This window comes from Terrapene carolina, unplaced genomic scaffold (assembly GCF_002925995.2).
Source record: "Terrapene carolina triunguis isolate 2854851 unplaced genomic scaffold, T_m_triunguis-2.0 Scaffold714, whole genome shotgun sequence".
Taxonomy (NCBI): domain Eukaryota; kingdom Metazoa; phylum Chordata; order Testudines; family Emydidae; genus Terrapene; species Terrapene triunguis.
Genome location: NW_020665065.1, coordinates 8,042,206 through 8,113,462, shown reverse-complemented (window position 1 = coordinate 8,113,462; position 71,257 = coordinate 8,042,206). Strand labels below are relative to the sequence as shown.

At 47.7% G+C, this 71,257-nt stretch overlaps 2 protein-coding genes and 1 non-coding gene across 3 annotated transcripts; 1 reads left to right on the top strand and 2 right to left on the bottom strand.

Annotated features, from left to right (window-relative positions):
• Positions 1 to 31,757: 31,757 nt before the first annotated feature.
• LOC112107761 (rho guanine nucleotide exchange factor 7-like) lies at positions 31,758 to 39,994 on the top strand. The gene is made up of 8 exons (XM_024201621.2): positions 31,758 to 31,833; positions 32,701 to 32,773; positions 33,375 to 33,511; positions 35,622 to 35,768; positions 37,133 to 37,219; positions 38,141 to 38,216; positions 38,851 to 38,927; positions 39,581 to 39,994. Exons 1-8 carry the CDS (start codon positions 31,810 to 31,812, stop codon positions 39,650 to 39,652), a joined length of 693 nt encoding a protein of 230 aa, XP_024057389.2. The 5' UTR covers positions 31,758 to 31,809; the 3' UTR covers positions 39,653 to 39,994.
• A 10,085-nt stretch (positions 39,995 to 50,079) lies between these two features.
• Positions 50,080 to 50,152, bottom strand: TRNAK-UUU. The gene has a single exon. It is a non-coding gene; the product is annotated as a tRNA-Lys (tRNA).
• A 1,196-nt stretch (positions 50,153 to 51,348) lies between these two features.
• On the bottom strand, positions 51,349 to 60,232 carry TNFRSF18 (TNF receptor superfamily member 18). Its single transcript, XM_024201636.2, has 6 exons — positions 60,067 to 60,232; positions 57,077 to 57,220; positions 54,829 to 54,916; positions 54,235 to 54,332; positions 52,947 to 53,072; positions 51,349 to 51,491 (listed from the first exon to the last, which is right to left on the bottom strand). Exons 1-6 carry the CDS (start codon positions 60,230 to 60,232, stop codon positions 51,349 to 51,351), a joined length of 765 nt encoding a protein of 254 aa, XP_024057404.2.
• Between the last annotated feature and the right edge of the window lie 11,025 nt (positions 60,233 to 71,257).

The window sequence follows — 71,257 nt, the reverse complement described above, 5'->3', positions numbered from 1 at the left end:
GTGCTATCATGGTAGAGCTGAGACCAACTGGCAAAACCCAGCTCCAGATCTTAAATGACACCAAAGCTTGAGAGTGTGCAGATCTTAGGTTAGCCCCAGGCCCTTCTTTATTTGTGAGATACGATATTTAAATATATATTCAAATGAGCATGTTTCAGCGCCCATTCATTGAGCATGTTGGTGTCTCGGGATAACATGCTAGAGGGAATGTACAGTATCCATAACTACGCTGTAATCTAATAGACTCTTTCTTGTCTGCAGACACACAGATTTGGATCTGCAAACCCACCTGCTCCAACCAAGGGCGAGGAATTTTCCTGCTTAAAAATCAAGCAGGTGTCAACTCGCTTCAGGCCAAGCTCCAGAGCATTGAGGAAGATCCTCTGTACAAGAAGGTGCCGTACAAAGCTCCCCAGGCAAGAATAGTGCAAAGGTAGAGAATGCAGCAGGCGGGCACTCCATTGCATCCATTTGCAGTCCAGCTATTGCTGGTGACAAAGGGGAAGAAGGGTGTTCCCATGATGTTGGTGCAGAACTGGAAGAGCTGGGTTCCCCTCCTGAATCTGCCCCAGACCTGCTCTGTCAGCTTGGGTATATTGCTTTGCTTCACGTCACTTCTCTTGGCCAAATCCAGAGCCCCTTGCTCATTTCCCACTCAGACCTTTGTAAGGGAAACTCCCTCTGACTTCAGCTTGGAAACGGAAAAAGAACTGGGCCTGGCGCTCTCCGCCCCTGTGTCATCCAGTCCCCTGAAGGTTAATGTTTCCGAAAGCATCTGCCTGAGCACTGACATGTTTGGGATCACCTCTATGGGCCTGATCCAGTGCTCCAAGAATTCAGTGGAAAGGTGCCAGCTGACCTCCATGGGCACTCAGTCAGGCCTTATTGACCTTAATGACTTGAATTCCTTCATAGCTGTTTGATGGCTCACACCATCTCTTCTCAGTGGCCTAGGACTCACTATGCTTTGTGGGTAGAGGGCTATTTCTCAGCTGAGCCTGTTTCAACACCTTCATGTCTGACATTTGGAGATAGATCATTGCCATCAAACAGGAGATTTGAGATGATCTCTATCTAACAATGTAAGAATGACTTCCAAAGGCCAAATGCTATAGCTTCATACATGACAAAAGCCTTGTATAGAGCCATTTGAATTAGGTATTATCCCAGCTTGTTACACCATGCCAAGATTTCACACGCCATACAGCTGCAGCATCTGTGCCACCTATTCTGTGCCTCCTATATATCTGTTATAGTCTGCCTGGTAGCTGTGAGCTTCTTGACCTCAAACAGGAACTGCTCTTGTAGATACTCATGGCCGGTAGTCAAAAGAGACACATGCTTTCTTTGTAAGAACTTCACAGCTAACTCTATTTTTTAAGCCGAAGCCCAGAGAGTCTCTGGCTACCAAATGTTATTGCTGTCTCCTTCTGATGTCTCTGCAAGTGTCAAACTCCGGGGACTGCAATAACACCATACAGCTTTCTTTTGTCTAGTCTCTCTCTTATCAGCTGCATCCCAGAATGCTTTGCAGAGTTGACTAACACAGCCGTGGCAGAAAGAGAGTGAAGTTAGACTAGCAGAAGCAAGGGAGAAAGTTTTCAGCTGAGATTTGGAAAGCAACGGCAAGCTGACGAGGTGGACGGGTGCAAGAAGGAACACAAACAGGAGCAGTGGAGGAGCAAGCTCTCCCCCAGTCTTTGTGTAGGGACATAAGGAATAAGAACCCAAATAAAGAGATCCCAGTCCACTAACTGCCCACAGACAAACAGCAGCCACCAAGGTGTGAGTTAGATTTCAAACTATCAGTACAGTGAACCCCATACAAGAGGCCCTTCCTTGGTAATCTCCCATTCTAAGGCACTGCCCCAAACTGTCCCCCAAAATAAAGGGGTGTGTGTTTCAAAAGCACTCAGCAGTGGCTTAGCACCTATGTTCCCACAGAAGTCAATGGGAGTCATTTTAATAGGAGCAGAAACAAAGCCAACCCTGAGAGCCTGTGAAAATCCACACCCATAATACACAACTCAGCCCCTCTTTATTAGACACATCCTTATCCAACCAATATTCGTTGGTCCCTTGAGTGGTCACATAAGACAAGGTTCATTCCATTTTGCTGGTGGTGCTCGAGAATTATTGTTATTATGAATTATTTGCATTACCATAACTCTTATGAGCCCTAGTCTTGACCCTGGACTCCATTGTGCTAGGCACAGTACAAACGCAGAACAAAATATGATCCCTGCCACAAAGAATCCAGAATGGGCGTGTGCCCAGACGGATCCAGATAAGAGTTCTTCACTGCATAATCTTTCTACTGACTCACCCCGTGTCCTTAGGCAACTCACTAAGCTGCTCTCAGTTCCCCATCTTTGAAATAAGGATAGGAAATACTCAGCTCCCAAGTGAGAGCTGGGTTGATTAATTCATTGATTTTTCTAGAGTGCCTTGAGCTTCGTGAATGAGATGCGCTACAGAGGTGCAAAGTATTGTCATTATTTATATAATGAGCTGCGAGTCACAGACACCCCTCCTGGCTTTCATGGGACAGCCTGGATTCTAAGTGGTTGTTTGGTTCAGGAATCTTGAAGCGAGGCTTCCAGGGCACTGACCAATACTACATTATCATGACATAATATAGTGTGATCAAGGTGTGACATGCCACGTGGCGTGCCAACATCATAGTGCAATATACTAAGGGCATGACAAATTTATCATAATGTGACATTAGCGTGTTCCATCATGGTGCTGTTTGCATCACCCCACCATGCCACTGGGTCACAACTCAAACATTCTGATATTACAACTTAGCAACTTTATCCCAGAAAGTCGAGAACACAAAACTCCAACCTTCCCAGCCAACTCAAGCAATTAGTCCATTTTATCTTTGTCAGACTATTACGATAAATCTCTCTATAAGGAAGGTATTAGCCGGTCTAGTTGGGGTGGACAGGAGAGCCTTGTAAGAGGGCAAGTCTGAACTGCCAGCCCTTCTGTGGTAGGACAGGTATGTGTATGTAGTAGCTGGCACATAGAAGCAGAGGAATTGATAGCCTGGATCAAACCCAAGGTCCATTTGTCCGGTATCCTGTTTCCAACAGTGACCAATATCACATGATTCAGCGGAAGCTGTAAGAACCCTAAAGTAGCACATGGGGGTAATCTGCCCCCCACATTAGGTCTCATCCTCATAGACTTTAAGGCCAGAAGGGACCACCATGATCATCTAGTCTGACCTCTTGGACATCTCAGATCACAGAACCTCCCCCACCCTCTCCTGTAACAGACCTATGACTTCTGGCTCAGTTACTGAAGTCCTCAAAGCTTGATTTAAAGACTTGAAGTTACAGAGAACCCACTATTTTACTCTAGTTCAAACCAGTGTGTGATTGGTCCCAATGCTGCAGAGAAAGGTCCTCTGCCAACCTGACCTGAGGGAAAATTCTTTCCCGACCCCAAATCCTGATCTCCAATAGCGAGAGACAGGCTTAAGGATGAGGTTTACCATTCCGTCCAAAAATGTTGTTAGTTTTAACTCTTAGAACTCTGGGTATTCTTGTTATCCACATAAATGTCCACCCCCCTTTCGTGAAAAGGGACGGCGTACTGTTCCTAAATGATATCACTCCGGCGATGGCTGTGTGTGATGGGTTCTTTGTATTCAAATGCAAACTCTGTATACTCTCCAGTAAATATTAGTCACTCTTTAATTCCATCCCACTCTACAAATGTGGCATAAGCTTTTATTCCTTTAGTGTTCAAATGCTCAGCTTCTCTTCCTGCCATTTCACTTTGCGTCCTAACAGTGCCCTCTGCTGTCAGTGTCCACAAAGAAATGTTGGTGTAGACCATAAGATGAATGGGTTTGTTTTGTCGTGTGTAATGAGACTATAGAGTTTTTAAACCAACTAGAAAACTCAGCATGAACTGGAGAGCTGTGCTGCCAGTGGGGAGTGGGAGGGCAAGCTGATTTATCTGGAGGTGTCAAGAAATTTAATCTTTCACTTTCTACCTTCTGCAATGTGTCCCTTGTTTTCAGGCAGGCAGAAAAGAAACTCTCCAGTATGACATGCTGCCCGAAATTCCCCTTCTGGGAACTGCCCCGAGTCCTACAGCAGAAGGGGGCGGGGGGCTACTCCGTTATTCTGGCTATATTAATTCCATTGATTCAGTGGTCTGTCCTTGTCTAGTCTGCCCTCCTCTATAGCACAAGCCATAGAACTTCCCCAAAATAATTCCTAGAGAAGATAGTACAGAAAAAACATCCCAGCTTGATTTAAAAATTCCAGTGATGCTGAATCCATCACAACCTTTGATAAATTGTTCCAACGGTTAATTATTCTCACTGTTAAAAATGTATGTCTTATTTCCAATCTAAATCTGACTAGCTTCAGTTTTCAGCCACTGGATCATGTCATACCTTTCTCTGCGAGACGGAAGAGCCATTATTAAATATTTGTTCCCCATGTAGATATTTATGGACTGTAATCAAGTCACCCCTTAACCTTCTTCTCTGTTAAGCTAAATAGACTGAGCTTTTGGAGTCTATCACTATAAGGCAGGTTTTCTAATCCGTTAACCATTCTTGGGGCTCTTCTCTGAACCCTTTCCAATGGGAGTTAGCCACATAAATACTTTATTGAATCTGGGCCTTAGTTTTTAATGGGACAGCATCTCTCAAGATTTGTCCCAGGGTAGCTATAATTTAGTGTACCTTAGTTATTTGAGTAACTCAGTGAGAACTCGAGTTTGTAGCAACACGGCCACTTCCATGGTAGGACTGAATTGTGACATCGCTATCAACGAATGTTAATGTCACTGCTAAAAGCAATCAGAGCTGGGGGACATGAATAGGATGAGAGTTGAAGTGTTGTCTGTTATGGAAAATGACTTTCTATAATTGCCCCCGAACTTTTTTAACCAACCTGCTCTATTTACACGTTAAAAGATGGGTGTTTTTCTAACTGCCTACCTCGCAAACGCAACCTCACAGCTACAAGTCTAGAGGGTTTCTTTCTAGCTCAAACCTGGTCAGCCTATTTGACAGGTCTGTTGATGACGCATGAGCTAGAAAAGAATCCATGTCACTTGCACTGTGGTGGCTCAACACAGTTGAGAGATGCTAAAGTGCTAATATATTTTAGTGAGTAAAGTCAGCAGCTCCGATATGACGCTGAATACACACGCAAGCCATAGATCTGATGAGTGAAATGTTGCCGCTTTAACATGGTTGCTTTTCAGAGCAGAACTACACTTTAGGGGACAGAGAGAGAGAAGGTGGGTGAGGTAGTATGTTTTATAGAACCAACTTCTGTTGGTCGGAAGCTTGTCTCTCTCATCAACAGAAGTTCATCCAATCAAAGATATTACCTCACCCACCTTGTCTCTTTAATATCCTGGGGCTGACATGGCTACAACTACACTGAATACTTTAAGGGACATCGTTATTTACACACAGAGGGACCTGCATCTGCACTCCTCACTCAAACCACTCTCCCATTTGACTCCACTGGGAGTTTTGCCTGAGCACGGATGACTGGATCGGGCCCAAATGTCAACAGAAGTGAGGGGAAGGGAAAGATAGGACAAGAAAGTAGCAGTTTAGTGGGTCATTTGGTTTTGTTCATCAGCTTTCAGCTTCTGTTAAACTTAATCTGTTTGGGTAGCCTCTCACTCCCATTGATCTAAATCCGAACTTATGGAGTAAAGTGATCAGAGGCTGATCCTGGGTCAACTGAAATCAACGGCAACGGGAGTGAGCTGTTAGCTCCCCATGCTACAGCCCTTCATGCCCTTTCTTGATGTCACAGCTTGCACTTTCGCTCTGGCAGGTATATCCAAAAGCCTCTGCTCCTAGAGGGGAAGAAGTTTGATGTCCGTTCTTACCTCCTCATTGCCTGCACGGTGCCTTATGTATTATTTTTCGGCCATGGCTATGTCCGACTTACCTGCACCCGCTACGATGCCACTTCCGATGACCTCACTGCTCATCTGACCAATCAGGTAAACTGAAACTATATCCATCTGTCCACCCTGTGTGATCTGATTGGATAGTGCCAGGAGGTCCCTTTTGTGCCCATAGTTCGGTAAAATGATGGACTAGAGGTGTCACTATTAGCGAGTGCGGAAGTTGATTTAGGTGCATGCTGAGAGGCAGTTCTGACAGACGGGACTCCCAAAAGCAGGAGGTGAGAGGCTACTGATGTGGTTCATGAGCATGTGACCCTAGCACTTTGGCTGGTATGGGAGTGATTGGATCAGGATCACAAATGCATTATGGCCAAATGGACAGAGTACTGGATTTGGATTCTGTTCTCTGCCACTGATCTGTTGCGTGATCTTAGGTGAGACAGTTCCCCTCGCTGGGTCTCTTTTCCCTTAGTCTGTCTTGGGTATGCCAATCGTAAGCTCTTTGGGACAGGGACAATATGTCCCTTGACCGATATGGGGCTACTATAATTCAACTAAATAATAATCATGCAGCATGCAAAAGTGTCTTTAATAAAGCATGTCTCTGGCTAGCTCTTGGAATTATACCTTGATCTTTGCCAGCTTTACTACCTCCAAGTGAGATCCTTGCACTGGGCCTGTTATCTGCCGAACGCCCATCCCACCCTCTCTCCCGCTAGTAACAACCCCTGAGGAGAGCAGAAGCTTCCTGTGAATGAGGAGGCAGAGGGATAGGAGGGGGAACAAGGCAAGCTATTGAGACTCTCGGGGGAGGGGAGGAATTGGATCCAGGCTGTGAAGGGGCATCCTGGTAGGTCCTACGGCCATTCCTGTGGCATTTCGATAGCAGCTGGTGCCCAGTGCCCGGTGACGGGCACCCTGACCTCTGCCCAGCTTTTGGTGCCCTCTCCTGTCCCCCACCTGCCCTGGTGGTTGGTGCATTTACTCCTGCCCCTCCCCCAGGATGGGTGTCTGTGCCAGGACCCATGGCAGCTAGAAGGCAGGACCCAGGCTGGGCTCTCCTACTTGCTCCCCAGTGGCTGGCCCAGTCTCACGTGCTGCGGTGGCTGCTCCAGTCCCTCCTCCAGGTCCTGCTCTCCTCTCTGCCCCCACTTCCCTCCCGTGCCCGTGGGGCCAGAATGCAGCTGGATGCCGCTCGAACCCCCACAAACCAGTGGGTGGGGTGGGGGGTGGAGACATTGATCCGCCACCCCCAATATTTCCACACACATCTGCCCGCCCACCCCCAGTTCCACGGCCCCTGGTGATCCCACTGCTCAACATATGCCAAGCAGGTGACCAAAGTCTGCTGGAGGTTTTGCTTCACAACAGCTAGGGCTGACCCCGGCGGTAGAGGGTAAACGGGCACTTAGGAAAGAAACCACAGGGAAGAAACCCATTTTGCCTGTAATGCATTTGCTCCCTCCAGCGGAATGGTGTGTTCCGAAGAGCCAGGTAGGGAGATCTCCCAGGCTCACCCACTTTGGTTCTTGCAGCAGTTTTATTGTTATTGCAGAAGGGTAACTCAGGACACGGATTATAGCCACTTTCTGCAATATACGCTATTATCAACTTGTTTTCCTGGAACAGAGTTGTTTGCTCAACTCGAGGGCTGTGCACAGGGGATTTCAAGTGCTCAGGTGAGACCCTCTGGCACAACTGACATCAAACAAGGGACAGGTGCTTATTAGCAGAGCATAAATTACCTAGAAACCTGTCGGGAAGAGGGGGGGAAGGTAACTCACCTGAGCAGCTGGCAACATGTAGGACTTTTTTTCAAACTACACTTGATTCCGTCCTGCCTCCACCATGCAAGGAAGCCAGCCATTTTTCTCTGGTATGTTTCAAATGTCAAGCTGAACCATTTCCCACAGAGCACCTCTACGAAAACACCCTGCAGTTGGATAACAAGGTAGCTTGCTCCTCTTGCTGCAGTGAACTTTGCTTTGCTAAACACCAGCCCTGTTTGGGGTTAAATGTACAATCATCTATAGCTGGACACAGAAAGTGTAGAATCAAAGCTTTGTTCCAAATGTATTTATTTGTAAACTTACACAGAGCCTATGACTAATTTGGCATCCAGTTTCAATGATTAATTAATTACTATTATTATTGTATGTGTTATTGTATTACCCTAGCACCTAGGAGCCCCAGTCATGGACAGGACCCCACTGTGCCAGGCGCTGTACAAACACAGAACAAAAAGCCAGTCCCTCCCTCAAAGAGCTTACAGTCTGTGTATGGGCCAAATTCATATCTGATTTCGGTCCATTGAAGTATATGAACCAACGTTAGCACATTTGATCCACTTTGTTTGCAGATGGACTCAAACCAAACCCCTGATTCATGTTCGAAATTCTGGCCCAGATCCCAGTTTTGCTGCTGGTCCCTGTCTTAGTTTTGCATTTTACTTTCATCTAATCCCAGCTAAGGACACATCTGGGGGAGCCGAGGTCTTGCACCGAGGACAAACACTCCCTTTCTCCCACGCCACCTCATTAATACACCCCTGCCAGCCATTCAGTGGCTTTCCGTCCCAGGAGTCAGGGCAACAGCTCATCAACAGAGCGGGGCTGATTTTGTTTCCCAAGCAAGCACAAGGGAATCTGAAACTGGATCATGAAACCTTGGAAGGAAAGCTGCTGTTGTGTGTGTTTCCATCGCCAACCCCCCCCCCTTTTTTTTTAAAGAGCTTTGCCGTGTTTTATAAACCATCTGTGAAAGGTTCTCTCAGCCCAAATCAAATTTGTAGTTATTGGGCCAGACCCTCGGCTGGTGTAAATCAGTGCACCCCATTGAAATGAATGGAGCTCCATTGATTTACACCAACTGAGGATTTGTCCCATTATTTTTTACAAACTTGTCTTTTTCCTTTGACAAGATGAAGTTTGTTCTGTCCAGGGCCGGGTCCTTGTGAGGAGCTGCTGCAGATGCTCAGCACCTCGCAGGATCAGGCCCTCTGTTTTCAGGGGGCACACGCTGGCAGGAGCCCATCTGCACTTATCTTATGAGGACAGGTGGGTGTGGGAAGACAAAGGACCCCTCTGCTGACACATCATGGGGATCAACAAGTGCGAGGCCTCGTTTGCCTCTTGTCCCGCCCAGGGGACAGTGCATTCAGCTGAAACCAGGGTGAGCCGCGTGGCAGACAGCTCCACTAATCAGAAGTTTTGCAGCTTAGCAGCGATTGCATGGCAGATACGTTTGCAATCCTGCCCAGCTGTTGCATAAGGAGAGGGGATTTATCTCTCCCTGGCCGATGCAAACACCCAGGGCTTGATAAGGCTCCACCTTACCCAAGGATTAATGAGCCAGCGGAATTGAAACTCCCTCTCCCTGGTTTCCTCTGGAGATACACACATGTGCATGTTTCCCAGGCGCTCCCTCGCCAGCAGAGAGATGCTCTCCGGAAGTGGGTTTATTCCTGGTCGTGTCGGGGAGGGTTACACTAGGCCGGGAGCATGGTGAGCAGCGGGCTCTGTGCTCACAAAGAGAAATGCCTTTTTAAAAACAACACTGCTGCTGCTGCTTTAACACAGTTGCTGGGTAATGGGGTCTGCTGTAAGCATGCATCACAGGCTGCCTGCCCCTCAGCTGGTATCATCTAGGCAGCAGCCAGGGGAGGGGAAGGAAAAGGATAATATAGAGCAGGGGACTGGGGGAGTATGGGACTCCCAGTCCCAGGGTCTGATTCTCAGTGACTTCATTCCAGGACTTGGGCAGGGAATGGGGAAGGGGGTTAATGTAGTTTTAAGCCACCTTTGGAGCATTCAGTATATTCTGGGGCCATACAGGGGCCTGCCCTCCATGAGGCTGTTTCTCATGGCTCCGCATGGGTCCCCGGGAAGCCGAGAATAGCTGCAGTACAGTGCCATGTTCCCAGCAAACCTCCAATCCAACCCTTAGTCCTGGAGCTGCAAGCAGGGCTGGGGTAGAGCGCTGGGAGGGGCTGGGGAAGGCTTGTGCAGCGAGTGTTCTCGGGGCTGTTTATCCCCACTCCAAGCAGCATTACAGGGCCTTAATGCAACTGAGAATCAGGCCTCTGGACTCTGTTCCCAGCTCCATCACTGACTCGCTGTGTCTCCTTGGCCAAGTCACTTCACATCCAGGCTGGGAAGCAAATGGACTTTCAGGCTTGGCTATGTGGCACTTTCTAGCAGGTCCTCTCTGCACTGTGACCGCTAGGTAGGACACAGGGTGTGCTCAGACTATTCTTGTGTCCACACTGCACCCCTAGTTCTGATTGCATTCGGGCTGCCTGAAACTTGTGCATCAAGGGATCGATGCTTCGGGGCACTGAGCGCCCTTAACGCCCACTGACTTCGATGGACATTGAGGGCACTCAGCACGACTTAGTAACATCCTGCAGGATCAAGCTCTAGGACTCCAGGTCTCATCTCACCCACCCCCATATTTCCCAGGGTGTCAGCGAACTCACGCATCTTAGCAATTCAAGGGGCCGACCTGCACCCTGACCTGTGGGTACCCAGCACCTTCCTGAGCAGGGTCCCAAAGCAAAACAAGTCTGGATCTTCCAGCCGGGAATTCTGACATGGGAGCCAGAGCCCTAAAGCCATCAGCGCTAAACCCTCTGAGCAAGGGTGCTTGGGAAGAACAGACTGGCCACAAATCCCAGCCCATAGCCTTCCTTCTGCAGTGCTCACTTTGGATCCGCTTGTTTGCCCATCTTTTGGGCCAGATGGCAAGTCAGAATATGGCTTGAATCTGGTTCCTTTATAAACATTCCTCTCTTCCCCTCCCCATTCCTCAGGGCAGGGAGGGGGAAATCTAAGCCTTTTAACTCACCATCCCTTTGCTTTCTCCATCCCCCCTTTCCCCTCCAGTACATGCAGAAGAAAAACCCCCTGTACAGTCAGCTGAAGGAGGAGACGGTGTGGCGGATGGAGCGCTTTAACAGCTACGTTAATGATAAATTCAGGCAAGCCAAGGGCCTCCCCAAGGACTGGGTCTTCACCGTGTTCACTGTGAGTGTACGGGGAGCCCGAGTGCATGCGCAGCATTAATTAGGCTTCCTGGAACAGGAGGGAGGGCAAATCTGCTTGCTTCTCAGGTGCCTGAGGGGAAACAGAGGTGCATCAAGTGAGGAGAAGGGATTGGCAGCACCATAGTAACCGTTTACCAGCAGATGCTGAATGCGGCAGCATTTTACTGTTAAAAACCACCCTAAAATATGCATCAAAAACTCCTGGAGTCTTTCGTCTTGTTCATGTCAATGTAGATTTTATTTTTACATCACACTTTGAGGTGACTTGTCATGAAAGAGGGTGATGGGCAGCAATTACCTGGAGGAGTGCTCTAGTGTTATCCACAAAAAGAACAGGAGTACTTGTGGCACCTTAGAGACTTTTTGCAGATACAGACTAACACGGCTGCTACTCTGAAACCTAGTGTTATCCAGGCTTTCAATCCAATGCCACGGTACTACAGTGACAAGTCAAGGGGTGTCAAAGAGATGTCCAGCTTGACAGGACTCAAGCCGAAGTGTGACCGCACTTTTGAAGGCCTTTGTATAAGCCCGTTCATTTATGGCCGGATCCCTTTACATACACACTGTTCTTAAAATAAGAACATAAGAACTGCTGTACCGGGTCAGACCAAAGGTCCATCTAGCCCAGTATCCTGTCTACCGACAGTGGCCAATGCCAGGTGCCCCAGAGGGAGTGAACCTAACAGGCAATGATCAAGTGATCTCTCTCCTGCCATCCATCTCCAACCTCTGACAAACAGAGGCTAGGGACACCATTCCTTACCCTTGCAGTGGGACTCATAGACTTTAAGGTCAGAAGGGACCATTATGATCTTCTGGTCTGACCTCCTGCACAACGCAGGCCACAGAATCTCACCCACCCAGTCCTCTAACAACCCGCTGACCTATGTCTGAGCTATTGAAGTCCTCAACATGTGGTTTAAAGACTTCAAGGTGCAGAGAATCCTCCAGATTGTGGCTGGATAACCCCTCCTATCATGAAGAGTGGGACAGACCTAAAAGGCTTGATTTCCACCCCGCATTCCCATCTTGCACAGGCCAAGAGGGGAAGGAAGTTAGGGATGGAGTCTCTGGGGCCAGCCGGTTCATCAGCGTGACCCGGATGGTGCCATAAGGTTCCACGCAGCTTGAAACATACGCGGTGGATGGAAATGAAGGGAGCAGAGCTCAGAAAGGACAAGGGCTGTTAAGCTTTGTTGTAGTTCTGCTGCTGTTTAAAACGAAACCCAAAGGAAATTAAATGCTAAAAACATTAAGAGAGCATTAGATTTTTCACCCAAAACCTTAGGAAACCAGCTAGGACGCAACTCGGGCTAAGTTTGCCAAAAGTTTCACTGCCGTTCTGAAACCTTTCCATCAGCCTGGGCTCAGGTTATTGGACAGAAACCATAAAACACAATCAGTTCAACTCAAAACCAAGCAAAACCTGGCAGCGGCTGCTCCGCTTTGCCCTACGTTTTTGGCTTCTTGAACACAAAACTCAGGGAGTCTGTGAATTGTCAATTGCCACATTTGACCCCAAGTCTGGTTGTCCCTTTTAAAAGAGTAAATGAAGAAGTATTTCTAGGAAGTTGGTAAACACGCGTTCTGAGTGAGGATCCAGGCTCAGTTCCATAGTGCAGTCAGTGTGATAGCTGTGGAGTAGTGGGTTCAAAAGCAGCCCCCAAGGAGGATGTCAGAGAGATGAGTGAAGGTCGCATAATATGTTATCTGGTAAGCAGTATTTGGCCTCAAGCTTCCAACCGGAGAAGGAGCACAGGGGGTGGCTGTCTGCTTGAAGAAGGGAAGGCTTGTGAGGAAATGTTGTTCACAAGCCAACAGGGTCCGTGGGTCTTATGATCTCAGCTGGAATGGCTCCATGGCCCGCCTAATATGAGAAAATCCACTCTGGAGATAGTGGGTGTCTCTGGAAATAACACTTAGATGGGAAAATCCTGCCTTGAGATGTGGGTTTTGTGCCCCGTTTCACATGTGATTTGGCTCTCAAATCCTCTCACTTTACAAACCTGGGAAGCCGTCTCTATAGAGACAGGGAAGGGGAAAGTTTGCTGGGTCGGTTGGCCGTGTCGCGACTAAGACGCTGTGCTCCTGTGTGTTTGGACTGACCCTACGATGCCGTTATTGTGTGTCTTTCAGAAGAGAATGCAGCAAATCATGATGCAGTGCTTCCTGGCTGTCAAGTCCAAGCTGGAATGTAAACTGGGCTACTTTGATCTCATTGGCTGTGATTTCTTGATTGACGAAGACTTTAAGGTATTTAGCAAAATCTTGTTCCCTTTATGCATGCAGCCACTTCTGAGGAGGAAGGAGCCAAATGTTTAACAGCGCATAGCAACCCTTCCATAACAGTTTAGGGTGGGAAGTGAATACTTTATCCAGTTAAAACTGTGATTGGAATTTGGGCAGGAATGTGGATTTAATAGCGAAAAATAGCATGGGATCTTTAGTGACCAGAAGCCCCCGGTCTCAATTTTACATCGCCTCTAAAAGATGGCGGGCCGGATACTCAGCTTGTATCAATCAATGCATCTGCCTTGACTTCGAAGGAGCTATCCTGATTTACACCAGCTGAGTATCTAGCATCGAAACTCCAACAACACAGAGACCCTTTCAAGGCTATGTTGGGGCACTGGATCATTTACTGATCAGCCAGTCACCAGCAGAACTTTCTAGATGTTCCTCGTAGGTTTGCCATCCACGTATTGATCCATCCCAACACGACTTAGCTGGGGAGAACTGATAGAATCACAGAATAAAGTGGTAAATTGGGAAGTACAAACAGAGAAAGAAAGAGAAGAGAGGGGAAGGGACTAGCTATAACCATCACATTGCCTCAAAGCATCAAAGTCCTATAGAACCACCTGGCCTGAACACAACAGAAAGCCATCTGGTTCACTTTGCTTTTGTAGACCTGTTGCTAACACAGACGCTAACTCAAACATATTCCAGCAAACCCTACTACAGAATGGCAGTCATGTATGCAGCACAGGGCACGGTGCCCACACAATAGTGTCCTTTGTGCAGGAAATCAATGGCAAGAGAGAGTTAATGGCAAAGACATAGAAACTGGCACGTCTCAAATTTCGGTGGCAATTGTCTTTTTGCAATGTTGGCATGCAAAGCCCTGGCTGTGTAAACCTGAAATAGAAAGGGAGATCCAATATCACTCTAGTCTGGCAATCCCTCTGTGGTTAATTAAAAGCGTTAGCTCCACTTCAGTGCAAACATGGCCCCTGGAGACTATTACGTCTCTATGTATTTTGTATATGGACAGATAAACAGATGGGGTTTTTTGGGATGGGGTGGGGGGGGGGGGGGGGGGGGGGGGGGATTTCAGTGCTGAGAAACTGGAGACCCAGCAGTGATGAGCGGGTTTGGAAGTCTGTTAAAGTGGGTAAAGGGAGTAAAGCAGGAATTTATGTCTGTATTTGTTTATCGCAGGCTCTTCCCTGTTCTCTTGTCCTGTAGGGAGACAATGAACCTGATTCTCCGTTCACGTACACCACTGTCAAATAGAAAAAACTTCACTGAAGTCAGTGGAGATACCTTAGGGTAGAAGTGGTAGAAGAGAGAGGAGACTCAGGCCCAGCGCCTTTAACCCAGTGTTAACGTCTGTATGAATACCATGGTTGCTGGGGTGATTGTGTAGTTCCTGGCTGGGCTTCCTGTTGTGTAGGGATCTGCACCCATAACACACAATGGGCCTGGTTCTCCTCTTCACCATACACCAGTGACTTCAGTGGAGTCTGATTCACATCAGAGGAAATGAGATGCATGAATGTGCTGTGTTCTGCACCAGAGCAGGGCTCCCCTTCTAAAGGGGTGCGGCTGTGATGTTCATGTTTCTCATTCCCCAACGGCCCATGTGGAAGGGCGTGGCTGTAAAACATGGTGGAGGGACAGGCTGGATGGCTGAAGGGCTTTATAGTGGCAGGCATCACTTTTGAGTTCCGTTACGTCTTCAGCTCCGGTCCAGGATGAAAGGGATTAAAAGATATTGCCATCTGATGAATTTCCAGTGGCCTAGATGATACAAACCTTGGGGGGTGGGGGTGTCTTTAGGGCAGTGTGGCATGTCCCCTTGGTTGTCAGTCTAAGCCGGGAAACCGAGGGCTAACTGGGTCACATGGATGGAGCTCTTCTCTCACACCTGGAACTCCCTCCAGAGTGAGGAACGTAGGTGGGATGGGGGAAGCTTGCATCAACAATGCTTGTGCTGGAGCTGTGCTATAGGTACAGGTGGTCTCCCCCAGAGCTGTGCGTCCAGCACCAAACTCATATACACACAGTTAAAGGAGTGAATTGACGGGAGGGAAAGTGCCGGTAGAAAGGGCTAATTTGAACTTTCTCCCATCCACGCCCTTCCTTCCTCCTTGTTCCAAATGTCTAGACACCCCTGAATCTCTCCCCAGGAGGGCTCCAGGGTCCCACATTTGCCTGGCGCAGTCTTTGAAAGGCATTTCTGTCCCAGAACATGGACTGCAGCACATTGGTTGCCGCGTGCATGCAAACAAGGCCCGTGGAAAGGACCCACAACCCCTCTGCAGCGTCGACCACTCTTGTCTCAGCTGCGAGGAGGAGGGCATGGGGGGGGGCGCGCTTGTTTGGCACAGCTGTTCTGTCTCCTCAAATAGTTTTGCCAAGACCCAGGGCACAAGACCCAGGGCTTAGGGTGAGTTCATTTAAATGGTCTCCAGTCAGGGAAGCAGCTGACAGGAAGGATTGCATCAGCCAGGCAGAAGGGCCGCTCTCCTCAGGGAGACAGGCGTGTGGATCTTTTAGTAGCAATAAATGGATTCAGCCATCCAGCCACGGAAGAGCAGACTCCAGCTTTGCCTGCCAATTTGTGAAAGCCAAACACGTTGGGGATAAAGGGCCAAAGTCACCCCTGCTGTGAACAGGTGCAATTCCATTCATTTCAATGGCACTGCTGCCCACTCGCTCCTGAGATTGTTGGGGCCCTGGAGTGGTGCGACAGAGAGTTCCAGGCCAATTTCAGGAGCTCAGGATCAAACCTGCTTTGGGTGCGGGGGAGAATCTGCCAGCTAACTTTGTGACCTTTGGCAGCGCTAATTGGTTCCCTTGTGGGGAGTTCAACAGAGACTGAAAGCCCCTCTCACTACTCCAGTGCACTCAGGATTTCAGCCTCATCCACACTGTAACCTGAGACCAGGCCTCTTTAGTATTATTATTAATTGGCTGCAGTGCGGTGATTATGGATCAGGACCCCATCGCGGCTAGGTGCTGTACAAACGTGGGCCCCACAGAGCTCTGGGCTTGGGACCACACTCAGCACCAGCCCTGCAAAGCTGCTTCTGAGCTGGGGATTCACATGCAAAATAAGCACAAATCTCTGCACCCCCCCCCAGCCCCCCAAAGGGGTGAAGGAGTTTGTATCTGAGGTTGCAGCTGTAGCCAGTATCTTCTTAATTAGTTATGGAGGCTAAATCTTTTAAATGTTACTTTCCTGGCAAGAACGCACGCTCCAAGGTAACCCACACAGATCACTGTTTGTGTGTATAAGCACATGCATCCCCCCCCCCCCAGGTGTATTCATTGATGGAACCATATTTACTCCACAACTAGTTTCAAAGGCAACACAAGAGATAACACATAACAAGCTCGGGGGGGGGGGGAGGGAGGCAAGAGCAGCAGAATAATCACTACCCATTGTAGCTTTTATAAGGGCTGCCCCTTTTGTTGACAAAGCCGCTGGCTAAAAGACGTAACATGGCAGGAGTTATACGTGCCACGGGAAAACTAAACTGCCCCAGGGAGAGTAAATGGCCTCACCCAACGGGTGTGCCCTGCAGAGACTAGAGAACAGGACTGGAGGAAAACAGTGTGGAAGCACAGATTCCCTTTTTTATGTCCAGAGAGTAAAAAAAGGTAATTTAGTTATTTTATTTTTAAGCATGACCTTTGTTTGGTGTTGGGATTTTGCTTCTTCTGCAGTTCATAGTATTAAATCGTTCATAGTATTAAACAGCTCTTTAGATCTTCAAGGCACTGTACCAACATTAACTAGTGAATCTGCACAACACCCTTCCTAGGCAGGTAAGTTGCAGTATTCCTATTTTGTACATAAGGAAACAGACACAGAAGTCGGAAAGTTAAACAAACAAAGCCCCACCAGCACCCATCCAGGCACCAAAATAAATACTCAGGTTTTCAAACAAGTTGAGCACAGTGGGTGCTAGGCCCTTTTGAAAATCTCACCGGAGGTGCCCCAATGGGGGCTGTTGGGGGCTGAGTATGTCTGAACATCTGACCCTTATTTAGGTGGCTAAATGCAAGCTGAGCTTTTTTGAAAATCTGTCCCAGAGAGGCCAAGGGTATGTAGGCCCCTGAAAATGCAGCTAGGAGTCTAATGGGATTCTCAAGAGCACCTAGCGCCAGCTCACATAGATTTCAATGGGAATAGGGTGACCAGATAGCAACTGTGAAAAACGGGACAGGAGGTGGGGGGTAACAGATGCCTATATAAGAAAAAAGTCCCCAAAAAACGGGACTGTCCCTATAAAAACGGGACATCTGGTGACCCTAAATGGGAATTAGGCACCTAACTTGCTTAGGGGCATTTGAAAACCCCACTAGGAACCTATTTACATCTTTAGGTACCTAAGTCCCTTTGAAAAACTGGCCCTAAATGTGTTGTTCAGAGCCACAAAGAAAATCAGTTTCAGAGAGACGCAGAAGCTCATGGATTCTGGACAGGCACTCAGGTCCCACCTGTTTTCTTCTGTGAACAAGCTAAGATAAGGCACCTTTGGAACAAAACAAAAGGGGATAATGCCGCTTTCACTCCAGTTCTGTGCATCTCAAAGGACTTAAAGCAATGGGACAAAGAACTGAGGCCTGGTTTGGATCTCACTGGCGCTGGCGTAAAGCAGGAGTAATTCCATTGAAGTCAATGGAGTGTGACACCGGGTGTGAGTGAGAACAACCCCATTTATATCATATGTTGCGATGAGGTGTATCGAATGCAGCCATTATTACAGACCCAGCAATAAATTCCATGTGGTCTTGAATATTAGAGTCCCCTGGAAGATGGGCTGCTAAGTAAGACACCAGCACTATCCCCTATTATTTTCAGAGACCCCAAAGAAATCTTTACTTTCCACTTGGCCAGCTGCTACAATTAAGCAGCGCACAAAGGACCACACCGTTTATAGGACGTCACTTCTCGAGGTCAAAATTCTTGGGAAAAAGAATCAAACTCTCACCCAAACCTGCATTTCTTCTGAGCCCCAATGCTCAGATCCCTGAGGCCAGGGCCGGCTCCAGGCACCAGCTGAGCAAAGGGAAGGGGCGGCACGTCAGGCTCTTCGGCAGCAATTTGGCGGAGGGTCCCTGTCCCTCTCGGAGGGAAGGACCTGCTGCCGAATTGCCGCCGAAGAAGAAAGCGGTGTGGTGGAGCTGCCGCCGATCGCGACTTTTTTTTTTTTTTTTTTTCTGCCGCTTGGGGTGGCAAAAACCCTGGAGCCGGCCCTGCCTGAGGCAGTAGGAGTGGTGGGTGCAGAAGGAACACAGAATCAGGTCCACTGGTAGCCATTAGCTGCAAAGTACCATGGGATAGATTCTAGCCACAGGTGCTCAGATGCTACAATGATGAGAGCTGTATAAGAACCAAACAGAATAGAAAAAAAAGAAATTAAGTAGTTGATAATAAAAGGTCATTTGTCAAATGCTGACTGTATCCAGTGCTATTTAAAGAATGAAAGAAGGCATGTGCCCAGCCTTGAGGAACTTGCAGTTTACCAGTCCCCTTTCATAGGTTAGAAAGCCAGGAGAGGAGGGATGGTCCAGTGGTTATGGACACAGGAACCCAGGGTTCAATTCACTGATCTGGAGAGGCAGGGGCGGCTCTATGTTTTTTGCCGCCTTAAGCATGGCAGGCAGGCAGCTTTCGGTGGCGCGCCTGCAGGCGGTCCGCTGGTCACGCGGATTCGGTGGTGTGCCTGCGGGATGTCCGCCGGTACCGCGCCATCGGCGTCCCCGCCGCCGAATTGCCGCCGAAGCCACGGGACCGGCGGGCCTCCCGCAGGCACGTAGCTGAAAGCCGCCTGCCTGCCGCCCTCACAGCAACCGGCTTGCTGCGCTGGTGCCTGGATCCACCCCTGTGTAGAGGTTTGGTTTCCTGCCTGACCTTGGGCAAGTCACTTTGTCCCTCTGTCCATCTGCAAAACAGGAATAAAAGTACGTCCCTACATCACAGGGTTGTTGTGAGGATCAATACATTGAAAACATACAAGACACTCAGAAGCTGTACCAGTGGTTCTCAACTTATTTTCCATTGTGGGTCATAGAGGCAGCTCTCTAGGTGTTATGTGGGCCGCATCCACACAATATATATACTGCCTGGATGGCCCTGAGGATGTCACATGGGCTGCAGCTGTGTGCTGATTGGGCCACAAGCAGCCCACATGCCGTGGGTTGAGAACCACTGACCTATACTGATGGAGGCCATATAAGAGAGGTAGCATGGAGAGCTTTGCTCCTTCTGTTTGTCTGTTTCACTTGAAAGCATGAAAGGGAAACAAGACACTAACCCAGACGTTTGTAAAGGTTCATCTGTCAGGACAAAATCTTATGATCTTGTATTGGGGGCGCTGAGCAAAGTTTTCAAAGATGGGGAAAGAATATTCGCCAGAAGCGATCAATGGAGCTTAGGTGCCCTCTAGTGGTACCGGTAAAACATTTCCATTTCAATGAGAGCTGCCTTTGCTTTCATTGCTACTCTTCTGGAGGAGACAATCCACATTTCAAAGCCCCCTTTTGTGTCTTTTCATTTCCCTAAACAAATGGAGAATTGAGAGTTTTATTTTTCCTCTCAGTAAAAGAGGGGGAGAGGTGAAGGGAAAATTACTAATTCAAGTGATTTATTTCTAGGGGAGAAGGCAGGAACGCTTGTTGAGGAAGACACACTGGCTGCTTCTAATGATGGGCTCTTTCTCCACAGCATTTCAACAGCAGAGCACTAGTCAGTCTTAGGACAATTATGTGCGTCCACCTCCTTTTCTGCCTCCCTGCAAACGGCTGAATGCTCTGAATCTCCTAGCAAGTTCTCAGCATGAGTTGGAGAACCTGTGCTGGACGCAGAGGCTGAATAGAGGGGTTTAGCTCACTGGGCTTTAAATTTGTTGGGGTTTTAATGGAACCGTGCACGACTCAGTTGCTTTGTTTTGTACAGATTTGTGTGAGCGTTCGCTCTGGTTTCATCACTGCTGTGTCTCACTTGCACCCTCGGATTTGAAAAAGCCTGAGAATTCAAAGGAAACCAAGCTGAATTTAACCCAGACATGCAAAGTCAATGTTTCACGTGGTTTCCAGCTGAAACCAAAACTTGGCCCTAGTCTTGCTCAGAACTCAAGCCCTGGAATCAAGGCCCTGGGTTCATTTGAAACCAGGCCCTCATGGTGCTTAATCTTGAGCTCAGGCTCACTTGAAATCAGGCTTGTCAAAGCTTCGACCCTAACTACCTGTACAACTTTGCCACAGGTTCATTCCAAACTCACTTGATAGATGTTATGGAAGGACTATATAAAAAAGACATAGGTAGATATACACATGTATGTGTAGATAGTTAATATAAAGAGCACAAAAGAATATGTAGCGTTGTTCCTAACTTAGTAGGCTCAATAAAGCTGGTGTTGTTAAGCCCTGAAAATGGCTACCTCTTAACAACAGATTCACGAATTTCAGCAAACCTCACAAGTGTCTGTTTTTTAATGAAACCACAAGCTTGGCGAACGTCACCTGACTGCAGGGCTCATTATGAAAGTTTTGCACAGCGCTAGTCAGGTCACAGTCAGACTGGAGATGTGGTTAGCCCCTTGCTTATGTTTTGGCATGTGTTGGCTTGATTTCGAGCTGCCTGTTCTCACATTCATGAATCAGCATCGGTGCAAACGGTGGGGGAATAAATGTAGCTTTCAGGCTCTTGTCTGTGCTCATCTCTTTTTAGGTCTGGCTCCTGGAGATGAACGCAAACCCTGCATTGCACACCAATTGTGCAGTGCTGCAGGACATCATCCCCACCGTGGTTAATGGGACTCTGGGTAAGTAAAGAGCCCTGCAGTCCATGTCTCAGCTTCCCCAATGCTCTCCATGAGACATGCCCACCTGCAGCAAAGGTACAACAACATGGCTTTGGGCATTATACAGAATAGGAGTCAAGTCAGGTTCTGTTTGCATAAGGGTTTTCATGGATTTCAAACTCTGGATGGGTCTAATGCCCATTGCAATCAATGGACAGACCTGCTGGCAAAACTGGCGTGGGCCCCTTTGTGCACTAAGGCTGGGACTCTCAAAAGCACTTATGGGACTTAGTCCTATTGACTTTCAGTGGGACTTGTGCTCCAACATCACTTAGGTGCTTTTGAAAATCCTACCCAAGACTGTTTAGGATGGTTGCTGTTTTTAGCCACCTGCGCATTCAGGGCAGAACATGTGTCTGAAGATGTTTTCTCTTCCTTTTATGTAAAATGTGTGGGCTGCGTTTTTATAAACAGCCCTTCAAATTGTACCCAGACATTCCTGCAAATGCAGCTTTCACATTCACATTCTTTTGCAGGCACAGGGATTAGCAACACGCATGCACAGTCTATCCGACTTGGGCATTTATATGGCCCCCATTAGCATAGTATTTAATGTAGTTATCCTCACAGCAGCCCTGTAAGGTAGGGCAAAGCCATTGTCCCCATTTTACCAATGGGGAACTGAGGCACAGAGGGACTTGTGAGTTGCACAAGAGGTTTATGACAGACGTGAGAGTGTGCAGTATAGTTTGGTGTGTGTGTACAGGTGTTTAGCCATGTCATGATTATGTCTTCTGTCACAGATTTGGCTCTTGAGATTTTCAACAAGAGCTTGAAAGGCCAGAGGATTTTACCTCTGCGGACACAGAGCCATTTTGTGCTGCTCCATAACGGGGGTACGTCTGAAGCTGGACCGAGATCCTCAAAGACCAGGAACGCCCTGGGTATCTCTAGGAACCAAAGGTCATTGACGGAAAGCACCAGCCACCTTGCTCGGCATTCTCCCAAAGCGGCAGAGAAGCCTCCAAAGAAACCAAGTGACTCTGGGGAAAACACCATCTCCCCTCCTCAGAAGGTTTCCCAGAGAACTGTCTTAACTATGCCACAGGTGCAGGTCACTGACATACACAGCATCTACGCCTGCCATCCTTTCAAACCCACAGCCCGAAGCGGCCAGGTGAGCAGTACGTGCAGCCAGTACATTATTAGGCCTCTGACATTCTCAGCGGAAGGTAGCCTAGCAAAGCACCGCACGGACGATGGCTCAGAGAAGGACACGGCCAGCACTATCGTTCCCACAGCTGCTGCTTCAAAAGAGACCGCTTATGGCGTGTGGTTACAGCAGACCTTCGGGATTAAATCTCCCACATCCACTAAAGAAGACCTGGCCTTCACCAGCTCCCAGATGGTCTCTCTGCACCTCCAGTCCAAGGTCTCAGGTAGCTCGCCTTGCTTGGGAGGCCACTCCAAGCCGCTCTGCCAACCCCTGACCCACCCCACAGCCAAGGAAACACCATCGACCAGTGACAGCAAAGCAGCGGCTGTATCCCAGGACGCCGAGCCACCTCCAGATGATCAGAAAAAGGTGTCCCATCGTGGGTCTTAGACTGAGATCATTGTGTGTTGAATACATGATGCTTTCCTATAAGGAACATAAAAAAACCCCAAACATTCTATATATCTGTGACGTATCTAAGGATTTTTTGGAAACAGTCACTGATTTTTAAAAGCTGTTTTGTTATTTTAAAAGAAAGAGAGATGATTGTGCAATACACTGACTACTGACCACCAATGTAACACCCCGCCCCCATAATCAATATGGTTCACTCCCCTCCTCCTGCACACAGCTGTCAATTTAGAAAGACCATTGCACTTTGATTTTTGTTTTTTAAATAATAGCATCATCCTATAAATCCATGGAATGAGACTGAAACCACAGAGTGTGATGTCCTCTTCCAGAGTGTTTCTTTTCATGGCAGCTGAGCAGACTCAGTTATACCCATGTATGCCATTGTGGGTCCTGTGCAATTATGTATGTAATGTGCACTCCTAATCATGTATTATTCCAGATATATGCGCACGTGTTCTTGTTTATGCACCAGGCACTCATGTTCCAGGGATCTATTATTCACAATTCTATTAGCATGATCGTATAGAGCCGTGGTTCTCAACTTATTTACCGTCGTGGGCTGCATATGCAGCTCTCTCTGTGTTAAGTCAGGCCACATCGACACAATATTTATACTACCTGCATGGCCCTGAGGCTGTCACACGGGCCGCAGCTATGTGCTGTTTGGGCCGCAAGAGGCCCACGGGCTGCGGGTTGAGAACCACTGGTATAGAGGTCTGGTGTCCCTAGCCTCTGTTTGCCAGAAGTTGGGGTTGGGCGACAGGGGATGGATCACTTGATGATTCCCTGTTCTGTTCATTCCCTCTGGGGCACCTGGCATTGGCCACTGTCGGCAGACAGGATACTGTGCTAGATGGACCTTTGGTCTGACCCAGTATGGCTGTTTTTATGTTCTTCTGTCAGTTAAGCTAGTGAGATTTCCCAGCCCTCTCTTGCATGGTCTGCAGAGAGATGGTTAACGGCATAATACTTTCTATAGTGGTACATTCCACTTCCACCTGGGATGAATCATTCTCCCCCCCCCCATCCTGCTGCACTTTGTTCTGCTGCCTCTCCCCCAGCTACAAGAGCCCACCCTCTTTTCTGGACACCACACTATGGCAGGGAACAAGGCACAGGTCCTCCAGCTCTGACCACTCAGAGGTGTGGTCTTTTCCAAGCCCCTCTTTGCTCTGCAGAAGGGTCAGCGGGAGGGCCCCATGCAACAAACTAGTCCCAAGTGAGTCACCTTCGTGATGCTTGGAACCATAGCGGCTCGAAGGCAGGACTCCTGAACAGCATTCCTGTTTGCACTGAAACACGAGTGGGCTTTTCTGTAAAATCCTGCCTGTACGCATTTAATAATCGTACTTAAATAGCATCGTATCAACCTGAACAGAGCCGCACAAGGCCCTTTCCCCCCACACGCGCTTCCCGTGCAGTAAGCCCCCATTTTATAGAGAGGGAAACTAAGGCACCAGGAGTCAAAGTGACTGGCTCAGAGTCACAGAGGGAGTCAGTGGCAGAGTGTGCAATCCAATCCTATATTCAGCCCGTGACCTCTCTCATTGCAGAGGATCATGGGAAAGGCAGCAGTTCCTAATCTGATTTAGGCCACATCTACACTATGAGCCAGGGGTATGTTCTCAGCATGGCTCAGCCGTACCTCCGCTGCCATTCCTGCGTGCTACGGTGGCTGCCCTGCCATTCGCACTCACACGAGCTTGATGAGAAGTAGTGCGAGTCCGTGTACACGAGCAGCGGAGTCACAGCTCTAGCTGGTAGTGGCGATGTAGCCTTAGGGACTATCTGTGTGCCAGGCCCGTGTAAAAAACACCTTCCCCACCCCGCCCCGCACGGCCCTGGCCAGAGCAGGAATCGTTCCAAATGCGGTGCGAGGCTGAAGGGCGAAGGAGACCTAATGTCCCAGGTTGTGCCTGATCGTCTCATCCTACCATAGCATGTCATTCAGGGCTTGTGAGTCTTCCCTTTCCTGGCTCTCAGCGCTCAATAATTCCCCTCCCAGGGTACGTCCCCCGGATCTGCGTGAGCATAAGGTGGTCCCATGACCAGACACTATCTGCTGGGGCCTGCACTTTCCCAACCACCATGTGTGGCTCCCTCTCCCCGCACATCCCCAGTAAATCACGGGTAAGCCCCTCGTGTCGTCAGAAGAGGGCACAGGACCCACCCTTTGTGGTCTCCTCCCCTCGCTGGCGGCAAAGAGTCTCTGCACAAGGTGCCCATGCAGAGGGAGGGGATTTCCTTGGCTTCCCCCACCCCACACAAACCAACCACTGTTTGCAGTGCTCATGCTTTTCTGAGCATGGTGAAGACAGACCTGGAAAGCCAGTGCTCGGCTAGCTCCAGCTGAGCCGAGGCAGCAGTCTGTCTTTAGAACCATCAAACACATCAGAGGTTGCGGAATGAGCTTCCCTGACTATTCCAGAGCCAGCCTGCCTCTCCAGCAGTGCTTAAATCACTAGTGAGGACAAGGTGCCAGCAGTCACGTTCTTGCCTGGGCCTGCTCTGAGCCACTGTAGTTAAAACACCAGCAGTTGGTCTACGGTCCCGGTCCCACTGGCGGACATAAAGAAAGGCTCATATGGCCGCCCTGATTAGCAAGGGCCTTGCAGTGAGGGACAGGGCTAATGCAAACATTCATTTCCCCTGGACCTAGGATGTTTTTTTCTGCTGATAACTGGCCTGGCCCAAATCAAATATCTTGGGCTAAATTCCTCTCCGGTGTGTTTCCATAGAACTCAATGGCGTTACATCACGGAGGAATGTGTCACTTTGGTGGCTGATGGTTTTATTGCTTGAAAATCCCTGATGGCTTATGGCCGCAGATCAGTTACACTGGGGGACAGAGGTAGGCAAAACACCTAAAACTGGGGCCCCGAGCCCCTTCGAATGTAGAGACTGAGGGTTATTGGATTTGGAGATCCCCCTCCAAGGTTGGATCCTAAACCAGAAGCAACCTGCCTTCTGGTTCTGATTTGGAAGAGACTTTTCCCATGAGATTTTGGCCCAAGATGGCAGAAATCTTGCAAAAACCAGCTAGCTCGCATGGCTTCAGTTCACGAGATTTCTGCTCTGTCAGTTCCAAACCTTCACCCCCAGCCTTGATCTGGAACCAAACTCTCATTCTTGAGCTCAGTTCTGCTGGTGGTGAGGGCTGAGTAAAGATTGATCTTCCCCAATGAATACCACTGGGCTAATTAATGCAAATCAGGGCAGGCCTGATTCCACAGACTGCAGTAATGCTACTGCACGCTGCAGAGTTCTTCAGTTTCGCTGTCATCACGTTATTATAAAGGGACTGTGTGCACCCTCGGCCCACCCAGCAACTCTTGAAGCTCAGTTCAGCTTCAGCGGAGCATTTCTCATACATCACTCATTCAGGAAGTGTTATGAAACTCAGCAGCGAGCACCGGTTGCTGCTTTCCGAGAGTGGGGAGGAGTCAGACGTACGGTTTGCTGCTCTGTAGGCTGGTGACACCACCTCAGAGCATCACTAGACAGGCCTCCGCAGCTGCTTCCGGTCCTTTCAGTTCCGTTCGTGCCTGTGTGTTAAAAAAAAAAAAAACATCCACCGTTTGTGTTAACCCTTTCATGTCCATGAGATGCAGGACATGAGGTACATCTAACACAGTCGATTACTGCTCCGACTGCCAGTGAGCCCTGACCAAAACCCAGCTCCGCTCCTAAGATCCTCCACACTTTGGGGAAGTTCAGATCCAAGTCCAAATTTTACAGCTGACTCCCTGCCTCTAAAATGGGCCAAACCAAATCCCAGATCCTCGCACTCCTGAGCGTTGAAGAAGTTCAGATTTGGGTAAAATCTTCACAGCTCGGGCCTATTTCTGCTTAGAACCCTGAGCCCGTTGACTTATCCTCAGCATCCCAAGAGGCAGGACAAGGACCAAGTCAGTTCAGTTTGCATCTCTACCTAGGGAGGTGGTGGAATCTCCATCCTTAGAGGTTATTAAGGCCTGGCTTGACAAAGCCCTGGCTAGGATGATTTAGTTGGGGTTGGTCCTGCTTTGAGCAGGGGGTTGGACTAGATGACCTCCTGAGGTCTCTTCCAACCCTAATCTTCTATGATTCTCTCTCCTTTCCCCCCTTCCTTCAGCAACGCCTCTTTCCCTTTCCTCTTCCTCTCCCTCCACTGTCTTGAAAGAGACCCCTCCTGCTTTGTCCACCAATCCCTCAGGTACTAGAAGAGTCACTACCTGACTGGCCAGCATTCAAGTAAAACCAAACCCTTTGTTTCATAGAATCCCAGAAACACAAAGAGGAAAAGGACCTTTATTCAGGCCCATCTTCCCCACCCACCCTGGCCCTGCGCAGCCCCATTCTCAGTCCAGTTTCAAATTGGTTTGGTAATAGGGTTCTCCCCCCTAGGGAGACTATTCCATACCAAGCCCTGTGGCAGAACAATGTCCCATTCCCATCGTCTGCGCTGTCTACACAGACTGTTCAGAGCCCATCCATGGCTAAGCACCCACCATAGCGTTTACTTACATGGCTCTTCCCACCACCTTACTGATCCATACATCACCTGTACCAGTTGCTCTTAAGCCCTTTGCTGAGGAGAGGAGAGGGAAGAGATCTCTCCACCCAGAGATCCTTCTTGGTTCTGGCTCTGCTAGCCAGCACCTCCTTCCTGTGCCTTCTTCTACCCTCTGTGCTAGTGGGCTACTTAACTCTTTTGTCCTCCCCCAGCCCATTCTTATGCACTAATTAGGCACAGTCAGGTCCACCTGGGTGGGCGGGGTGTGGGGGGAATAACTGGTGTTTACGTGATCAGCTGGCTCAGCTGTTAGTTCCTAGTACTCTCCCACAGCCTCATTAGTTGGAAATTTGTCCCCAAATCCTGCTCTCGGCATCCCTCCGGGTGTGTATTAAAGATGGCTTTCATTCTTTATTTTGGTTGGGTTTGACAGTCAAACTGTCACATTTGCTTATCCCCCCTGCCCTCCCGCCCCATCTCCTTAGCCGGAAGCTGTGACACTGGGGGATGGTAGAGGAAAGGTTTTCAGACCAACAGGAAACACTTTTACATCTCAGATCTTCCTGCCTCTAACCCAAGCATGTTCTTAATGAGCAAGTAAGCAGACGGGCACGGCACGTTCTCCTCCCGCCATCTGTGCTTTCGCCTCATGCTTACGGACCATTTGTTAGAGACAACGTCGGCACGTCAGCCTGCGATTTCGGACTCGACCCCGGGGGCTGAAGCGGCTGAGGGCAGGTGTCTTGCCTGGGGGAGTTGGTGAGAAGAGATGGGGTGCTGCAGCATGAGTGCCCGGCGAGCTGTGTCGGCGGGGACATGCCAGGATGAGATGGAGCTGCTGGAAATAGGTGGTAGCAGGTAGGCAGCATGTCTTTGAATCTGGATGTTTGAAAGAGCTTGATGGCCTTGCTGGATACACAGAGGTTACCTTCCCTCTAGAGCAGTGGTACAAGCTTTTGTATTGGTGACCCCTTTCACATAGCAAGCATCTGAGTGCGACCCCCCCCCTTATAAATTAAAAACACATTTTCATATATTTAACACCATTATAAATGCTGGAGGAAAAGGTGGGTTTGGGGTCGAGACTGACAGCTCACGACCTCCCATGTAATAACCTCACGACCCCCTGAGGGGTCCTGACCCCCAGTTTGAGAATCTTTGATCAAGAGCCCACTGGAATATTCCTAGCAATCAAGCAGTTAAAAGCTGAAACGGCCATGTCAGAATTTAGTCTCCTGCCTGAACATGACATTAACTTTCCTGTCCATGTCACAACCTAGATAAACCCCATAGGACAAGTGAATAAAGGAACTTCTCCTATTCATCTTCCGTTTCCTGTCCCTTCCTCTCCCATGACAGAAAATGGTCCATTTCAGAAGCGCAGAGTGAAGGCTCCCTCCATCTCAGGGACCCCGTGACCGCGACAGAGACAGGAGGTGTGAGTATAAGCAGAACCTCACAAGCCAAGAATCACGTGTAGAGTCAGGTAGGAGAGTCCGGGCCTGTTTATTTCAATGGGGCATGATGTCATCATCACCGCTTAGGCTTTTCCACTCCAGTAAGGCGCCTGACACCATTACATGGATAGGCCCTGAGCCCCAAACAATGATGAATGGTTCTCATTATCGCAGGGTGCGGGGAGGTCTTTTCCCCTCCAGTTTTACACAGTCATACAAATCCACACACTGTTTCTCACAGAACCTGAGGCTAGCTGAAGAGGAAGATTTTCAGGGGAGGATCAGCGAGCTGAACCCACAGGTGAGTCTAACGCCATTATGATTTGTGTCAGGGTAGCTCCTAGAGGCCACAAACAGGCTCAGATGCTGGGTGTTGTCCCCAGAAGCACCTCACAATGCTCTTCGGCCCATTGTACACAGAGACATCTCACAGTAGATTAATGGCAGGAGCTGGGCGCTGAGTCCAGGTCTCCTGAGTCTCAGTTCAAGCCAAGACCATCCCTTCCTCTCTGAGCCTTACATCCAAACACCAGAGCAATGTCTAGGAGTTTGCACCTAGATTCCATTGGTTCCACCTCCAGTTTCCATATGTTTTTCAGGACACTTCCCACCAGGCTAATAAAGAGACGTTGTTTTTGCTTCCAGGCAGAAGTGCTGTGGGGGAGAACACGGGAGGAACTAAGGAACTTCCTAGTCACACAGCCCATCACTGGCTGGGAAGGGAGGAGCATCCACTCCCTTGGGGAAATAGTATGGTCCTCACTGGTTCTTATGCGCAGCTGTCACATGCAGGTAACCATCCTCATTCTGTTTGCACCTTCTGTCTCTTTAGCAAGGGATTTCCCAAATGCATGGGGGGAAAGCAATGTATTTTTAAATGGTAGGAGCAGAACGACTGGGGTAATTTGGGCCTCGGGCCCACAACAGGATCTGCTATCATGCTATTGTGGAAAACAGATCCTGTCAAATTAACTTGATATCTTTTATTTTTTGATGAGCTTACAAGTTTGGTTGATGAAAGTAGTAGTGCTGATGTAATATACTTAGACTTCTGCAAGGCACGTGACCTGATACTGCACGACCTTGTGATTAAAAAACTAGAACCATATAAAATTAACATGGCACACATTAAATGGATTAAAAACTGGCTAACTGATAGATCTGAAAATGTAATTATAAATGGGGATTTGTCATTGAGCGGGTCTGTTTTCAGTGGGGACCCGCAGGGCTAGGTTCTTGGTTCTACGCTATTTATCATTTTTTATCCATGACCTGGAACAAAACATACAATTATCACTGATAAAGTTTGCAGATGACACAAAAATTGGGGAAGTGGTAAAAAATGAAGAGGACAGGTCACTGATTTAGAGTGATCCAGATCGTGTGGTAAAGTGGGGCCAGCAAAGAATATGCATTTTAATGTGACTAAATATACATGTATATGTCTGGAAACAAAGAATCTGAGCCATACTTACAGAATGGGGGACCTTATCCTGAGAAGCAGTGACTCTGAAAAAGATGTAGGTGTCATGGTGGATAATCAGCCGAACATGAGCTTCCAATGCAATGCTGTGGCCAAAAGAGTTAATGGGATCCTGGGATGTCTAAACAGGGGAATCTCAAGTAAGAGAAAAGAGGTTATTTCACGTCTATATTTGGCACTGGCGCAACTGCTGCTGGAATCTTGTGTCCCGTTCTGGTGACTACAATTCAAGAAGGATGATGATAAATAGGAGAAGATTCAGAGAAGAGCCATGAGAATGAGTAAAGGAATAGAAAACACCTGCCTTATAGTGACAAACTCAAAGAACTCAATCTATTGAGAAGGTTAAGGGGTGACTTGATTACAATCTATAAGTACCTACATGGGGAACAAATATTTAATCATGAGCTCTTCAATCTAGCAGACAAAGATATAACACAATCCAATGTCTGGAAGTTGAAGCTAGACAAATTCCAACAGGAAACAAGGTACATTTTTAACAGCAAGGGTTATTAACCACTGGAATAATTTACCAATGGGCATGGTAGATTCTCCATCACTGACCATTTTAAAATCAAGATTGGATGTTTTTCTAAAAGATACACTCTGTGACTTATTTTGGGGACATTCTCTGTCCTGTTTCATACAGGAGGTCAGACTACATGATCACCACAGTCCCTTCTGGTCTTGGAATCTATAAATCCCACTGCAGAATTGGAGCCATACTTTGTTAGGAGGGAATTTGGGACTGAGGGTGAAAGATAAAAATTCAGCTTTTTTCACCGAAGTCAGCTAAAGGCGGACAGGTCTCACACGTTCTTAGAACTGGTTGACGTTTTTCATTCAAAATGTTGTGTTGATGACATTTCGTTTGTTTAAATGGAAATATGAGAATTTTGAGATGGTTTAAGCAAAAAGCAAAAAAAAAGAAAAGAAAAAAACAACTTTTTTTTTTAAATCTAGTTTTCTGGCACCAAAAAAGAAAAAAAAGTCTTTGGATTTCATTGTTTCAGGGGAAAAAAAACATTTCCAGACCAACCCTAGGGCTTCCCCCTTGTTACTGTCTCCAATAACATGACAAATAAAAACAACAAGGAGTCTGGTGGCACCTTAAAGACTAACAGATTTATTTGGGCATAAGCTTTCATGGGTAAAAACCTCACTTCTTCAGATGCAACATGACAAATAAATTGTCTCTCTGTAAGATCTGCATGGGATCACAACTGAATGAATTCCAGCTGAGAAAAACTCAGCCTGATGTCTCAGGTCATGGCTACACAGGAGCTCTCAAGGAAGTTAAGGCGAACAGAGGCAGCTAAAATGGGGATAAATAATATCTAAACTCCTTGTCTCGCAGCAGCGTTGTGGTTAGTTCATTCGTGTTTGAGATCCTCAGAGGAAAGGTGCTATAGAATGGCCATGTATTCAGAGTAGCGATTTGCTTGAATTTTGGCTCACCCCGGGCCATCTGCTACATTACACAGCACAGCGCATAGCTCTCTTCTACGGCCCTTAAACAACCTGCCCTATTGGAACCGGGAGCACGTATAGACGTACGAAATATGGCAGTGATGAAGAACGGGTACGGCAAGGAGCTTGGGGAAATTTAATCTCGATCATATTTTATTTTAAATAGGTCTTAACATTTTAGGACGATGATGATACTAAAACCTTATTTCCACAGGAGATGTCCGAACGGTACATTGTGCTGTTCCCCTTCCAGCTGTTGATTCTATCAGTGGATCACATGAAGAAGGCGTTTGTCTACCAGGTAAAACACAGGGTTCCCTTTGTACCGTGTAGAGCCCCTGTTCACTGGAGCACTGGGCTTCATCCATCAAGGCCCCAAGCTATCCCTTTGCTGTACGTCTGTGGCACAAATACAGTAACTAAATATCAGAACAGGGGCTCAACTAGAAAACTCTCTAGCTACAAAAGGAGCGTCCCGATCTGTGGGACTCCAAAGCAGAGGAAACCAGAGGGAGTCCCGGCCTGACCATCATCGGGGCGTGATGAGGAGGGAACAGACAACAGAAGTGGGAGAAAGAAATCACAGATGTATAGAATTATGAGCTACAGGAGCCAAATCAAAGAGTAAGGCATGTTGTCCAAAGCTTGGGGTGTGCCAACCTGGCAGGGTGATGGGGGGGAGGGGCACAGTAGGTGTATGAATTAGCATGGGGAGCACTTTACCACCACATGGCAGGGTTGAATAATAGCAATACACCCTCCTCCAATCACTTTCCATCCCTAGAGCTCAAAGCAGAACTAGATTTCAGCCATAGATTCTTTACAAAGGATGTCAGTATCATTATCTCCATTTTACAGATGGGGAAACTGAGGCACAGAGCGGGGCAATTACTTGCCCAAGGTCATCGGCAGAGCCAGAAATCAAACCCATGTCTCCTGAGTTCCAGGCCAGTGCTCTAGCAACTAGGTGATGCTGCCTCTCTTGAAAGAGCTGGGCCCAAGTGGCCTTTCATTTTCCTGAAGTAGGGGACCAGCTTTCAGGAGGCAGGGAAACACTGGATGTGGGGGAAGTAGAGCCTGGCGTTATGGGAGAGGGTGTGACTGGAAGAACGCGGAGAGGAGGGCGTCACAATGATTGCTTTCTAACAGTAATTCCCCACTGCTGCAGGGCCTGCTTCCGCTGGCGGGGATGAGTGTGAGGGACGTGCCGAGTGACACCGGCTGCATGTTTGAAATGATGGGTAAGCCTTCTTTCTAGACGCCTGTGAAAGGCTTAAACAGGTGGAAGATCCTCTTGTGATGACAGGGGAAAGAGGGCCACTGGTCCCTCTGTGTTCATTCCAGGCACCTCCTCATCCCTCTCCCCGTGACCAGGGGTGTCCATGTGCCAAGCGCATGCAACAGGGATAAGGCCCAGGCAGGGCTAGGGGCATTGGGATTCCCAATCTTCACATGTAAATGCGGCAGCCACTGATTCTCAAGCCAGCAAAGCTTCATTGTTAACTGTGACCCTTCGTGCTAAAGTCACCCTAAATGATAGATCCTCCTGAATCTGCTCCCTCAAAGTGCTGAGCCCACCTCTTAGAGGCCAGTGTCTTTTCAAGCAGAGCAGGACAACTGTCTAGTTCTGATGGGGACTAGCCCAGAACCCACCATCACGGACCACAAGACGTGGATGAGCTTGTCTCAGCATCAGGAATAGAACTGGTCCCAAAGGAGATGCCTGCAAGGCTGGCTACCAGCTTGTGAAGTCTTGGGGTGGTGGGAGGAATTCACCCATCAGACCCAGAGGCAGTTCTGTCTTCTTCCTGGGATGCCAGAGCTGTGTGTTTCCTTCCATAGGGCCCATGATAGAATCCAGGATCATCTCATGCCCGAGTCCAGCTGAATTCCACATCTGGGTTCTCAGCATCCAGCAGCACATCAAGATGGCAAATGCTCACTGTCCAGCTCACCCCAGCAATATCATTCCTTTCCTGGTAAGCCTGCCCTGCTGCTGGTGGTGGGTAAAGCCCGGAGTAGATGCGGAGTGAATGGGATGGGGGCAGGAAACATTAGTGGCTCCAGAGTGCGGAGAGACTGAAGTCCTCTGTGCATTCCCAGGTGGGGGTATGATGCACCGAGGCCAGAAACAAAATACCAGAGCGATGGACACCAGGCCCATCAGCTGCAGTGAGCCCAGCCACCCCAAGCACAACCCTGTGCTACCTGAACTGACAATTAACAACCTGTTCTAGTGGCTGGAGGCAGACTCTAGACGGAGATGTGACCCCTTCCTCCAAGCCAGTGTACACCCTGAGGACACCACAGATCCATCATAAGCTGTAGAGAGCAAGTCTGCTAAAAACACTGTGAACTTTCATACCACTGGCATTTAGTTTTTCTAACTGGCTGAGACACATTCAGCCGAACGACTGGTTTTCTGAGGCACAGAACGGGGCTGTGATTGACAGACCATAGGGAAATAGTTAGTCAGGCCAGACGTTCAACCTTCCCGTTAGTTACTGTCCCAAAAAGGAAGATTTGGTCTGAAGTGTCTACTGGCCTGTACCATACAGAGCCTCATAAGACACAACACAATGTCATGAAGTGCTACCAGAGAACAGGCGTACACTGAAGTTGAGAATAGTCATGCATTTGGATGCTACTGAGGGATGGCATATTTTAATGCAGTGAATATTCTTAAGGTTTTTCATCCAGTTCTCCCCTTCAAATTCTGTCTTCATGTTTCTAACTAGGAAAGGTTCAGATAAGCCCAGACCCAGCCTAGTCCGTCACTCCTCTCTCGAGCCTGACCACCTGAAAGTTCAGTTAAGGGTCCTCTTCTTCCAATCACCTACTTAGTGTAAGGATGTTTCAGGACCAATTCAAACAGGCCCACGGGTTACCTCACAAACCCAAGGAAAGCCGACAAACCCACCGCTCACACCGAGTTCTTAGATCTTATTCCCCTTTTTAGCAATAACATACCTAGCAGTCCTGTTACATGACAGGGACTTTCCTTGTTTTCCCTAAGCACCCCCAAAAATACAATAACAGAGTGTTCAGATCTTAATATTCTTTGCCAGGAACCTTTGTTCACACTTTTCCATCTCTAAAAGATTATACAGATGTTATAACACCCACACAGGCCTACAAAACCTACATCTCCATTGCTTATACATCTACTAATGCATTGCTAATCAATGGTCCACTAGATACAGATTAGGTCTTTATTGTGTGAGATGGGGTAAGCCCACCTAACCAATGCGTAACTCCCTTACCCTTAGCGACTCATCCCCCTTCCAGCAATGGCTGCTTCACCCAACCTGTCCGTCACTAAGTCTCCCTTTCAGAGAAAGGCCCACTCCACTCCAGTGCAGCAAGACCAAGGCACTGCTTGATTGTCCCCGCTGCTCCTATGTGCTAAAACGTAGCTGTGCTGTAGGGCTTACAGATTGCACAGGGGACTGAACAACCTGAAGTGTGTAAAATCTCAGGGACGGGGAGAGAATAGGCCACAGTGGTTGGTTGGTGAGAAAGGCCTTGACTAAATATTTTTCTCAAATTTTCCAACAAGGGGAAAGGGTGTTCAGGCTTATTCTTATGCCATTTAAGAGACGGGCCTGATTAAGAACTCCAGGCCCAAACCGCTTTGAATTTGGGGAAAATTCTCATTTGGATCAGGCCCATTTCTATAACTGGGCCAAAACAGAACCTCACATCACACGAAATGTCCCCTCCCAAACCTGGGGGAAGTTTAGCTTCAGATGCAAATTTATGTAAGGTACTTCTATGGACCCCATTCCTGTAGTATCTAAGCACTTCACACTCTGTAATATCTTTAGCCTCACAACGTCCCCGTGAGGCAAAGCAGTGCTAATATCCCCATTTTACAGATGGGAAACTGAGGCACAGAATGGCTACGTGACTTGCCCAATGTCACACAGGAAGTCTGGGGCAGAGAAGGAACTTGAGCCCAGCTCTCTTAAATCCTATGCTAATGCCATAACCAGTGGAACATTCATCTAACACCTTCAAACCTCTAACAAACATCACACTTCTATTTTTATTCTCTTCTGTATTGCATTCTGATCTGTCTCGGAAAAGGTTCCATGTGATGAGCAGTGGAAGAAACGGAAGCTGATGAAGCATCTGTTTTACACCACCATTCTGAAGTGGGAAGGGAAACCCCTCCAGCACCTAGGACGGATACACTACCTGGCCATGGTGCAGGTGGCTTATGCCAGCATGGGGGTAATGTACAGCATCTATTGCTCTAAAACATGTGAATCACCTTAGAAGGACTGGACGCCCCTGGAGCTTGGGTTCACATGGAGTCACTGGACTGAGATAGCCTGGGGTCCTAGCTAGATGAGTGCATATGGGAACTACAGCTGGTCAGGAATTTTTCAACCTATCAGTTTTTCACCATAAGATGCCGATGCCTCAAAACCAAAACTGTCTGAGAAACATACATTTCTGAAATGAAAAGTGTTGGGGCTTTTTTTGAGGCTAGATGACTTTTCATTTCAAAATTTTAGTAAATTTAGAGTCAAACAAAAGTTAGAAGGGTGGAAATGTCAAAATTAAAACATTTCAAAATTGTCAAAACCAAATGATCTGATTAACCCAAACTGGAATTTTGTCACGGTTTGTTGGTTCACAAGAAATTTCGAGATTACAATGTTTCTTCCCAATTTAAAATGGCAGAACTTTTCTAAATCTCAAGAATTCTCATGGGCTGGGAAACCCTAAATGAATCATCAATGACTTTTGGCTTGTGCGACATGATTATTCCATAAGCAATCTAAAAGAAATCAAGTGTCAGCCAAATAGTCTAGTGAAAAAGGTTACCACAGTATCAAAGAGACAGACACAGATGATTTGTGGGTATGTAAAATATCCCTCAGAAGTAGGGTGTGAAAAAGAAGCAAGTGTGAAAAATTGGGACGGGGGTGGGGGGTAATAGACATCTATAGAAGAAAATGCCCCAAATATCGGGACTGTCCCTATAAAATAGGGACATCTGGTCACCTTACTCATAAGGTATCAAATACCTGTGTATTGTGATGTAGAGTGAGGTACATACCTATACAAACACACAGACACATTGCATTTACATGCAGCTATCTGTGAGGGGGGAAATAACACAGATTCTAAACTGATCAGTTTCGTAAGCCTTGTGAATTCTATCTCATATATACTGTAGAGGATGTTGTCATGTATTTCTGTCCCAGATATGGACTGGCTACAGAGCTTGCTTATACACCCCAGATGTGTTCATCATAAGATCCTTTAATGCTCTGCCAGGTATGACTGAAAAGGCTAGCTTTAATACGGTATTTTGCACATCATGTCACCTAGTGGCTGAACAGTATAATGCAGCCTAGCATTCCATGACAGATGACCTGTCAATATTTTATATTGTAGCTATAGCAAACAAAGGGGAAATACCTGCTTGTGGGGTGTGTGATGACGATGACTGAATGCTTGAAAGTGACCCTGTGATTTAGGATCTCTCTCCACACCCATTTTACACCACTACACATTCTGCTGTCAAGCTAAGACTGCCCTATTAAGTACAAGTTAGTGACTTTGCCATGCACCTCTCTCTGCAGGACTTTAAAGAGCGGCTGCTGGTGCTGTTTCCAGAGGATCTGGTTTTCCTCTCCGTCGACAGAGAGAGAACCGGCATTGCGTATGAGGTAAATAATGAAGCAGGTGTGGGGACTGACTTGGGAAGAAAGGTTACCGAGCCTGTAGCGCGTGGTTAAAGGAGAGCTAAGGGGGGAATCCAAGAACCACCCTACAGGTGTTGGAAGGGAGAGGGGTTGATTAGGGTGGCCCAGGGAGGAATAACGAGGAGATATGGGATGAAGCTGAGCTAAGGAAAACTTGAACTGAATATCAGGAAACGTATCCTAACAATGAGAGCGGTGGAATCTTCTCCCAGCTGTAGAAACCACCATGCTTGGGATATTTAATACTAGCCTGGGCAATCCTGCACTAGTCTGAGGAGACGCACTTGGTGACTTCATACCCCTTCTCATTTCCCCCACCTCTTCTCTGGCAATTCCTAGTCAGGCTCTGTTAGAGTCCTTAAAAATCAGTGGGGTGGTGTATCAAATGGCCTCTGATCTCCATTTCTGCCCTAGCTCAGAGCTAACCCCCAGGACGCTCAAGGTAACTTCAGCTCCTAAACTTCAAAGCAGTCGCCACATGGGCTGACATCTGTACTGCTGAGTAACGGAAACTGAGCATGACAAGGTGGGTGAGCAAATATCTTTTACTGGACCAACTTCTCACCCACCTTGTCTCTCTGATATCCTGGGACCGACACCGCTACAACAGCACTGCAGAAACAGAGGCAGTTACTTTCCAAGGAACTGCAATTAGAAGAACATTGCATCCAGAGCAAAAGATGCAGCAACAAAAATAACACGAAGGAACCACAGAGACAGAGCTGGGTCCTAAATATCCGTATTTGCTAAATAGACACATACATCCTGCTGCTCTGACTGGATGCTAGCAGCTTCTATAACATAGCACACCATGAGCACTATTAGAGGGAGGCTACCCTGTGCCTGTACACTGCAGGCATTTTCTCTTTCCTTTTCTCTTTGAAGGGAAAACTCCCTCTAGCTGGGATCCAGGCAAAGGAGAAATCTGCTGTGCTGGGGCGGCTGGAATTTGAAATCACAGGTATGCCAGGGATTGATGATCGTGGTGAGAACTGATTGTGCCATGAGGATTTTTGCATTGCAATGGAATCAGCTGTCCCTTCCGTAACTGTTTAGTCCAGGCCTGTGGTAAGGTGGCCCCAGGTGAGGACACTAGGCTAGACAGGCCGTGTTTAGCTAATGGGGCTACAGGCTCTGCCTGTGACCAGCAGCCTCACTGAAGGATCCTCTTCCCAGCCATTATCTGAGCCCTGCCTTTTCTCTACCACAAGAGACTCTAGCTACATAAAATCAGCCTCCTCTCCCATCCACACCCTTCTGCTCAGGCTACACCTAACCCAGGCCGGAACACTCACCCCCCAGTGCACTCGCCTTGCTACTGGCTATCAGGCTTTTTGTGGTCTTCTGTGTTCCCTGATTGGCCCATCTGCTCCAGCCCTGTCTCAATTACTCCACCCTGTACACCTGTGAGAGATCTGAGCCTGTGTAGGGAGGGGAGGAGGCGGGGGGGGGGGGGTTAACTCTTTGCCTGCTGGGACGCAGCTGGAATACCTGTGCCCTCTCCCAGTGTATGCTGATAACACATGGGCCAAGAAGGATGCGTGGACTATTCCTGCACCAAAACGTTCCCACATGCCTCACTGTTCTCTTGGCAGGAAACCTGACGGAACCGATCCTGGTCACCTGCTCCACCGCTGAAGATTATGAAAAATGCCTCTTCTACCTACAAAAGGTCCTTGTCAGACATGACCCCCATACACTTTCTTTGCTCTGTGGCTGTTGTGGCTTCTGCTTTTCCAACCTGGGACTTTCCCAACCTTACGCACAACTGCTTATCCGCCTCCTACTCCTCCCCCTCCCCCCCCCCCCCATAAGGGTCCTCCATGATTCAAAACCAGTTAGCGCTCAGGGTGACCATTCAGCTTCCTTGGAACTCATCCTCCCACCTAAAGGGTTCATCATGGGGGACCACAGTACTTTTTCCTAATCAGAATGTAAGTGTGTATCACATACAATCACCCTGGAGATTTGAACACCTCACCTCCACTGCAGAAAGCATAAGCCACTACAGCTTGACCTAAAGGGCAGAGACCGCTAGCTAGTCACTTTTAGTAGAGTCATATGCTCTGTGGATCATGCACAAAGGGAGACACATGGCATATACTGAACATTTGATTGCCTCTGCACCATACTTGGGGTTCACAAAAAGGTGATGGTGAACTGGGCTGCAAGATTTTAAAAGTAGAAAAGCTCTGAGCCCCTTGAGAACTTGGATTGAGAAAGGCTGCACCTTTTCTGAATGCTTAAAATCTTAAAAGCGCTTAAAGTCTTTCCAGCAGCATTGCTGTATTAGTGCATTAATCTGCTGACATCAATCTGTTCCAGCCTGAGCAAAACCTTGACACTGTGACTGTCCAGCCACCACCAATAGTGCCGAAGAAATCGCTGCAGCGTTAGAACTATGGAGCCTATGGAAAGGGCACAGTGAAAGCGCTGACTGGAGAGGCCAAACTGATGGCTAAGGATGCTGGAGGAACGAGCCCACCACTGGCAAAACTAGAGATGGACCAGAAACAACTTGAATCCAAACCCCTTCAGACTGAGAAGGTTGAATTGTGAGTCCTCGATCTGAACCTACCCTGTGGGGTATGGTCCCCGGCTGGACTCATTCATTTGTGCCCAGATTAGCTGCTGTTCCCGATGGCCTGTTGGAACCCCCTGGATATAATCCCGGTTGATCAGACTCCTTGGGGAGGAATCCTTCCTGGTTTGATCACTTTATTTATTGGCTGCTGCTTCTTGGAGAGAGAAATAACCTAAGGTAGTGTGTAAATAGGATGAATAAAAGTCCAAGCCTTGTGCAGAAAGGACCATTCCTGTGACAGAGTTTAAGGCCAGACGGGACCGCCCAATCATCTAGGCTGACCTCCCGTATAGCACAGGCCACCAACACCCGCACACGAAACCCAGCACCCAGAATGAGACCAAAGTATCACAGCCCAGAGGAGACTAGACCAGTATGTGCCACAGGCAGAGACTAGGAGGGATGGAGGTGCACCAGTGCCTGAGGCCCATGAAGGAGCAGGGAAGTAATCAAGTGTGATATACCCAGATAATCCTGACTAGTGACCTGCACCCACCTGCTGCAGAGGAAGCTGACCCCCACCCCGCCCACCGTCACTGCCAATCTGAGTTGGGGGCAAATTCCTTCCCGACCCGACATATGGCGATCAGCTAGACTCTGGGCATGTGAGCGAGAACCAGCCAGCCAAGCATCTGAGAGAGAGACTGCTCGGTGTCATGTCACAGGCCTGGCCCTCCCCATCCAATGGCCCCTCTCTGCCCGTGGCCATCCCGTACACTTCCAAGGAAGGAGATTGATAAAAAGAAAACCGGGATGCATTGGGAAGTGAAGGGAATCCCTTCCTGACCCCTGCAGGTGGCTGGCTGAAGCTCTGTGCATGAGCTTTTAGATGTAAATCAGAAGCGACCCCAAGGGCTGCCCAGCCCTGAGCCCCACCCTCACAAGGAACCCCATCACACTCTCTCTCAAAACTAATTAAGTTGTTTGCTTCCCAGCTCCTACTGGGAGGCTGTCCCAGGACCTCCCTCCTTGGATGGTTAGAAACCCTCTTCTAATTCCCAGCCTGAAGTGGTTTAGGGCCAGTTTACCCTCATTTGTTCTTATGCTAACGTTGTCCTTTAGCTTAAATAGCTCTTCTCCCTCCCTGGTGTTTACCCTTCCCCCCGCCCCCTGGACGTATTTAAAGAGCGTAATTGGGTCACTTCCCGGGGGTCCCAGGTTCTGAGGCACCTCACTACCACCTGCCCTTAGCATGAGGCAGTGGTCCGTGCTTGCAGTGGATCAGCTCCCTGAAACCACCAGCCTCTGGCAACACAAGCACTCCCTTCCAGGTGTCCACTGGCCTCATGCTCCCTCTGTGGGTGTTAGCAATGAGCACACACTGACCCCTGAGTCCTCCGAGCAGCCCTCTGGAGCACGCACCCCTGGTCCACTGAGGACTCCCAGAACTCTCAGATCCGCTATTCCCAAAGCTGGCAAAAGTCAAATCAGGAGCCCCACTTTACTGAACCCACCACACTTAGATTTGTGTATATATATAGAGAGAGAAAGAGAAAACAAGACTACGTTTATTATTAAAAACAGAGATTCAAGTGATCGTGGGTAAGAATATTGGACATAAATGGTTACACAGAAAACAAAATCATACCATATGTCCTAGAGCCTAAACTTAAAACAAGGCATTCCCCTGTCTCCTACAAGATAGCTTATCCCGAGTCCTTTTCCCAGTGTTTTCAACCAGATGGCTCGAGATCCCCTTTTCACAAAATCAAGCCAGATGGCAGCTTGTCTTCATGGAAGGAGCCAAGGGTGTCTTTCTGCTCCCCCAAATATACCAGAACAAACCTTTGATGTTCACCTTCAAAAAGGGTCCTCCCACCCCCACTGTTTACCTCTTCCTGTTAATTTCCTTCTGAAGTCTCTGCCAGCACTTCAGCAGCATTTGACTCAGCATGCTAATAGATTGTATTGTATGACACACAATACCCTGTGATCCACCAGGGAGGTAAGTGTCTCCCGCCCCATGTCTGGAGAAATCGGTCTCAAGACACCCTACCTTTCACTGGCCTGCTTTTACCTACAGACCTAGCAAACATATTCTTAGTATATATACACAATTCCTCACTTCTTCTCTGTCCATACATCTCACAACGGTTAGGCTGACCAGTGCAAAACAGGCTCTCAGTAGAGAACTACACGATCCCTTTTGGTGAACCCACGGGATCCTCGTGCCCTGTGCCAGTTGGCATCAAGAGCATCCTTGAGTCACAGTAATCATATTGCCTTCTTTTTGCTAGGCCAAACAAGCCAAGCTCTCATAAGATAGGCCCTCCATCCCCCTGATCATCCTAGTAGCTTTTCTCTGCACCTCTTCCAGTTTGAATGTATCTGCCATGAACATAGACCTGTCTCTTCCTTGTGTTGGTATGAATCTGTTTTATGTCCTGTCTTGCAGTTCTCTATACTGAGAGAACTATATGCGGGCAGGGGACTGGACTCGATGACCTCTCGAGGTCCCTTCCAGTCCTAGAATCTATGAATCTATACTTCATCCTCATTTTTCCTTAGGCTCTGGTCCCTGGCAATCTCTATCATCTCTTACTCTCTTCTCCAGGGACTGGCTTCCCTTCTTTCCTTCCTCACCACCCCATTGTCTGCCTCCTTCTCCTGCTCATACCCCAGTGCAGCAAACCTGTTACTCGGCCACCACTAGCTGTTCTTTTCCTCTGCCTTGTTCTCATGGTCATGTTCTCCCATGGATCACCCTCCTCTTCTGGCATTTCACCCTCCGGGTCCTTTTGTTCAGCAGGTGTCCGCAATTCTCGAGTTGTCTGTGTCACCTGCTCTCTCCTCTCCGGCATTATACCTTCAAATCCTTGTCTGAATTCCATCATCTCCAGGGGCATCTCTAAGCCTTGGATCTTCTCTGCCATGAGCTCTGTCAAGCGAATTTCATGCATAAGTAGCTTCCCGCAGATACCCAGTCAAGGATGCTGTACATCCTGCAGCTTCTGTATCCGACCATCTTCTTTGTCTTCTCACCTCCTCAGGTCACTTCTAGTGCTGCCTCAGTAGCCATCGTCTTCCTTTCCTAGACCCTATTCCTAGAAAAAAAGAAATGGGGGGCAACCCAAACTGCCACAGAAATGCTGATCTCCACGGTTACCTGCTACCTGTTTGCATTCAAGTTCGCTAGTGACTGGCTTTTAAACCTTACCAAGCGAGGTCAGCACCTCCCTTTCCATATTACATCCATATTTAGGAGCCTAAAGCAATGGCCTGATTTTTAAAGGTGCTAAATAAATTAATGGAGATATCCTATCTCTTAGAACTGGAAGGGACCTTGAAAGGTCATTGAGTCCAGCCCCCTGCCTTCACTAGCAGGACTGAATACTGATTTTGCCCCAGATCCCTAAGTGGCCCCCTCAAGAATTAAACTCACAACCCTGGGTTTAGCAGGCCAATGCTCAAACCATTGAGCTATCCCTCCCCACACAGCTCCCATTGGCTACCATGGGACAACTCACATTACTCATGTAAGAGCTGCAGGATTGGGCCCTTAATTTTTGTTTCAAGAGCTACTCATGGTGTTTCCAGAACTCAACATGAATTCTCCATCCATAAGCCACTGGTCCGGGCTATCATCTATAATGTGAACTGACCGCCCACAGTTTTGTTTCTTATCATAAACAACCAAAAGAGCATCAGGTAACTCAGGAAATGGTGTCCGTTTCTAAGAAATCTGCCTTTGGGTCATAGCTTAATCAGACTTCTGGTCTGTTAATGACATCTTGTGTATTTTCCATAAACAGTAAAATCTGCCTTGAGAGAGGCTTGAGGAATTGACAAATAACAGGTGCTAGACAGAGGTGGCTCTTCTGATAAAAAGAGAAGAAGAACTGAACACAATATGCTTGAGACATTCTAGGGGTCACTCTCTCAGGGTCAAGATAGTTTCCAGGAAGGATGGTGTCTTGTTTAGAATCACAGAACTGGAAGAGACCTCGAGAGGTTATCTAGTCCAGTCCCCTGCACTCAAGGCAGGACTAAGTATTATCTAGACCATCCCTGACAGGTGTTTGTCTAACCTGCTCTTAAATATCCCCAATGATGGAGATTCCACCACCTCCCTGAGCAATTTATTCCAATGCTTAACCACCCTGACAGTTAGGAAGTTTTTCCTAATATTCAACCTAAACCACCCTTGCTGCAATTTAAGCCCACTGCTTCTTGTCCTGTCCTTAGAGGTTAAGAACAACAATTTTTATCCTTCCTCCTTGTAACAACCTTTTATGTACTCGAAAATACTATACATATACTTTTGAATAGGTTTCATTGTATATTGGAGAGAGAGAGAGAGAGAAAGAAAGTGTGTGTGTGTGTGTGTGTGTGTGTGTGTGTGTGTGTGTGTGCGTGTGCGCACACACGCGTGCTTTTGGGATTGGGACTGAAATTTAGACCTGAACTCAGATTCAAATTTTGCAGTGACACAAACACAGATCCAAATAAAGATACAGAGCTCTCTGAACGGAAACTGTAATGTATGAAGATTTCTTTGCCTAGGGACTCTGCACGGGTAACTTTTGTTTTCTTTGAACCACGTCTCCATCTGTTGCTGAAATGCCCCAGGAGTTACAATCACGCACAGTTAGGGGTTTCCCCCCTGAATCAGAACCATGAGACGCCAAGAACTGAACTGATTTTTCCGTCCATAATAAGTCCTTGGCAAGCAGTTAGATAGGTAGGAAGTAGAAATGTTTCTTTAGCCAGGCATAAAGTGGATGGGCCACTCTGCGAACTTCCCCCATGGACTATAGCTGTGTTCAATGCATCAGTACTAACAGACAGCGCCACCTGCTAGTCCATCAAGAGTTGAAACTGTTCTGCTAGTCCCCGGCCTATCAAACAGTTTTGCTTCTCCTTCTTGACCATGTTAGCATTATCTAAGCACTGTTCTCCAGCTCCGATGATACTAAGTAGCTGGAAAACTGGCTTACCCGGCTGTCTGGAAATCCCCAGTTCCTACAGCAGAGGAGGTGTTGAGAGGGGAGGGAGGATTAAAATAGATGATACTGCTGGTTTGGACTGTGGGCAGAGCCATTGGAGGGCACAGGCAGGGCCAGATTAAGGTTTGGAGGGGCCTAAGGCTAATGGGAGGGAAAGGCCTAAGTATGAATGACATTGTAAAAAAAACCCGATGAAGTCATCAAACATTTCTCTACATACATATTTGCACATTATTTATTTATGTAAAATTAACATGTTTATTCTACTCTCGCGACACGCAATTCTTCAAACAGATACTTCTGAGTGAGAGGTAGCACAAGGGCTGCTACGCTCTCTTTCTCTTAGGCCACCTTCCTCCTAGGTGGTGGAGTGCTCATCTGTCTGAGGATGAACACTGCAACATTCCCCATCCTGCTCACCTCTTTCCACCTTGTGCTTCTACCCTCAGCTCTTCACGGGGCACAGTGCAAAGCCAAGCCCTGTAGGTGTTTCCCGCAAGCTATGGACTCTACACCAGAGGTTCTCAAACTGTGGTCTGTGGACCACCGGTGATCCGTGACCTCCATTCAGGTGGTCCATGGATAGTTCCCTCTAAGGTACACGCCTGGGCGGTGGCACACAAGAGAATGAAGGACCACCCACCTAATTAGTGGAGCCACGCAGGCGTGGCTCCACTAATTAGGTGCCTGGACCCTGGAGAAGACGCACATGTAAGGTGAGGTGGTGGCCTTGGGGGGATTAAGGGGTAGGTGGGAGGGGGCAGTGGGGTGAGAAGAGGGGGTGGGGGGAATTTGGGACATACAGGGCTGCGGCGGCCAAAGAGGTGACTTTCCCCAGCTCCAGAGCTGCGGCTGCTGGGGAGAAACGTCCCTCCTTCCCAGCCTCAGCTCTGTGGCTGCTGTGGCAGGGGAGTGACCCCTCCTCCTTCTCACATCCATTGCATTAGAAAGGTAAGACTACTGATATTAAAATATGAGTTGTGTGCTTTTATTTGTAGAACAAATTTTTTTTAATTATTTTTTTTTATATAGCGCTTTTATCCAAAATGCTTTACAATAGTTAGCTAACGGTACAAATAATGTTTGGAAAGATAATTAGGGGGCCCACCGAGACCCACAGCAATTTTCAAGTGGTCCATGAAAAAAAAAGTTTGAGAACCACTGCTCTACACCACACACCCTATCTCACTCTGGGAGGCAGCCAGCTTTTATTATGTAAAAGAAAACCACTCAGGAGTAAAATCCAGTGAAGTAGAGGAAATAGTAGTGGGAAAATGACATTGGGTGGCATTGTATTTTAGGCGGTCTTGCTCTGAAAGCTGCCTCCCAGTGTTGCACTGGCTGAGGACAATGAATTACTGTTTTCATATTGAACCCAAATATTATTTGTGGGATGATACCCAATTTGTGTAGTTAATCTCCAGTGATTCACCACATCAGGCCACTTGGTCACAAAGCTCTTCCACAATTAGAATCATAGAATAGAATCATAGGACTGGAAGGGACTTCGAGAGGTCATCTAGTCCGGTCCCCTGTACTTATGGCAGGACTAAGTATTGTCTATTCTAGAATGTGTGATCAGCAGCTCTGACATAAGGCTTTTTAAGCATGAGTTCTGTGTGCACAAGCCCCCTACGGTTTGCATTTGTTTGTTTTAAGCTTTCTGTAAGAAAAAGGTAACAGCTAGAAGTGACACAGATCTTTAGATGGTTGCCCAGTCATAATATTTAGCACTTCTGTACCATGTTAGCTCCTCAGAATCACTGTACAAACATTAAACAAACTTAATCTAAAGCCTTTCAGCTTTTGAATGACTAGGAGTTGACAAAACAGAGCTATTCCCTGTTGTGTTCTCTGCCCCGCTGAACAAAAAGACTTCACTGAAAATCAGCATCTTAAAAGAACCATTAAGGATCTTTCAAAAGAACAGTCCAACCAAGACTGCTGTAGTGACACCCTTGTTACATCAGGTCTGTTTTTCGTTTCAGGCTGGTGTAGAATGAAGGGAGAGCTTCCTGTTTCGTTTGCCTGTGTAAACCAAGCAGACCTTGCTTAATCTTTTCCCCTTAAAGTGCTCAGAGGTTAAGGGAGGAAAGTGAATGAGATTCTGCCTATACCAGGTGTGAAAAAACAGAAGGGACCAAAATCTAGTCTTGTGCAAAAATCTGTTCTCCCTGAAGTCAATAAGGCTACCAGGTGTAATTGTCAGCAGGAATTGGCCTGTGTTCTCATTCCCGTCTTGAATCACATTCCAGGTTTACCCAACATTTTCCACTTGGGAAAGAAGTTAGTTTGAGTTGCTGCAGAAAAATGAGGACTAACTTCAGGTTTATTTAGCTTTAAATTTTTGGAATGAAACTCAAAAGAAATCAAATGTGAGGTATTTTTATGATGGATTGAACGGCTAGAGAACCAGCAAATGGACAGAACCTGCCTTTAGCCTATTCAGCCAGTCTTTCTATCATAGCCTGCTAAGAAGTGGATTTAGAATCCTTGCGGGAGAGGGGAGGGAGAAACCTACAACATTGTATGTTGAGCTTCCTCCAGCGCTTTTGCAACCCCTTAAAAGTACAGAGATGCGTTGGCCTGTGGAACTGGGCTGAGCATAATGGAAGAACTTGGTGGCCTGTGCATCCCAGTACAGAAAAACACACCAAAGAAAAAAATTGGATGTCTTTGATTTTTAGTACAGTTCAATACAGTATTGAACCCAGTGCATCATAAAACTGAAGCCCCTCGATGGAAGGTTCTGTAAAAGTTAAAGGACTGGGATCCAGAATGGGATGGTTTGTTTTGTTTTTCCTACAAATGGGTGGGAATTCGTTCCTTATACCTGGGAGGGGCAGCAGTTCTGGCTGGAGCTGGATAGAGTGTGGGCAGGTTCTGTGCAAGCTTCCCACCCTACCGCTGTGGTACTGCCGCTTCCCCCCGCCACTCACCAGTTGTCCAGAAACAGGACCCAGCACACACAGAAGATGATGGTGACGAGCACTAGGACTCAGCGTCCTGGAGCTGCCTGCCAGCCTCAGCAGAGGAGAGGGACAGAGGGAGCTTCTTCCCCCCTGACAGCTAAGCAGAGCTCTGGAGAAATGGGGGGGGGGGGGCAATGCCTGCTCAAACTACACCCACGGCTGGCACGGGTTCCCGTGGTAACCGGATTTTTAGCATCCGGTCACCAGTGTTAACCGGATCCCCGGCAACAACGTGTTCCTGCAGCGCGGGGAGACACAGCAGGCTGCTGGCTGAGCTCCTGCCAAGCCAGGGGGGCTGCTTTGCCTTTCCTGCTGGCAGGAGCGCTCCAGCAGGGCTGCGTGAGCAAGCTCCCCCGCCTCACCCAGCCGCGCCCCCTGCTCGACCAGTAGGGCCTAAAAATAGGAGGGCCTAAAGCGATAGCCTTATTAGCCTAATGGTTAATCCGGCCCTGGGCACAGGAGTGGAATAGCAGGGGTGTGCAAGGGTAAGAGCCAGGTGTCTATGGAAGAGCTGAGTGGAGAAAACTTGCTCGGTCCAGTCAAGGGCAGGGAGATAAATCCGCCAAAAGAAGAGAATTTAAAAACAAACAGAAAACAGCCACCCAAACCCCCACAATTGTTCTGAATCTCGGCTCACTTCAGATCAGCTCTATTGATATACGAGTCAGATCTAATGTTTATTTTGCCTTTACAAAAGGTCACAAGAAGATTTTTTTTTTAAAACATACATAGTAAACAAAATGGCTGTCTAAAGGAAAGACAATGCACAGAATGACAGCTTCCAAACACTCACACCTGGGGCAGCAGCAACAGCCTTTGCTTAGCTGGCAAGTTGGAACAAGTAAGACATTCACTTTAACAGTAGCAAGGGAACCCCTGGGATAGCGCAAAGCAGCATAAGTGCACCAGAACCTAAACTCTTTGACAAAGCCAAAGCCATCCTTTGGGGTCCGTTCCCTCTGGGTCCTCCCGTTCACCCCAGCTGTGGATCTGTACATTCCACAGCTGGAGCAGAACAAACCCCGTTCTCTTCCTCGTTTTTATCATTTGGCTGATGTGATTTAGCCGCACCCGTGAGAGTCATGGTAAATGTTGAAGAATTAATGGGGAACTGGTCAAATTTCACAAGGTGGTGGGTGGAGGATGGAGGAGTAAATATTGCTTTTCCCAAGTAAGAATTATACTTTGAAATCTCTGGCTGAAAGGCATTAGAGAAGCATCAAAGGCTTTACAAACACCAGTTATGTGACACAATGCCTCTACTACAGATACGGAAACCGAGACACAAACAGGTTAAGTGACTTGCCCAAGGCCAGATACCAAGACAGTGGCAACATTAGGAGTCCAGACTTCTCATCCTGTGCTATAACTCACAATCCTTCCCACCTGATCTCACCCTTACAGTTACTGCACTAAAATCACAACATTCGGTAATACACACAAAAGAAAGCAAGCAAAACAATGTTAGAACAATAAATCCCCATGGACCCCTGCTCTGGCAGTACAAGGGTGACACATTGAAATTACGGGAACGTGTCAGTGCGAGGAATCCAACAGTCAGCCCAAATGATTACAGAATGTGCGATCAGGAATTGTAGAGACATACCGAATTGCTTTCAAAATACTTCCGAGCTGATGAGATTCCTCTGTTGAGCAGGCCTTATCAATGGGACTGCATTACATTCTTTTTACATGTCTGTACAGCTAAGGATAACATAGTTTATTATCATTTAATAGAAAAATTCAATTTCTATTCACCACACATTAATATTTCCAGTGCTTGCCTTAACTTATAGGCGTCACTTCATTATCTCGCCAGAAATCAGAGGAGGAAATTGACGTCCTGGTTTGAGGTAGGTGGTATTTGCATGTTCTTTATATGAACTCTGACTCAAAACCTCATCCTGGTTCAGGGAGCTTTTAGTCATCAAGAGATTTCTCTCCAAAGTTATCAGTCTTTCCTGGAACGGGGGGGAGGGCAGAGCTGGGAAACTACATAGCAGTCAGACGGTGTCAAAGAAAGACACTGAGTCTTAGCCAAAAGGCCACATCCTTTGATGCAAAGTAGCTCTGTTGAAGGAGATTGACCCCAAAGATGAATCAGAATATCAGGGATCTCAGAAGATCATGTAGTCCAATCCCCTGCTCAAAGCAGGACCAATCCCCAACTAAATCCCCAAATGGCCCCCTCAAGGATTGAACTCACAACCCTGGGGTTTAACAGACCAATGCTCAAACCACTGAGCTATCCCTCCCCCTAACATGAAGGAGGATGTGCCTTTTGAAGTTCTTGGGAGATCACACAGGAGGATGGACTCTCTGTGCCTGACCAGGGACTTGAACCCTGGCCCCTCAGATTAAAAGTCTGATGCTCTACCAACTGAGCTAGCCAGGCCAATTTGAGGAGTTAGCCTTTTAAATTAAGGCAGAAGGGATTCATTCTACCAGTGGTGGTACATCATTATAGCCCCACTGAAGTTGCTGGTCACGTCCACTGCACTTCGCCAATTTATACCAGCTGAGGAGCTAGGACTTGGGGGCACGATTTTCCCTCGGCCCTGCCCAAAAATGTGAGTCGTAGCCTTTGTTTTGTTTAGAAGCTGGGTGGGGATTATTTACAAAGCAGATTCTTTATGGTTTGTAAATAGGCCTCAGGTTGGGTTGCTGATTGTTTGTATTTTTAATTGACTATTCTTCAAACAAAAATGGCTCCCGGGGCAAAAATTCTCCATGTAAATGTTCTCTGAGGTGTCATGGAACCCAAAACACCCCCATGTTCTCCTATCGCTAAGCCAAGGCTCTTGATCTGCTGCAAGAATCTCTGCAAACACACACAAGGGCCTTTGATTGTCTCCAGAGCAGGGCTCACAGACGCGTTAAGTGACGTAGCCTCAGACTGGAAACTATATAGGGACAAGAGCTGTGCACTGAGATTTGCGCCATCAGCAAAAGCGTCAAGGAAATCCTGTTTCCACCTGAGAGCAAAACTATTTCACAGATTCAGAGAGCGCTCCCCTTTTTCACCTACAAACGGAAGGCAATGCGGGGCAAGTAGAATGCAATATCGTTGACTGCAGACTTGCATATTGTATATGGTCCTTTAGCCACACTTTGGCCCCCCCCCCACTCCCTTCATATATGCCCAGCAGACACATGCGCCACCTTGGCAAAACAACTGATGAAAACTACAGTTGAGTTCCCCAGGGACATACTCACATGGCCAGGAGAGAGGCAACAGTAGGGCCTCATGGAGAGACCCTGACACTCTATGGATATGCCACGCAGTAAGGGAGGTACCTCAGGGTCATGAGCATGTGACGCTCAGGGGAAAATCAGATCTGGTTATTCTAGTCCCAGACTGAGTTCAGAAGGGCTGGACTCAGAGAAGGAGGAACATGCAGCCGGGATTCTGGCTGCACTAAATGTCAGCTTGAGTTAGTTGTTCCTCAATTTCTAACACGAACTCTGTTACAAAAGCCCACTTCTTGCTGCTATGTTTAAAATTGCACCTTTGCCCCTCCTCCACTCTACATTTGAAAAGACAAGCCCAGCCCTGCTCCTCTGGCAGCGGCTTGCACTCCATCTGCAACTTCAGTGTGACCCCACAAAAGGGTAATAAGAGAGTTTTCCTTCAGCGGTTTTGCCTCCATGTTCTTCCTCTGGGAACTGGCAGCTGTACGTATCTTCGACCAGGCGGCACACAGGCGGCAGCAGAGAGCTGGGATGGTCAGGCTCTGTAGGGAGCACACCAAGGGAACGAGCAGACGTTAGATTTGCAGTTGTAAGGAACAATGCTGTGCACTGGGGAAGCAGCGTTTCACGGGTGTCTGACAGGTGCACCATATACGGCGATGAATGAGCCCACTCTTGCTGTCTACCCAGAGATGTTAGGGTATCGTATCGCCTCAGAACTTGGAATGAGTCCAGGTGAGGCCCACAAATATCTCAAGTGCTGCAACCCATGTGGAAAACATATACTGTGCACTATACACCTCAACACAATGGCTAGTACCTCCTGTTTTGGAGTGTCTGCCAGAAAGTAGGATGCTTAGGGGGGGACCTCCATGATAGACCCTCAGCCAGGGGTTGCCTCATTTCTGCCTTCAAGTGGATGGATCATGAGCCTGAAAGGACATGACTGGATCTTTGCCCATAACGCTGGGACAGATTCTCATTGACGCTAAGAGTGCGTCTACACTGCAGCGAGTCTCAGAGCCTGGGCGAAAAAGAGCAGTGTGTACGTTCGGGCTCTGACTCGCTGCCCCAACACCGGGTTTCGGAGCCCAGCGTCCAGCCCAAGCCCGAACTCCACACTGCTATGGTTAGCCCCGCGGCGTGAGCCCCACGAGCCCGAGTCAGTGGACCTGGGCTCTGAGACTCGCTGCCAAGGGGCTTTTTTCGCAGTGTAGACATACCTTAAGGCCCCTTTGCATTGCTCAGACGGGGAAGGGGTCCTTGGACTGTGTGTGAATGTATTTACCACCACTTAACAGGTCCATTGCACTGCTACAGCACTGTCAAGTGCCTTAGTGCAAACGAAAATCTGACCCTCGGTGTTGGGAGGGGCCTGTTATAGATTAAGCCCAACTATGGCTCAAGATTCTGAACTACATTATACTTTTAGAAGAGTGGGCAGTATAATTTTTGCTTGTCCATTCCTCGCACACTCGCACCCCCTGCAGGCCACAAATACTTGTGCACACAGCATAGACACACAAAACCAGCCCTCCCCCGCTGGTTGCTGTTGTGTAAGCAAACCGGGAAACGGTGCCTATACATTCAGAGTGTCTGCTTCGTGATACACATCACATCTGTAGCTACACGGTCCCCATGCAGCTCTCTGTCCTAGCAACGAAGACTCGACAGCACGAGCTAGCAATGTGAGTACATATCCACTGTCCCAAGTGGGTTTGCACAGTTCGCACTGAAGCCTGGACTGCCACCTCTCGACTGCTATTTTAAGCCTTGCTAGCTAGATTAAGGATAGCGTGAGTGTGCCGACCTAAGCTGCAATCACACCTCTGATTGCAGCGTAGACATAAACTGAAGTGGCTTACCCAAGGTCACATAAGAAGTCAATGGTGGAGCAGGGAACTGACCCAAGTCTACCAAGTCCGCAGGGCCTTAACCACTGACCCATGCCTTCCTCCCTTCAGTTACCATGGAATACTCCATATAGATGCACTGACCTTCAACAATGTGCAGTTTCTCTTTTTTCAGTGTCCATAAGCAAAGGTGCAGGAAGAAAGTCATCAGGATGAGAATGAATACGCCCATTGCAGTCAATATCGCCAGGATGGTGGTATACTTGGAATCTGATGAGGAGGGGGGATGAAATGAAATACATGACCATAGATAACCTGACCACAGCCCAGCCCTATGCTACAGTGAAGCCAATGCTTCCAAGGAAATGAGGGAGAAGTGCGTTAATCCATGCCTGAGTCAGACGGGGAACTGTGAAACTAGGAAAGGGAAAACCATAGTCCAGGTTATTAATCACAAAGGTCAGAACTGGCCTGGGAACATGTGTGCAGGAGATCATTGTTTGTGGATAGCATGCACTATCTCTGCATTGCTTAAACAGGGATAGCATACACGATGTCTGCATTGCTTAAACAGGGATAGCATGCACGATGTCTGCATTGCTTAAACAGGGATAGCATGCACGATCTCTGCATTGCTTAAACACGAGCATCCACCTCTCTCTGTGTTGTAATGAGGACCTAGTATGTCTACGGCACTATCTTTTCATCCATTTACCTTTGACTTCAATGGAGTGTCACATGGTGCAAGTCAAACCCAGCCCAGGGTTTCCCTGAAGCAACATAAAACGCAATGGACCAAATGTTTACCTTTACTGCAGCTCCAGTGACCTGGCCCAGTAGAAATAAAGATATCTGCATACAAAGGGCCTGAGGCTGCTGAGTTCCCTCAACTCCAATGATCTCTGAGCCCCATCAGAGATGCTTGGTACCTGTCAGGATGGGGCCCAATATTTTTTTCCATCAGTAACTTGAGTTTCCAGGTTCTGCTGCTAATTGACACCTTGGTGAGTGGCACATGGTGAGTGACACCAACTGGCACATGGTGGGGGAGTCAGAGACAGAAGGAAATTTGAATGTGGGTGATTAACGGCTAAATAGTGTCTCTTGAGAGAGCCCTGGTAAAGAGCAGCAGATGCCGGATGGAAAACTCTGATAATCTGTTTGCTAAGGAACAGTTCTATTACCACCCCTACATTTCTCCTCCTGACTCTTTGATGGTTTTTATTATTATTAGTAATGTTTCATGATGTTCAAATCTGCGCTTCTCAGCAATTCATGCTGCTTCATAAATACCGCAGGGAACTCAAGGGTTATTTCTTCCATGCCAAGCAACCATGATGGCACAAACCCAGGATTGTGCCTTTGCCTGGAATCTGAAATGCCTTGAGGAAAGGAAGAGTCTGAAGTAAATGATCTGCCATCCAGGACGTACCTTGCTGCTGAACTGGGGTCAGATCTCCAAAAATGCCACATTCCACATTATGGGTACGATTTCCTGGCCTGATTGTTCGTAATCCAGAACTCTCACAGCTAAGAAAAAGGGAAAGCATCGTTAAGAACATCTCTCTCTGTTTCTGTCCCCCGCTTCCTCCTTCTCTCCCACTCCGCCTGTCTCTCTTTCCTCTATTTTTTATTCGTTTAGAGCACAGCTGGCCAAATTATGGCTGCCCCCGCTGGATACACTGGACCAGTTCTGCTGAGAAGCTGGTTAAGATTCAATCCCACCCAGACCCAATTTCAAACTGTATCCACGCTTGTGTTAATTTGTGGCTTTGACCTGAAAGTAGGTGGAAAACGTGGGGTTTTTTTGGTTTCACCGAGTTTCACTTTAAGATTTGTTGGGTACGAAACCAAAGAAAAGATTCATGTGATATCCTGCCAAGCAAAAACACCTGTAATAGTAACCCAGCAGACTTTTGGATAATTAATTGCTGTGGCTTTAATTTTTTACAAAATTTTAAAATTAGCCACTTGAGGTGTGTATCATGAACGTTGCCAAAGAAGAGATCTATCCATAAATACGTACTTAGTCCAAGGCCTACAACAGCTGTTCAGAGTGTCAGAATAGGTTCCAGTTTTACAGGGTTCACAGGTGAATTTGAAGTGATCAGTGCCTAGGAGAGAAAAGAAAGGGGATTACTTCTGGGCAGCAGCATTGCTCCATAGGAAGACAAGTATGGTCCATTTTCAAGTATTTGAGAGTAAACATGGAGAACGGAGAGAAGAGCTAATAACTGATGACATCAAGAAAGGGAAGGGTTTAATGTCTATTTTGTTTCAGTCTTCTCTACAAAGGTTAATGGAGATCAGATACTCAACACAATTAATATTAACAACAAAGGGGAAGGAATGCAAGTCAAAATAGGGAAAGAACCGGTAAAATATTTACATAAGTTAGATGTATTCAAGTTGGCAGGACCTGATGAAAATTCGTCCTAGGTTATTTAAAGAACTAACTGAAGCAATCTCAGAACCATTAGCCATTATCTTTGAGAACTCCTGGAGGACAGGTGAGGTCCCAGAAGACTGGAAAAGGGCAAAGACAGTGCCTGCCTTTAGAAAGGGGAACAAAGAGGACCTGGGAAATTATAGACTGGTCATCCTAACTTCAATACCTGGAAAGACACTGGAACATATAAATAAACAATCAATCTGCAGATACCTGGAGGATAGTATGGTTAGAAGGAATGGCCAGCATAGATTTGTCAAGAACAAATCATGCCAAATCAATTTAATTTTCTTCTTTGACAGGGTTACTGGGCTAGCGGACAGGTGGGAAGCAATAGACGTGATATATCTTGATTTTAGTAAGGCTTTTGACACAGTCCCACATAACATTCTCATAAGCAAACTTGGGAAATGTGGTCTAGAGGAAATTACTATAAGGTGGGTGCACAATTGGTTGAAAGACTGTACTCAAAGAGTAGTTATCACTGCTAAATTGGAAGGGCATCCTACAGAGATCAATCCTAGGTCCAGTACTATTCAATATTTTCATTAATGGCTCAGATAATGGAGTGGATAGTATGCTTATAAGATATGCAGATGACACCAAACTAGGAGAGGTTGCAAGTACTTTGGAGGACAGGATTAGAATTCAAAATGACCGTGACAAATTGGAGAATTGATCTGAAATCAACAAGATGAAATTCAATAAAGACAAGGGCAAAGTACTTCACTTAGGAAGGAAAAATCAAATGCACAACTACAAAATGGGGAATAACTGGCTAGGTTTTAGCTCTGCTGAAAAGGATCTGGGGATTATAGGGGTCACAAACTGAATATGAGTCAACAACGTGATGCAACTGTGAAAAAGGCCAATGTTCTGGGGTGTATTAAGAGGAGTGTAGTATGTAAGACACAGGAGGTAATTGTCCATGTTAGGAAAGATGTGGACAAATTGGAAAGAGTCCAGAGGAGAGCAACAGACATGAGAAAAGGTCAACCCACCCTGTGAGATAGGGAAGTATCATTCTCTCTTTTTTATCCATAAAAAAATAAGGCAGTGAGAGATTAAATGTTTTTCCTGCCAAGGTCTCCCAAGAAGCCTGCGTGTTGCTGAGCTGGGATTTGAGTCCACATCTTCTAGGTCTCAGGCGAGTGCCTCAACCACAACACCACCCTATCTCCCCATTGTTAAACTATGAGTCACAGGTAGCTGTTATGCCCCAGAGCTGTGCAAAATATTAGCAATTAGATTTGAAACCTGATACTTCATGAAATTGGATCAATTTAATGACCCCTCCCCCCCTCCAACTCTATGCATTTGGTTGGTTTACACTTAGAAAGAGGACTCTTTTGGAGTGAAACTTGGCCTAATTTTCACTCTGTCCATCCATCATTTTTATATTACGCTCCTCAATGTAATTTCTGAATACACAAAGATGATCTTATTATAGAGTAAAATACTAGAGAAGAGTTTTTGCCGTGAAATGTGAAGAATTTTGACATTTTGCCTGTTTGGCTGCAAAAAACCACATCTTTTGAGGTAACATTTTTACAACTCCCCTCCCGCCCCGCCACCACCATCATTTTAGAGCTGCAAAATAGCCCAGAAAGAGCTAGCAAATGTTTGTTTTTTCAGGATCTGAACTGTTTTCTTCATGGACTTCAGCCACTTCAAAGCTGATGTGTGGCTTGCTGGGCCGTCTCCTCCTTACCACCAGAAGGCTTCCAGAATGCACCCGTGTAGAGAATGTATGTACAATGTCTGCTGACCCTCCCCACCTTTATGGAGCACAACTTGGCAGACTCATTTGCGTTCCTATAGTTACCTGATTTGTTCAGCTCCGTCCCCGCCTCGCACTGAGGGAGTGGACTGCAGGTCGTACATGGAAGATTACTACACTGGTACCCAGGACTACACTTACAGGTCGGTTTCAGGATGTCAGGGCATGGATCCGAAAGGCCGCGTGTCACTAGGAAAGCAAAGAGTTAGACTTGGTATAACAGAGACCAGAAACTGACTCTTGTTATTTAACCATGGGCATTACCGGGTGATGCTAGAGAACCTCCTTCCAGGCAGGAGGGTACCTCTGGGAAGGATATATAGATATGGGGACAAACACGCTCTCAGTTATGCGGGTGGAAATCCGGAAGGGCTCTGTTTCAGTCAGTGGGGTGGCACTGAGGTAAAATGTGGAGAATCTGACCCACTGTGTCTTTCCAGCACATTGGGATTCCTAGAGCCAAGTATGTTGTCAGGGTGGGTGAACCCTGGGGCCAAAGATAGCGCCCAGAAGTCCGTGGCTGTCCCAACTGTTAATAGGAAAATGCAGCCAGTATGTCCCAGCATGCAATGCTTCATATTAAAAATGCGGGCAGTTGCAGCCCACTGGTACTTAATGGAAATTTCAGGCCTTGGTACTGTGAGGTGATGGGTGCTGAGTGACCAAAGGGAGCACCGCATAGGAACGGGCTCTGCATTCAGCCCTCGGGCTTCCTGTCTGTTGGCAATACCCTGTGTAGTTGGGCAAAGCCCCTGTGTCAGAGGGCTGCCCACAGGATTCCAGACCACCAGTGCCACGGTTCTCATTCCCTGCCCCTCCCTGGCATTCAGACATTTGCTTCCAAAATAAATTGGCACAGAGTCAAAACCAGAGAGCCGACCCCCTCCTGCTTCCAAACCAGGAGCAGCTCAGCTCCAAACCCAGATCTGAACTCTGCAACTCGCACCCATCTCTAATTTCTGACACCCTTTAAAACAAAACAGAACAGCAAAGCGAATGGTGAGAGACTCCGGAGGTCATGAAAATTAAGGACTGATCACATTCGCCAGGGCCAGGGCTTGTGACACCAGGCCCAAGGGGGCTATTTAGAGGAAAGAGAATTGCATGTTTTCCCAGCAGTTGGGTAACATTGAGGGCGAAACCGGGAAAGTACAGATTAGAGCAACAGGACATCAAACAAAAAGGTATGTGGCAGTGGTCAGGCAACAGCGATTTCCTGAGCTGATGCTGGGGAATTCACCTGATACTCGCCAATTCACCTGTCACTCATTGGCCCCTTTTATTTTTTCCATTCTTGGATGGTTTGGAGCAAAACTAATGGAATGACTTTGGCATGTAAAGAAAGTGAGCTGCAGGAACAAAGAGAGATTAGAATTCTTTGCTCTGTGCATAAAAAGCCTGTGAATTACAGGCTAATAATGAACCACTCCTGATCACCCTCAATTTGCAGCCAACTCGAGTCACTCAGCACCTTATAGGATAAAGGCCCTGGGGTTTGCTGAGCTGCCATTGGCTGGCATGAGATTACCTACCTTTTTCTTCTGGTGAATTTTAGTTTTGGTGAACGAGGCTGGGTTGGCAGACTGCCCTGGGGACCTGAAACCCTCCATGCACAGAACAGGAGCAGCATGGACAGCAAAGCAATCTCCCCACACGCTGCCCCACTTGTGTGTCTCAGCGCTGCCCCGGGGCTGAAGGGGAATTCAGTCCCCATGGCCCATTCATCCTATGGCCTCTCTGCTGAGACAGCCAGCTCAAAGGTGTGACTGGCTGAGGTAGATGTGCGAGACGGGGAAAGTGAGATGAGACCCACTCACTCACTTAAGTCTAGGGTGGGAGGGGACAGGGTACTTCACTGTGTGCCAGCATCACACTGACGTCACCTTCACATAATGCAACAAAACCCTTGTCTAGGCAGCAAAACTGCCTGCGAGAAAAATGGAACACCACAGCTGATAACGTTGCCATTTCTGTATGAGAAAAGCATTTGCTGTTACACCATCCAGGGTAAAATTTACAATGGCTTCCAATCCTTTTGCTTCCAAGCATCAGCTGATCATCAGTTGCGGGGTCAGGAAGACACATCCCTACTAGCTGTATATTGCACAACTAACTGTTTGCTCTGAAGCATCCAACATTGGCCACTGTCATAGACATGATAACAGACCAGAAGAACCTTAGATCTATGCTGGTGTGGCAATTTATAGATATTAAAGGTAGAAGGGATCATTATGATCATCTGGTCTGACCTTCTGCATAAGACAGGCCATAGAACCTCACCCAGTAATTTCAGCATCAAGCCCATAACTTCTGAGTGAGCTACAGCATATCATTTAGAAAGACATCCCATCTTGACTTCAAGACTGCAAGTGATGGAGATTCCACCACGTCCCAGTTGCATTTTTCCATGAACATCCTAAGACCAGCACACAGTTTGGAATGACCCTGAGCCGCTGGGCCTGGGTCCCTATTACCTTGCACCTTTGGTTGTCATTTAGGTCTGTGCAAAGCATTATGATTTAGTGGCATTTGATACCCATTTTGCAAGGCTGGGGGAGAATCCAGCTCTCCTCTTTTGGTCCCACACATTAGAGCATTTCTAGCCCAAATGCAGAGGATGTGACTACCCTGCTGGCTGAGAGATCTGGCAGCGAATCCTAAGGAGAGCTGGGCGTGGCCCAACATGCTAGAAACAAACCACCCCTCAGCTTCGGGATGGTTCTGCATCCAAAGCCAGATCCAGATTTTTCAGCCTGCTCCTTCCTATCCCTGCAAAGAGACAACCCAAAACCAGAGAGCCCCACACTGGCAACCTTTGGGTGCAGGCAGGTTAAAAAACAAGAACACAAATCTAGTCTGAATTTTGCAGCTTAGGCCCCTCTCTGATAACAAGAAGGGGGAAGCCCGGGCTTCTTCTTTCCTTTGCACATACTGCTGCTCCTGTCACACTGAAATTTCCCTTCCCCCTGTTTATTGATTCTATGGTCAACATGCAACGTGGACAAGACAGAAGGAACCTTCCCTCACCCCCTTACCTGAGCTGCACTTGAGACAGTTTGTAATACCCTCCTTGGTCACCACTTTGAATTCATCATTGGAGCATTCGGTCGCCAGAGCCAGCTCCACCCTCAGACACAGGTCCATCAACAAAACCAAGCAGATCCCCTGCTTGGGGAGACGGAGTCTTCTTTGCTCGGCCATGTCTCAAGCTGCTCTCCCTGTGGGTTGCTGCAGCTCAGGTACCTCGGCTGGGCTTATTTCAGCTCTGCCTCTACCAAGTGCCTCCTGTCTCTCTGATGCTTTCTGAACTGGCAAAGCACTTTTTGTAGCGTGTGGCTACCGCCTACGTGTGGTTTTCTTCCTCTACGCACAGTTTCTGTTTCGAAGGGGAGGGGGCAGGGAGAAAATTGACCTATCCTCAAGGCTTCGTTATTTGAACGCAGTACAAAGTGGCTGGAATTGCTACTAAGGACAGGGTTAAGGGGCCACTCACAAAGAAAATCAGTGAGGATGGCACATCCTGGAAGCAGCAGGAGGAAATTTTCAAAGGGGTTTGTCTACACTTGCAAGTTAATTTGGATAAAAGAAGGGTTTGAATGTTGAGCTATTCCGGAATCCCTCCTTGTGTAGACAATCCCGGGGAGTCCAGGTTTTCAACCTCTGTTGCATTCAGCGGTTGATGTTTTGGGGATCATCCAGACCAGTAAGAGGTTCTGTCAGCGCCTGCCTGGTAACTTTGGGTGCCTTAGTGCCGTATTGCCGTGCTGTGTATGGCTTAGAGCCTTGACCCCAGTAGCCAGCCTACAAGCCTAAAGGTCTCATCCTGGCTCCAACAGCCTAGTTACTCCTTGAATGGTGACCTCAAAAGCCCCTCCGGTCCTGAGTCTCCCCAAATCCATTTCCCGGAGGTCTTCACTACTGGACACTGGGATTTTACTCCTCTGGTTTTTCCCCCCCAAGGAGTGAAATCTGCTCCCCAGTTTTCCGTTCACTTTGGGACACACACACCATGCAGCACAACAGAGGCCTGTCTGGAGCAAAACTAAACCAAAGGTTTATTTTAATAGAAAAACCACCAATCCAAAGAGGAACTAGTAAGGGGAAGCAAGCACATCCAAGTTACACAGAAAAGCAATGTAAAGACACAACCTCAGGTTTTACAATTATACATTAGATAAAAAAATGCCTCTTCTAGTGCAAGTTACCTATTGCCTTTGCTCAGTTTTCCAGCGTGCCCCTTAGCCCTAAGTGGGGATCCAGTCTTCACAGACAGCCCCCCACCTTCGAGACGGTCCCTCGGTTCTAGGTACCCTTCACTTCAAACCCCTTTCCTTTTAACTGGGTTTGCAAATTTTTCTGAAAGAAAGAAAGAAAGAAAGAAAGTGTGAGAAGTTCCCTCCTTTCTTAGTTTTCCAAGACTGGGATTTTCTTTTCAGTTTCAAGTTGTTTCAATGTTTTCCCAATAACTTGAGTGGTCCTTCACTTGTCTTTTTCTAGGTTGTACAGTGCTAGGTGCTCGGAGCTAGTCTTCTCTGGCTGGGGAGTTCAGGCTGACCACCTTCCTGCCTGGCTGAGCATCTCCCTGTTGTGAGTTGGAGCTGCAGGTAGCAGCACGAATTATGAGCACAGTTTTATCCCTACACAAATACATCAATTCACAACCACCATCTGTCTATGCATCTCATAAGGACCATCACATTCAGAATATTACGAGCTTTACTAAAAGGCCTTCTTGACATTGTTTTACACATAATAATATTGTATTTAACCAGTTGGTTCAATTGTTTACTCTCTGGGGTGCAGACTCCCTGTTCTCCCCTTGGGGTGTCTGGACCCTGACTGTCACACCAGGGTAGCAGGGAGGGGGCAGCATACCAGGACAGATGGGCCCATTGATCTGATCTGGGGTGAAGGGTGATACTGGGCTAGATGGACTCAGGGGTCTGATATGGCCCATCATGTGTTGTGTCCCATCATTTAATTCCAATAGAGCTTGATGTCTCTCTGAACCCCAACATGGATTTCTCTTGGGGAAGGTAACCCAAACTTTGGGCTCTCTCTCCCCTGCCCATCTCCACAAGGGAATCACTCATGTGTGAATCCCTCTGTATTATCCAGAGAGAGAATTTCTAGCTGCTCAGAGTCAGACACTCTCTGTGGCAACGGAGTCCTCCCTGGGGCCCCAGGACAGTTTGGGGCCAGAGTTCTCTGGGCCCGGGCTGTCACCACTGCCCCATCCCTTCCTCCAGGCAGTGGCTAATCAGTAGATCCTACGGGTCTGTGGACTAGGTTCCCTGAGCCTGTGAAGTTTTATATTCATAGAATAAAGAGGGATGGAGGATGTATTGAATCACTCGTTTGACTAATATGTTTTTGGACTGGTCAGGTAGCTCTAACTTGGGAATTTATTTATTTATTGCAAAGAGAGACAGGCTACAAATCCCCAAGTTTGATAAATAAATGTAAATGCATTGAGCAAAGTTATACCAAAACATTCTCAGTATAGGAATTCCCTTCTGTTTCACAAAATCTCTAATTCATTATCATACCTGCTTCTAAGTTCACATAAAAGCATCCAGAGACTTTCTAACCACTGCATTCCTAATCATTGCAGACCAAGCTCAATAATGCAGCTTTTCTGATTCAGTTTGTGCTTAGCGTTACAACCGTCTCCGAACTCTGGACTAGAAAAATCTTGAATTACTGTCCACTGCCTTAACCACCAATGGCCAGGTCCTGAGCAGGTGCAAATCAGTGTAGCTCCAGTGAACTCAAGGAAGTTGAGTCCATTTACAATTGCTGAGGATCTGGCCCCAAAGTTGTAACTTTCAACCCAGCAGCTGATCAGGGAAGTGTCTGTGAGATGCTCTCTCTCTCTTAAAAAGTGCTCCACTATATGCTATAGGGAGTGCTCCAGAGAAGCATGAAACAACTTTTTGTTTCAAAGGTGGCGGAAGTTACCAGGGGGACAGCCAATTTAGACTTGATTCTGACCAGCAGAGAGGAATTGGTTGTGAATCTGAAGGTGGAAGGCAACTTGGGGGAACGTGATTATGAAATCTATTCAATTTCTAGTTCATTCTAAGGAAAGGAGTGAGGACAGCAGAATACGGACAATGGACTTCAAAAAAGCAGACTTTAGCTAACAGACTACTGGTAGGTAAGGTCCCATGGGAAGAAAATCTAAGGGAAAAAGGAGTTCAGGAGAGCTGGCAGTTTCTCAAGGAGATAATATTAAAGGCATAACTACAAACTATCCCATTACAAAGGGAAGACAGGAAGAATAGTAAGAGGCCAATATGGCTCCAACAGGAGCTCTTTAAGGACCTGAATATCAAAAAGGAATAAAAAAAAAAGTGGAAACCTGGACAAATTGCAAAGGGGAAATGCAAAAGACTAGCACAAGCATGTCGGAACAAAATCAGAAAGGCTAAGTCACAAAATGAGTTATACCTAGTAAGGGACATAAAAGGCAATAAGAGGAGGTTCTTTAGGGGCAAGTAGGTACTCTACTTAGCAGGGAAGGAGAACTAATAGCTGATGGCATCAAGCAGGCTCAAGTGTTTAATGACTATTTTTCTTCAATCTTCACTAAAAAGGTTAATGGGGCCCAGGTAATATTAACAAAGGGGGAGGAACACAAGACAAAATAGGGAAAGAACAGGTCAAAGACTATTTAGATTAGTTAGACATATTTAGGTCAGCAGGGCCTGATGAAATTCATCCTAAGATATTTAAGGAACAAGCTGAAGCAATCTCAGAACCATTAGCAATTATCTTCAAGAAATCCTGGAGGATGGGTGAGGATTACATAACCAACATAGTACTTATCTTTAAAAGGGGAACAAATTGGCCCCAGGGGATTATAGACCAGTCAGCCTAACTGTGATATCTGGAAAGATATTGGAATAAATTATTAAACAATCGATTTGTAAGCACCAGAAGATAATAGGGTTATAAGGAATAGCCAGCATGGATCTGTCAAGAACAAATCATGCCAAACCAACCTAATTTCCATCTTTGACAGGGTTACTGGCCTAGTGGAGAGGGGACGCAATGGACGTGATGGATCTTGAGTTTAGTAAAGCTTTTGACACAGTCCCACATAACGTTCTCATAAGCAAACTAGGGAAATGTGGTCTAGAAGATGAAATTACTATAAGGTGGATGCACAATTGTGAGGCCTCAGCTGGAGTACAGTGTCCAATTCTCAGTGCCGTACCTTAGGAAAGATGTGGATAAATTGGAGAGAGTCCATAGAAGAACAATAAAGATGATAAAAGGCTTAGAAAACCTGACCTTCAAGGAAAGGTTAAAAAAACTGGACATGGTTAGTCTTGAGAAAAGAATGGTGAGGGAGCAACTCAGGACGGTGATCAATTGTTCCCCATGTCCACTGAAGGTAGGACAAGAATTAAAGGGCTGCAGTAATCTGCAGCAAGGAAGATTTAGATTAGATATTAGGAAAAGCTTTCCAACCCTAAGGGTAGTTAAGCTCTGGCATCAGCTTCCAAGGGAAATGTAGAACCCCCATCATTGGCAGTTTTTAAGAAGTGGCTTGAAAAACACCTGTCAGGGATGGTCTAGGTTTATTATGTCCTGCCTCAGCACAGGGACTGGACTTGATGACTTCTTGAAGTCCTTTCCAGCCTCTATTTCCATGATTTTATGTTCTACTCAGATGCCACCGTGATGGACGTGGCATGAAAACAGATACAGTGGAGCAAAGTGTCTCCTTAGGATACTTACAGAGCCCCATTATCTCAGCACCTCACAGTCTTTCCTGTATTTATCCTTGCAACCCCACTGTGAGGTAGGGAAGTTCTATATCCTCATTTTACAGATGGGGAGCTGAGGTCCAGAGAGACTAAGGAAAAGAGACTTCCACAGACTTCCTGTGTAATTCTGAGCCAGAGCAGGGAATTGAACTTGTGTTTAGCCTCAACCACTGGCCCATCCATCCTCTGCTAAGAGCATTAATCTTAGCTGTCTCTTGAAGAACCGCAGCTTTGCAGCACCAGCACTGGGAAGTCATGCAGAGAAGTGGCAGCACGCTAACCACAGGCCCACGCGGTTTCGATTCCAAATGTTATCGGGAAGCATAAACATGCGCTCCTTTTGTCATCTGTTTCCTTTCTCTTCCTCTGCCTTTCTCTTCCCATTGTAGCTTCTCTCTTGGGCTTTAGTGTCCTCTGCCTTGCACTTTGTGTGGTCACGTTCTAGGTGCAAACTGGGGTAAGGTGGCTTTAAAATGCTTTCCCCAGACAAGTGAGAGGAGAATTCTGAGGCAGTAGCATTTCACACCCACTCCTTCGCAGGGGTGTCAGTGACGACACCAACATCAGGGCCCACAGGGGGAGTTTGGTGTTAGTGAAAGGTGCCAGGTTGACAGCCCTCGAGACTGACGTCATCTTCACCAGAGAGCAGACAAACGGCAGGTAACATGAGGCAAACGTGTTCTCCCCATCTTCCAGGGGGACTCACTGAGAGAGGTAATCTTTTGCCTCGCTGCTGTCACTGCAGAGAGGGAGTTAGCTGGGCCGTTGCCCTAAGTCGACAACATCATTTATTATTCCTATTAGCACCAGAGCACCTAGCAGGCACAGAATCCCATTGTGCTCGGCACTGCACAAACACAGAACAGAAACAGTCCCTGCTCTAGGGAGCCTACAATCTAAATAATATTCAGGAAAGTCCAATGACCTGTCAGACAGACTAGTGGTCTCTTCTGGACTTATAATCGCTGAATCTATGAGTCTAGATGGGAGGCTAGAGTGTAGCTGGCTTGCTCAGCTGCCCTGGGTGTAGGGGAGAGGGTGGGGATTTCCCTTGTTCCCTAGTCCACCAAACAGTTAGCCACAATGCTTGCGCTACATGAGTGTAAGGACAGCTAGAGCCGAGCTGGGCACTCCACCTCCCACGCTGGGCACGGTGCATTGGGTGTGTGGCCAAAACCTTGGGTCGCTCTCTCCAGGGCATCTCTAGGATGCCGCGACCGGGGAAGCGGGTATGTGCAAGTCTGCCGCCCCACATGATCCCTTCAGCGAAGGCCCAGGGACCCCCCCGCAGCGAGGTGCTGTGCAAACATCGCCGCTTTCCTGATCCTCCGGGCACTGCACTGGTATCCACAGAACCCTGCCCAAACGCCATGCCCAATGTACTCTAAAACCTGGGACGGATCATCTGGAGAGGGTTGAGGAGGGGGAGTCTCCTCTTGGGTTGTTCCAAAGTCCTGGTCAGGAGCTTCATGGGGATCAGAGCAGGGCTCAGTCAGTGCTGCTCCCAAAGAAGGCATTTTGACTCCCGTCAGCACTCCCCCCTCTCCGCTCCCTCCGAGACCTGCAGTGGCTGTGATAACCCATCATTTAACTCTGCGTCCGTAACAGAGAAGCACACACCTGCACTAACAACGTGCACCACTGCCGCCGCGCTGGGCAGGGTGCTCCCGAACAAACCCCCCCCCCCAGTCGATGCCACGTCAGCACCGGGAGCAGCCACACCCTTGTCCTTTTGACTCAGCTCGGTGGGGGAGCGAGCAGGGGCCGACCCCTGGCAGAGGCCCTGCCTTCCCCTCCCCTTGCAGCCATGAGCTGTGTCTCGGCCTGCATCCCTGGGCTTCCTCTTTGCCCGCCGCTCAGAAGGCGTCTCTAGCCACTGGTCAGGGGGCGGGGGCAAAGTCCTGTCACGGAAAGTAAAATGTTTTCCTGCAAACTAGACGCTCTCATCCGTCCCAGCAGCGCAGTGCCCCAGGGAGGTGAAACTGAGAGCAGCAGACTTCAAGAGGCAGCCTGTGGGCTGGATGTGAGTTCAAAGGCAGGCAAGCACCCTAGCAACAAGCTACATCACGGCTGACATCAGCGATGGGCTTCATGCTGGGGAGTCACGTGGGGGGGGGGGGGGGGGGGCACGTGGGGAAAAGCCACAGAGAGGAGAGAACCTTTTCTGAGAGCCGGGATGAGTGGCTTGCTGCCGGCCTCCCAGCCATGCCGCTCTGGCTTTGCTCTGCATTCCCAGAGCCACTCTACCCACGCGGACACGCTGCTTAACAGTCCCTAGAGGAGCCCTGACGGCTATTCTGATCCCAAGAGGTGCTGAGCCAAGGGGAAGTCCACTGGAGTTGCAAGTGCTCGACACCTTCACATTTGGGGACAATGTGTACCTTCAAATCAGCAGCACTGCTATGGGTACCCGCATGGCCCCACAGTATGCTAACATTTTTATGGCTGACTTAGAACAACGCTTCCTCAGCTCTCGTCCCCTAACGCCCCTACTCTACTTGCGCTACATTGATGACATCTTCATCATCTGGACCCATGGGAAGGAGGCCCTTGAGGAATTCCATCATGATTTCAACAATTTCCACCCCACCATCAACCTCAGCCTGAACCAATCCACACAAGAGATCCACTTCCTGGACACTACAGTACTAATAAACGATGGCCACATAAACACCACCCTATACCGGAAACCTACTGACCGCTATACTTACCTACATGACTCCAGCTTTCATCCAGACCACACCACTCGATCCATTGTCTACAGCCAAGGTCTACGATACAATCGCATTTGCTCCAACCCCTCAGACAGAGACAAACACCTACAAGATCTCTATCAAGCGTTCTTACAACTACAATACCCACCTGCTGAAGTGAAGAAACAGATTGACAGAGCCAGAAGAGTACCCAGAAGTCACCTACTACAGGACAGGCCCAACAAAGAAAGTAACAGAATGCCACTAGCCGTCACCTTCAGCCCCCAACTAAAACCTCTCCAGCGCATCATCAAGGATCTACAACCTATCCTGAAGGACGATCCATCACTCTCACAGATCTTGGGAGGCAGGCCAGTCCTTGCTTACAGACAGCTCCCAAACCTGAAGCAAATACTCACCAGCAACCACACACCAAAAACACTAACCCAGGAACCAAACCCTTCTACAAACCCGAGTGCCAACTCTGTCCACATATCTATTCAGGGGACACCATCATAGGACCTAATCACATCAGCCACACCATCAGAGGCTCGTTCACCTGCACATTTACCAATGTGATATATGCCATCGTGTGCCAGCAATGCCCCTCTGCCATATACACTGGCCAAACTGGACAGTCTCTACGTAAAAGAATAAATGGACACAAATCAGACATCAAGAATTATAATATTCAAAAACCAGTTGGAGAACACTTCAATCTCCCTGGCCACTCGATTACAGACCTAAAAGTCGCAATATTACAACAAAAAAACTTCAAAAACAGACTCCAACGAGAGACTGCTGAATTGGAATTAATTTGCAAATTGGACACCATTAAATTAGGCTTGAATAAAGACTGGGAGTGAATGGGCCATTACACAAAGTAAAACTATTTCCCCATGCTTCCCTCCCCCGCTACAGTTCCTCGCATCGTCTTGTCAATTGCTGGAAATGGGCCATTTTCATTACCACTACAAACAGTTCTTTTTCTCTCCTGCTGATAAAAGCTCACCTTAACTGAGCACTCTCCTTATAGTGTGTATGGTAACACCCATTGTTTCATGTTCTCTGTGTGTATATATATCTTCCTACTGTATTTTCCACTGCATGCATCTGATGAAGTGGGCTGTAGCCCACAAAAGCTTATGCTCAAATAAATTTGTTAGTCTCTAAGGTGCCACAAGTACTCCTGTTCTTTTTGCGAATACAGACTAACATGGCTGCTACTCTGAAACAAGGCCACTGTCCTTCTGGACTAGATGGGACTCCCCCCAATGCTGCTTTGTAATCTGCTGGAGGGGCAACAAGCTAGGACAGATGCTCTCATGGCTAAGCCACAGAACTAGGAGTCAGGAGACATGGGCTCTATTCCAAGTTCTGACACTTAGGCAAGGCCTCAGTTTCCCCATGTGTAAAAAGGGGGATAATAATAATTCTAGCCAGTCTCCAGGAGAACCAAACAGACAGGAACTAGGGAGGGGTTAAAGGTTTCCAGTTAAATTAGAACAGACCAGGACTTTCACTCAAAACTCAAACCAAAGATGGACCCTTGAACCATGTCTAGTTTGCCCATTTCTTATAGGAACCGTAACCACTCTTCTTCCCTGAGGGGTGAGCAGCACCCTGTCTCATTCTCCTCCTCAGTGCACTAAGGATTCCGCATCCCACAAGCAGGACATGGAACAGACCCAGGAGAGTTGGGGCTGTGTTTTCCTGCTAGCCCTAGAACGACCAGCTCAGGCTGTGACCTGACCCTGCAGAACAGCAATAGACGTGCAAAAGCAGGATAGTACTGAATGCTACACAGCAATAATAATGCTACAGCACATGCTGGCTAATGACTGGAGTTGGCCCCAAGCGCCGATGTTCAAGGGGTGCTTGCCTCTGGGGTTACAGTTCAGTCCGGTATAGATGCATAGATTTTAAAGTCCAAAGAAACCACAGTCCAGAGGTTCTCAGCCATTGATGTACCAATCCCATGTCACTACAGAAAGCAGCCTCAGGACTACTTCTCCCATCTAACAAGTCAAGTTCAGTCTTTGGATGCTGGGCCATGAATCTAATCTCTCACTGCAGCGCACCCTAGAGTCGTAATGTCATACACGGATCCACGTAGGGACCTGATGGGTCTGAGGAGAAATGGTCTCAAATAAGAGAGGTGAGAAAGAGGGCGAGTAGGTACTTGTGATGCACTGGGAGTGGCAGACCTAATCCAAGGTTGTGTTAATCATTGGGGCTTTACATTCAACATGGAAGTTTATCAATTCATGGTATCACCCATAATGTAGTAAACCAGTACCACCTTAGCGCCTGCCACACATGTTCTCAACATACACAACACAACACCTACCGAGGTCAATGGGAATTATGGGTCTGAGCCAAAGCCCAATGAAATCAACGGGAGTCTTTCCATAGACTCCAAGAGGCTTTGGATCATGCCCCACGTATACAAAGAGTTTGCAAGCCTGGGCCCTAATGCTGCGAACCCGAAGAGGCGTTCGCAGTGTTGTACATTGGCAGCTTCTTAAAGAAAAACATGGTCCTGCTCTTTCCCAATGGAAATGGATTCCCCAGTATGTTGCAAACATCCGATATGCAGGGTTGCCAACTCGCCATTTTATCCCAAGTCTCATGATATTTGGCATGTTTTTTAATGCCTCGGCTCCAGGAGCCATGTGCCTTACATGAGACTTGCAGCTTTCAGTCAAACAAAGGGGTGAGTGTTCTAGCCCTCCAGGCAGATGTTAAGTAAAAAGAACCCAAAATGTGCCATTTAAAAAAAAAATCTCATGATTTTTGCACGCTTGAGGTTGGCAATCCTGTATTTACACCAAATGCAGACCAAACCCATCGACCCAGTCTCTCTCACACACACAAGTATACACTTAACACCGGGGAACTGCAGCTCGTCCAGACTTTGCAGCTCCTGCGCGTCCCCAAATTCCTTGCTCCTAATTAGCACTTCTAGAAGCCGGCAGCCCCCTGGGAGAAAGCGCAGCCCCCAGGGGCACACACAAACCATATGCCATTGTGCCAGGAAAGCAGAGACAGCACGGCCAGCGGGGAGAACTCTTGGAATGATGCCGCGTCACTCTGAACCTGGGAGCAGAGCACAGATGGGCAGGAATGACAGGTGAGCGGAGCTGAAGAGTGGAGCATGGCTGAGCGCTGCTGGTGCCTGAGGAGAATGAGATGGGGAAGGCAGAGAAGGGGCGTGGGTGTGCAGAGGAGAGAGCAGTGGGAGTTGCAGTCTAGGTCTGAGCCAGGAAACAGAGACTGGGCAGGTGTGGGAGGAGGCATTGAGGGTGCAAAGCTCCTGTAATGCCCAAAGGAAGGGCTGAGCTGGGGAGCGGAGCACAGGGGAAGTTGGGTTGCTCAGGTGGTGCTTCAGGGCAGGCCTGCATAGGGGACACTTGGCAGTGACAATACCTGTGGGACAGGTCTGAGATGGAGAGCAGCAGCTAGAGGGTCACAGGTGTTGCTGAACGGGCGCGATTGGACCCTGCCATTAACTATTTCCCTGCCGCGCGCCATTTTTGTCCACTTCGTTTCCTTCTGATTTAGTCTCTTCATCATTGTGGCAGGTTTTGCTTCAAGTGATGCCCTCATGCGCCGATACCCTCTGATAGTGGAACACCTACAAGAAAAGACGAATGAGCAGCAGCAGCAGCAGCACATCTGGGCCTAAACCACAATAGTCAGCAGTGACCTTTCAGTGCCGGTATCTGGGTGTGAGATCTACGGGGCTTTTTTCA

Coding starts and splice junctions, on each gene's coding strand:
- TNFRSF18 (XM_024201636.2), bottom strand. CDS start 60,232: ATGGCCGAGCAAAGAAGACTCCGTCTCCCCAAGCAGGGGATCTGCTTG. Junction 54,917..57,076: donor GACGGAGCTGAACAAATCAG/GTAACTATAGGA, acceptor TTTCTCTCCTAG/GCACTGATCACTTCAAATTC. Junction 54,333..54,828: donor TGTTGTAGGCCTTGGACTAA/GTACGTATTTAT, acceptor CCTTTTTCTTAG/CTGTGAGAGTTCTGGATTAC.
- LOC112107761 (XM_024201621.2), top strand. CDS start 31,810: ATGAAGAAGGCGTTTGTCTACCAG. Junction 35,769..37,132: donor TGGCTTATGCCAGCATGGGG/GTAATGTACAGC, acceptor CTCTCTCTGCAG/GACTTTAAAGAGCGGCTGCT. Junction 38,928..39,580: donor GCCTCTTCTACCTACAAAAG/GTCCTTGTCAGA, acceptor AATCTGTTCCAG/CCTGAGCAAAACCTTGACAC.